Source organism: Ranitomeya variabilis, chromosome 4, assembly GCF_051348905.1.
Source record: "Ranitomeya variabilis isolate aRanVar5 chromosome 4, aRanVar5.hap1, whole genome shotgun sequence".
Taxonomy (NCBI): domain Eukaryota; kingdom Metazoa; phylum Chordata; class Amphibia; order Anura; family Dendrobatidae; genus Ranitomeya; species Ranitomeya variabilis.
The window spans coordinates 714,288,338-714,359,989 of NC_135235.1; the positions used below are offsets into that span (position 1 = coordinate 714,288,338).

Sequence of the window (71,652 nt, forward strand, 5' to 3'; positions counted from 1 at the left end):
TGTCTGGGTGGAGGGAGGAAGTTAGGGAATTATATGTTTATTTTATTTTTCAATTACTCCGTTTGGGATCCTTTCATTTTGAAAATGAAAGAAAGGAAACTAAATCTGAGTTTGTAAACCAAGTGCATATAATTTTATAATTGAATTATAGATGTTATAAATACAAAGCAATTTTGTAAAAAAAATTGCTTTTTGTTCAGCAATGGAACCTTGAGTGGTAAGCCTGCATACAGACCATGGAGCTTGAGTGCATGCCTTAGTTTTCTTTATAACAATTGTAGCTGCTAATTCCAGGTCTGTCTGTAGCTCTCCTCAGGTAATCCTTGGCTCTTGGAAAAAATGTTGTCTAAAACCTGGTCATGGCCGGTTTATGGTAAAATAATGTTCTTTCAATTACCAGACTACTGCCACAACAGTACTCACTAGAACCTTCAGTAGTTTATAAATGTTTCTGTAACCAATCCCATGAGTATATTTTGCAAGAATAAGGTTGCAAAGGTCTTGAGACAGCTCACTGGTTTTACGCATCATGAGATTTTTTTTTTTGTGTGACATTCTGGCGAGGATTTCATGTCAATAGTAGATTTTATGTCAAACAGAACTTAATATTTAGTACAGAAACCTTTGTTTGCAATTACAGAGGTCAGACGTTTCCCATAGTTATTGACCAAGTATACACACACTGCAGCAGGGATTTTGGCCCACTCCTCCATACAGATCTCCAGTTAGTTCAGGTTTCAGGGCTGTCGCAGGGCAACATTAAGTTTCAGCTCCCTCCAAAGTTTTTCTGGCTGGGCCACTCCAGGACTTTAAAATGCTTATTACGAAGCCACTTTTTAGTTGCCAAGGCTGTGTGTTTGGGGTCAATGTCGTTCTGGAAGACCCAGCCATGACCCACCTTCAATGCTCTTACTGAGGAAAAGAGGATGTTGGCCACAATCCTCCCTTCAATTTGGTGCAGTCATCTGATTTCTTTTGCAGAAAAGCACCGCGAGGTTTCCCCTATCATGCTTCATGGTTGGGATGTACTCATTCTTCTCACTCAAAACACGGAGTGGAAGTTATACCACAAAGTTATATTTTGTTCTCATCTGACCACATGACCTTCTCCCATGCTTCCTCTGGATCATGCACATGGTCACTGACAGGTTTCCAATGGGCCTGGACTTGTGCCGGAGTGAGCAGGGGGAACTTGCGTGCCCTGCAGGATTTTAATCTATGACAGCATAGTATGTTACTGACAGTAAGTTTGAGACTGTAGTCCCAGCTCTTTTCAGGTCTTTGACCAGGTCCTGCCATTTAGTTCTGGGCTGATTCCTGACTTTTCTTAGAATCATACTGACCCTTTGAGACGAGATCTTGCAGGGAGCCCCAAATCGAGGAAGATTGACAGTGATCTTGTGTTTCTTCTATTTTCTAAGAATTGCACCAAGGGTTGTTGCCTTCTCACCAAGCAGCTTGCCTATTGTCCCATGCAAGTCTTGTGCAGGTCTACCCTGGAGCCCATCCCAGTCTTGTGCAGGTCTACAATTTTGTCCCTGGTGTCCTTAGACAGTTTTTTGTTCTTGGCCTTGGTGGAGAGCTTGGAGTGTGAGTGTGGGGACAAGGGTCTTCTATACAGGTAATGATTTCAAACAGGTGCAATTAATACAGGTAATGAGTGCAGAGTAGAAGAGCTTCTTAATGAAAAACTAACATGTCTGTGAGAGACAGAATTCTTGCTGGTTGTAAAGTGATCAAATACTTACCGTATTTTTCGGACTAAAAGATGCACTTTTTCCTCCAAAAACGTGGAGGAAAATGGGCAGTGCATATTATAGTCTGGATATACCGGCTCTGGTTGTGTTGGGGAGGTGGGTGAGTGGCATCAGAGGAGCAGGGGGTCACAGGAGGCTGGAGCGGGCTGCTGTGGCTAACTCCTGTGCGCGCTGCTAAAGAGAGATGAATATTCACTGCATTCCACGCACATGGATGTGGAGGGCAATGAATATTTATTTACTCTTTAATAGTATCTTGGTATGATTGGCCCCCAACCCCGGTCTTGGTAAGCATGGCCCCCACCCCCATCTTGTCCTAGTATGCAAGGCCCCATCCTTATTCTGGTATGATTGGCCCCCCAGCCTGGTCCTGGTATGCATGGTCCCATCAGAAAACATAAAAAAACCCAAATCATTACACTTACCTTCCCAGCACTCCCTCAAAGCATTTTGTTCTGATGCCAGCAGCTGCTTTATGCTTGTAAGCAGCGCAGCTTGCAAGCTGAAGGGCAGCTGCCGTAATTCTCATTGCTCTGCACACCGGGACTGTGTGTGTGGTGGGAAGTGAGTATTCATTGGTCTTCAGTAGCGTGCACAGTGTCAGCCGCCGGCTTCCTGCTGCTGCCGGGCAGCCGCACATGTGACCACGGGCAGCAGCAGGAAGGCTCTGGCTGACACTGCACTACTGAAGAGCAATAAATACTCACTGCTCTCTGCGCACACAGTCTCGACGTGCAAAGCAGTGAGTATTCTGGCAGCTGTGCTCTGCTTATGAGCTCCCTGCCATGCGCAGCTTACAAGCATAAAGCAGCTGCTGGCACCGGGACAAGATGCGGCGAGGGGGCGCAGTGAATGTAAGTGAAATTTATTTTTTTGTTTTCTGATGGGGCCATTCATACCAGGATGGGGGTGGGGTCAATCATAATAATATTTATTTATATAGCTCCAACATATTCCACAGCGCTTTACAGTTTAACAGTTTCAAACACAGCAGTCATAAGTAACAATGTTAATAATACAATAATTAAAGCAAAATAAGACGACCCTACTCATAAGAGCTTACAATCTACAATGAGGTGGGGGAGATACAAAGTACAGGTGTGTATTTACAATGATGTATTTACAAGGATGGTCCAGCCATCTTCAGGGGGTGGGGGATAGATGGAAGTAGTGAATGGGCTACACACACACACACACACACACACATAAAATGACTGATTAGTGAACGTGATAGGCCGCTCTGAACAAATGTGTTTTGAGGGAGCGCCTAAAACTATGCAAATTGCAGAAGGTCCTAATATCTAGAGGTAGAGCATTCCAGAGGATTGGCGCAGGAATGGGAGGTACGGATCAGTGCAGAGGTTAGTCGAAAGTTGTTTGCAGAGCTCAGTGGTCGGTTAGGCCGATAGACCAAAATGAGGAAGGAGATGTACTGCACTTTGGGGAGCTTTGTGGGTGAAAACAAGTACTTTGAGCTGGATTCTATAATGAATGGGCAGCCAGTGTAATGACTGGCGAAGAGCGGACATGTCTGAATACAGATTAGCTAGATGGACAACCCTGGCTGCTGCATTAAGGATAGACTGGGACCATGCATACCAGAATAAGGTTGGGGACATGCATACTAGGATGAGATGGGGGCCCTGCATACCAGAATAGGGGTGGGGCCATACATAATAGGACGAGATGGGGGCTCTGCATAACAGGATAGGGATTGGGGCCAAGAATACTAGGACAAGATAGAGGCCCTGAATACCAGGATAGGGATTAGGCCATGCATACTAGGATGAGATTGGGGCCCTGCATACCAGGATAGAAATGAGGATGATCATTCCTGCCAGGATAGGGATGAGAGATCCATGCATACCAAGATAGGGACGAGAGGGCCATGCATACCAGAGTAGGGATGAGGGGACCATGTGTGTCACGGTTCCCACCGTGCTGCCAACAATATGTCACGGATCCCAATATGTCAGGCATCCAGGATACCTTGATAACAAGGGGGTTGTTTGATTTCCCCTGGTTCCTTCCGAAGGGGATTTTGCTACATCCCACTTCCCAGTTCTGGTTTGGAACTTGCAGCTCTCAGGCGCCCCCTTTACCCTCAGGTCAGATCAGGTACTGCACCCAGGATAATTAGTCGCCAAAAAGGCTGCCTGCTATGTACTGGCTATTGGGCACACTGCAGCGAGGATGATATAACTACTCCCACTCAGGTGGGAATAATAATTATCAATGCCGCTGGTCACTGCAAAGACGCCCAATTTCACATTACAAGGTCGCTGCAACTAGCTCCGATTTTCACCAAAAGGTTAATGGGTCCGGAGCCAACCCAAATCAGTAGTGTTATTCACCTCAGAGGACACACAGTCGTATAGAGCATGAAGAGACAAGCTAGTAAAATTATATATTTTACTCCATAAAAGATAGGCAGTATTTACAAAAATATTAAAAAGATATTATAAAGAAGACGAATCATGTGTATATCACAATTACAAATAAAAAGTGATTAACGGTGAAAATTGACTTATAATTCTTTTATAGCATTCAATGGTATGCCGTATGCTGGCTGGGGGAGGGGACCTTCCCCAATTATTCTCACGTCAGATTGCACAGCCTGTCGTAGCTGAATCCCCAGCAAAACACACTGCAAGAATCCTGCTTTACACAGATATTCCCTGCCTAAAGCCCAGGCACTCCCCCCTGTGGTGACATCACTTAGGGGCTGAAACCTCCCCTTTTCTTACAATATGAAAACTATTTTTTATGCATAATTTGCTGTGTGAACCTCACATAAGTGCTCATGATGTTCACCACGTCAGGGGCATTCTGTTAAGTGTAAATAAGGAGCCATTACATGAACTGCATAAGGAGAAATCCGCACTTTGCACTCATTGCGCCTAGCTGCTTGCGCTTTAAGTGGCCGATAGGTCTACCGATGGACATCCGGAATATGTAATTTGTATAGTTCCAGCCCAAATTGGTGCCGCGATATAACTTTAATAGAACAAAGAAACTCATGTCTTACACCAGTTCCAACTAGTACTAGATGGGAGGAGGGAGGAGTGAGCAGCCTTCGCAGAAACTGCTATTTGCCGGGGGCAATAAAAATTCTTCTTCACACACACACACACACACACACACACACACACACACACACACAGGCAACCAGCAGAGAAAAAGAGGGGGGGGTCAGAATAACATGCAGCGTGTATCTTGTAAAGCTAGGCAGACTCAAACATGGCATATTCACATTATCGTGACAATTTATATCAGGATGTGGATGAGGGGACCATATACCAGGATAGGAGATATTAAGCACAAAATTTACCAAATTTTTTGCTTCAGTTTTTATTTCCCTAATTTCCTCCTTTAAAACCTAGGTGAGTCTTATGGTCCAGTGCGTCTTATAGTCCAAAAAATACGTTATTTCATGCAATAAAATGCAATTTAACCCCTTCATGACCCAGCCTATTTTGACCTTAATGACCAGGCTGTTTTTTGCAATTCTGACCAGTGTCCCTTTATGAGGTAATAACTCAGGAATGCTTCAACGGATCCTAGCGGTTCTGAGATTGTTTTTTCGTGACATATTGGGCTTCATGTTAGTGGTAAATTTAGGTCAATAATTTTTGCGTTTGTAAAAAAATGGAAATTTGGCTAAAATTTTGAATTTTGCAATTTTCAAATTTTTATTCTGTTAAATGAGAGTTGTGTGACAAAATAGTTAATAAATAACATTACCCACATGTCTACTTTACATCAGCACAATTTTGGAAACAAAAAATTTTTTTTTTGCTAGGAAGTTAAGGGTTAAAATTTGACTAGCGATTTCTCATTTTTACAACGAAATTTACAAAACCATTTTTTTAGGGACCACCTCACATTTGAAGTCAGTTTTAGGGGTCTGTATGGCTGAAAATACCCAAAACTGACACCATTCTAAAAACTGCACCCCTCAAGGTGCTCAAAACCACATTCAAGAAGTTTATTGACCCTTCAGGTGCTTCAACGCAGCAGAAGCAACATGGAAGGAAAAAATGAACATTTAACTTTTTAGTAAAAAAAAATGATCTTTTAGCAACAATTTTTTTATTTTCTCAAGGGGAAAAAGAGAAACTGGACTCCAAAATTATTGTACAATTTGTCCTGAGTACGCCGATACCCCATATGTTGGGGTGAACCACTGTTTGGGCACACGAGAGGGCTTGGAAGGGAAGGAGCGCCATATGACTTTTTAAATGAAAAATTGGCTCCAATCTTTAGCGGACACCATGTCGCGTTTGGAGAGCCCCTGTGTGCTTAAACATTGGAGCTCCCCCACAAGTTACCCCATTTTGGAAACTAGACCCCCCAAGGAGCTTATCTAGATGCATAGTGAGCACTTTGAACCCCCAGGTGCTTCACAAATTGATCCGTAAAAATGAAAAAGTATTTTTTTTTCACAACAAATTTATTTTAGCCTAAATTTTTTTCATTTTCACATGGGCAACAGGAAAAAATGGATCTTAAAATGTGTTGGGCAATTTCTCCTGAGTACACAGATACCTCATATGTGGTCACAAACCACTGTTTGGGCACACGGCAGGGCTTGGAAGGGAAAGAGCGCCATTTGACTTTTTGAATGAAAAATTTGCTCCAATCGTTATCGGACACCATGTCGCGTTTGGAGAGCCCCTGTGTGCCTAAACATTGGAGCTCCCCCACATGTGACCCCATTTTGGAAACTGAACCTCCCATGGAACTAATCTAGATGTGTGTTGACCACTTTAAACCCCCAAGTGCTTCACAGAAGTTTATAACGCAGAGCCGTGAAAATAAAAAATCATTTTTCTTTCCTCAAAAATTAATTTAGCCCGCAATTTTTTATCTTCACAAGATTCACAGGAGAAATTGGACCCCAAAAGTTGTTGTCCTGAGTACGCTGGTACCCCATATGTGGGGGGGGGACCACTGTTTGGGCACACATCGGGGCTCGGAAGGGAAGTAGTGACGTTTTGGAATGCAGACTTTGAAGCCATGTGCACACGCTGCAGATTTCATTGCGGAATTTTCCGCAGCGAAAAACTGCTGCGGTTTTTACTGCGGATTTATTGCGGTTTCTTTTGCGGTTTTCTCTGCGGATTTTCACCTGCAGATTTCTATTGGAGCAGGTGTAAATCCGCAGCGGAATCCGCACAAAGAATTGACATGCTGCGGAAAATAAATTGCTGCGTTTCCGCGTGTTTTTTTCCGCAGCATGTGCACTGCGGATTTAGTTTCCATAGGTTTACATTGTACTGTAAACTCATGGGAAACTGCTGCGGATTCACAGCAAAATCCACAGCGTGTGCACATACCCTGATGGAATGGTCTGCGGGCATCACGTTGCGTTTGCAGAACTCTGATATGCCTAAACAGTAGAAACACCCTACAAGTGACCCCATTTTGGAAACTAGACCCCCCAAGGTACTTATCAGGATATATGGTGAGCACTTTGAACCCCCAAGTGCTTCACAGATGTTTACAACGCAGAGCCGTGAAAATAAAAAATCATTTTTCTTAACTCAAAAATGATGTTTTAGAAAGCAATTTTTTATTTTCACAAGGGTAGCAGGAGAAATTGGACCACAATAGTTGTTGCCCAGTTTGTCTTGAGTACGCTGATACCTCATATGTGGGGGTAAACCACTGTTTGGGCACACGTCGGGGCTCGGAAGGGAGGGAGCACCATTTTTGAACGCAAAATTGGCTGGAATCAATGGTGGTGCAATGTTGCGTTTGGAGACCCCTGATGTGCCTAAGCAGTGGAAACCCCTCAATTCTAACTCCAACACTAACCCCAACACAACCCTAACCCTAATCCCAACTCTAGCCATAACCCTAATCACAACCCTAACCCCAACACACACCTAACCACAACCCTAACCCCAACACACCCCTAACCCTAACCGCAACCCTAACCCCAACACACCCCTAAGCCTAACCATAACCCTAACCACAAGCCTTATCTTAACCCCATTTACAACCCTAGCCCCAATTCCAACCCTAACTCTAATTCCAACCCTAAGGCTATGTGGCCACGTTGAGAATTTGTGTGAGATTTTTCCGCACCATTTTTGAAAAATCCGCAGGTAAAAGACACTGCGTTTTACCTGCGGATTTAACACTGATTCCTATTGAGGAACAGGTTTAAAACGCTGCGGAATCCGCACAAAGAATTGACATGCTGCGGAAAATACAACGCAGCGTTTCCCCGCTGTATTTTCCGCACAGTGGGCACTGCGGATTTGGTTTTCCATAGGTTTACATGGTACTGTAAACCTGATGGAAGTGGAGTTTGGATTCAGACTGTTTGAGGGTGTGCACAGGTGTCTTTTTATACTGATAACAAGTTTAAACAGGTGCCATTACTACAGGTAATGAGTGGAGGAAAGAGGAGACTCTTAAAGAAGAAGTTACAGGTCTGTGAGAGCCAGAAATCTTGATTGTTTGTTTCTGACCAAATACTTATTTTCCACCATAATATGCAAATAAAATGTTAAAAAAACAGACAATGTGATTTTCTGGATTTTTTTTTCTCAGTTTGTCTCACATAGTTGAGGCCTACCTATGATGTAAATTACAGACGCCTCTCATGTTTTTAAGTGGTGGAACTTGCACTATTGCTGAATGACTAAATACTTTTTTGCCCCACTGTATATCACAGTGATCAAAATGTACCTGGAACGAATCTGCCGGCAGATTCGGCGGGCGCACTGCACATGCGCCCGCCATTTTGGAAAATGGCGGCCCCCATGGAGAAGACCTACGGACACCGGGAGGCTCGGTAAGTAAGAGGGGGTGAGATCGGAGCACGGGGGGTGGATCGGAGCACGGGGGGTGGATCGGAGCACGGGGGGGGGGGGTGGATCGGAGCACGGGGGGGGGGGTGGATCGGAGCACGGGGGGGTGGATCGGAGCACGGGGGGCGGACAGGAGGATGGGGGTGCAGACAGGAGCGGGCCACATTACGGGACAGAACGGAGGTCTGGGGAGGAGATCGGCGGCGGTGGGCAGATCGGGGTTTCCAGCCATGGCCGATAATATTGCAGCATCGGCCATGGCTGGATTGTAATATTTCACCACTTTTCATAGGTGAAATATTACAAATTTCTCTGATTGGCTGTTGAAAGTGAAACTGCCAATCAGAGAGATCGTAGCCACGGGGGCTGAAGTACGACTCCCCCTGTCCCTGCAGATCGGGTGAAATTGGAGTTAACCCTTTCACCCGATTTGCAGGGACGCGATCCCTCCATTATGCCACAAAGGCGTCACAGGTCAGATTGGCACTGACTTTCATGACGCCTACGTGGCGTCACAGGTCAGGAAGGGTTATGCAAAAATCATACAATGTTATTTCCTGGCTTTTATTTTTAGATTCTGTCTCTTACAGTTGAAGTGTACCTACAAAATAAAAAAATTACAGACTTCATTCTTTGTAGCTGGAAAAACTTGCAAAAATCGGTATAGTATCCAATAGTTATTTTCCCCATTGTATATATTTTATCCAGGTCAGAGCTATTTTTGACAGTCAACAAAATACAATTTTCAAGTAATTCATTCTTTACACTCTAGGTATGATAATGACTTCTCGCTGTGTGGGATTTTTTTTGTTTAAAAGGGTTGTTCTCTACTTGGACAATCCCTTCTCAAGCCTTATGTTTGATCCTGTTAAAATAAAAATAATTATTCAAACCTTCCATGCCGATGCAGTTCCAGCAGTGTCAGCACTTGCATTCATGAAGCTCATGTGAGTTTGTCAGGTCATCTGAGCCCTGCGACCAATCAGCGCTGATGTCACTGTCCCCAACTTCAAATCAAACAAAAGGAGGAAGTAGAGAGAAGTCGCAGCTCTGGTTTCCTGTTTATGTTCAATACTTCTGAAAGCGGGGACAGTGAAGCCGGCACCGATTGGGCGCAGGGCTTGTGTACTGTAACAACCTCACATGAATCCTGACACCGCTGAATTGGCGCTGGCAAGGGAGCTGTGTATGAGTATTTTTGTTTTAACGAGGCCAAACATAAGGAATGACAAGGTGTTGTCCTAGTAGTAAGACAACTGTTTTAAGAAGTTACAATTTTTGGTTAAATATTTCCAAGATTCTGAACATGAAAAAGGCTTCTCCCCTGTGCAACTTCTCTGATGTTTATTAAAGAGATGAATTCCATGTAAAACATTTCCGACATTAGGAACAGGAAAAAGGCTTCTCCCCTGTGTGGATTCTCTGGTGGATATCAAGATGCGCTTTCTTATAAAAACATTTCCCACATTCTGAACATGAAAAAGGCTTCTCCCCTGTGTGGGTTTTCTGGTGTGTAACCAAAGCTGCTTTCCGATTAAAACATTTCCCACATTCTGAGCAGGAAAAAGGCTTCTCCCCTGTATGGATTCTCTGGTGGCTATCAAGATTGTCTTTCTGATTAAAACATTTCCCACATTCTGAACATGAAAAAGGCTTCTCCCCTGTGTGGGTTCTCTGATGCTTAACAAAATTTGATTTGTGTGTAAAATATTTCCCACATTCTGAACAGGAAAAAGGCTTCTCCCCTGTGTGGATTCTCTGGTGGATATCAAGATGCGCTTTCTTATAAAAACATTTCCCACATTCTGAACATGAAAAAGGCTTCTCCCCTGTGTGGGTTTTCAGGTGCGTAACCAAAGCTGATTTCTGATTAAAACATTTCCCACATTCTGAACATGAAAAAGGCTTCTCACCTGTGTGAGTTCTCTGGTGCTTAACCAAAGCTGATTTGTGGCTAAAACATTTCCCACATTCTGAACAGGAAAAAGGCTTCTCACCTGTGTGAGTTCTCTGGTGCTTAACCAAAACTGATTTGTGGCTAAAACATTTCTCACATTCTGAACATGAAAAAGGCTTCTCACCTGTGTGAGTTCTCTGGTGCTTAATCAAATTTGATTTGTGGATACAACATTTCCCACATTCTGAACAGGAAAAAGGCTTCTCTCCTGTATGGGTTTTCTGGTGCGTAACCAAAGCTGATTTCTGTTTAAAACACTTGCCACATTCTGAACATGAAAAAGGCTTCTCACCTGTGTGGGTTTTCAGGTGTGTAACCAAAGCTGATTTCTGATTAAAACATTTCCCACATTCTGAACATGAAAAAGGCTTCTCACCTGTGTGGGTTTTCTGGTGCTTAACCAAAGATGATTTGTGGCTAAAACATTTCTCACATTCTGAACAGGAAAAAGGCTTCTCTCCTGTATGTAATCTCTGGTGGCTATCAAGACGCACTTTCCGATTAAAACATTTCCCACATTCTGAACATGAAAAAGGCTTCTCCCCTGTGTGGGTTTTCTGGTGCATAACCAAAGCTGATTTCCAATTAAAACATTTCCCACATTCTGAGCAGGAAAAAGGCTTCTCCCCTGTGTGGATTCTCTGGTGGCTATCAAGATTGTTTTTCTGATTAAAACATTTCTCACATTCTGAACAGGAAAAAGGCTTCTCTCCTGTATGTAATCTCTGGTGGCTATCAAGATCCACTTTCCGAGTAAAACATTTCCCACATTCTGAACATGAAAAAGGCTTCTCCCCTGTGTGGGTTTTCTGGTGCATAACCAAAGCTGATTTACGATTAAAACATTTCCCACATTCTGAGCAGGAAAAAGGCTTCTCCCCTGTGTGGATTCTCTGGTGGCTATCAAGATGGTCTTTCTGATTAAAACATTTCCCACATTCTGAACATGAAAAAGGCTTCTCACCTGTGTGGGTTCTCTGATGCTTAACAAAATTTGATTTGTGTGTAAAATATTTCCCACATTCTGAACATGAAAAATGCTTCTCCCCCGTGTGGGTTTTCTGGTGCGTAACCAAAGCGGATTTATGTTTAAAACATTTCACACATTCTGAACATGAAAAAGGCTTCTCACCTGTGTGGGTTTTCAGGTGTGTAACCAAAACTGATTTCTGATTAAAGCATTTCCCGCATTCTGAACATGAAAAAGGCTTCTCACCTGTGTGAGTTCTCTGGTGCTTAATCAAATTTGATTTGTGGATACAACATTTCCCACATTCTGAACAGGAAAAAGGCTTCTCTCCTGTATGGGTTTTCTGGTGCGTAACCAAAGCGGATTTCTGTTTAAAACATTTCCCACATTCTGAACATGAAAAAGGCTTCTCCCCTGTGTGAGTTCTTTGGTGTATAACAAGATTCCACTTCTGGTTAAAACATCTCCCACACTTGGAACAAGAAAATCTATTCTCTGCTGTGTGAATTTTTTGATGCTTAAGAAAAGATTCTTTGAGGGGAAAATGATTTCCATATTCTAAAAGTGAAAATGGTTTCTTTACTGCAGGACCAATTTGTTTTTTAATGCTTATTTTGTGACTTTGATTTTCCTTAGCAGTCGGTAATGAATCAGAAGACAGGACCTGTTTCAAAAGATCAGACGATAGATCTTTGCTGTGAAGGGATGATGGTATATCTGGAGTAATGGCATTCACTTCAATTGTATTTTGTTGGATCTCAAGATTATCTGACTTAAAAACTGAAGATGTCAGCAGCCTCTTTGATTGCCTGGTGCAGTCATCTGTTAAAAATAAAACCAATTAGTTTTCATAAAAAAATCCTTGAATTTTACATATTTTAACATTTGTACGTAAACTATCCACAACATGACAAGTTATGTTGAATACGTAATTATTCACTAAGACAATGACAGCTCACAGTCTAATAGAAAACCTCATAGGATGAACCAGTAGAGCATGGTGTTCAACTGTTTGACCATTCTGCCTCCGAAATATAGAGTAAAAAGTCACCAAACAATGTTATGTTGAGGAAAATTATACCAATAAACCTTCTACTCATCTCCCAAAAAAACAATTCCATACTCAGGTCCATCATATGTCAGTGAAAAACAGGTTTCTACATTACAAGTGGCTCAAAGGCTCTTGAAAAGCACCATGGCTTCAATACACCAATCCAGCAATATCCCCTTTCCCAAAGTCAAATTTTCCCCTCGCTTCTGAGCCTTGCAGTGTGCCCAAACCATATTTAGCATCCATGTATAAAGCACGTGTAAAGCGCCATGGAATAAATGGCACTATAAAAATTAATAATGATAATAAATAATAAATTGCTATAGTGATAAGAATCCACTTAGTTTACAATGTGTGTGTCTCCTGGAGCACAATCTGGGCACTGTGTGTGGGGTAATAAAATGGCATATTTGCAATTTTCACTCTCCAACATCCACTGCGTGCTAATTTCTGGAAAGTGGCTCTGGGGTCAACATAGTCACTACTACAATACATTAATCCCCTGAGGGTTATAATTTCCAAAATGAAGTCAATTTATGGGGATTTCTACTGCTCTGGTTTTCTGCCATTTTCTCATATTAGGGCTTCTGCATATGGTATGTCCTATCTCCTCTGGGATCTGCTGCTGTGATGTCTGGTTCTGTTACCAGGCATGACCTTATTCATTCTACAGGAGGCACTGGTAAATAGAGGAGACATCAAAACCAGAAGCTCTGGGCGACGCAGGCTCTGCCCTGCCACAAAGATTAGGGTACCTGGGATTTGTAGTGCCATCCAATCTGGCAGTACGGATGTGTGTTGTCCAGCTCCCTGCTCCAGCCAGTTGGAAAGCACCACACCCTCCTAAAGCTCGAAGCATATTGCTGGACGCTGTCAGATACAGCCTTCTCCTCTGGTTAATTCCTCTGTGCTCCTCTCCAGGCTTGTTTATTTGTTTCCTGTTGTGACCTCGGCTCGCTTACTGACTACTCTTGTGTCTTCTGATTTTGTATTTTCTCTGCTCTCCTGGTACTGACCCGGTTACCTGACTATTCTTGCTACATCTCACATCACATAACATAAGGTAATACCATGGCCAAAGCCTAGGGGTCTCTGTCTGGCTAAGATCAGACCCAAGTAGAAGGGTTAAAGTATGATGAACAAGGCAATCCCTGGGATCTGTAAAATGGAGTAGATAGCGCCAAGTCCTTTCATGGTGGACATCTTTTGAGCTGCCAGGTGACCACGAACAGTGCACCCAATGCATCGTATCCACAAACTATTTCTGCAAGATCTGCAGTCAAATAGCTAAATAGCTTCTTAACCCTGCCATGTGCCCAGACAGTAGTGTACAATTGTATATAGGGTACTGTCACATTCAAGAGAAATTGGAAAATAATCTGTAAGGTCCATTTGTTTCCTATTATCCTTTGTGAAGAATTCCAAAGTTATCACTACAAAGTGACACACATCAGGTTCGAAAAATTGGGTCCTGATTAGGAACAAAAAAGGACTGCGGGAAGTGGTTAAGTCAAAGGATTTGAGCAGTAACTACTGTAGTCAAAAACTGTGACTAAAGACAATAACACATTTACTGAAATAATCAAACTCAACAGTCTTCATCAGTAATAAATGAGTAACTAGTGGTGAAACCTCTGGGGTAATTAGAGTATGGGGTTCAGTGGCTCTTTCAAGCTAAACTATTATAAGGACCAATGGTAGGTGTCACATCAGTTTCAAGAATAAATATTAGACATTCAAATACTTTTTTTATAACAGTTTAGAGCTGATGTGTCAAAGTTTGGATGGAGGAGAATGTTGAGGTCTAGAGGCAAAATGGTGATCACACGATTGTGATACAACCGGGCTATACAACCGATAAAGCAGCCATAGCCGGTGACTAAGAAGAATCTGTGACTTCTCTGCATTTAGTGGATACTACTCACCTGGGTAGTCATATGTAGGAATCTCCTCTTTACACCGCTCATCACCCCTCATATATGTCTCTGTAGTATTAATATAGGTCAGATCTTCACCCTGAAACAAATATTGTAAAAGTCACAGACAGATGAAAAGAAAAGATAGTCACATCTATGATCAGCTCTAATCCTGCCATTAGTTCCGCCATCAGAGCATTACAGCCCTTACTGGCGAATAGGGCCTGGCGAGCAGAGGAGACCCGCAGCAGGTCGCCTCTTCTCTTTGGGCCCCAGAGGCTCAACTGATCATGCATCGTCAGACGCACGGCAAGTTAAAATCTGTTGCCTTGCGGGAGATCATAAGCTGGCAGCTGATGTCAGAGGGCACGTTGCCGGCGTATAATGACATTCACATATGATGGTACACGCCTCAGATGTATCAGGTGGAGGACACCGCTGGACCTCAGCCAGGTCAGGATAAACTTTTTTTTTTGTAAAGCTGCAGTATGACGCTGCATTATACTACTATGGGGGTGCATATTATACTATGAAGTGCATCATACCACTATGGGGGTGCATTATACTATGAAGTGCATTATACCACTATGGGAGGGCATTATACTATGAGATGCATGGAGGTGCATTATACTACTATGGGGGTGCATTATACTATTATGGGGGTGCATTATACTATTATGGGGGTGCATTATAGTACTATAGAGGTGCATTATATTCCTAAGGGGATGCATTATTCAACTATATATGACTATGGGATGCATTATACAGATGCAGAGTTTTTCTATGAGTGGGCAGTGGCACTGTGGAAGGTTCGAGAGTTGGATACGGAGCTGGGGGGGGGGGGGGTGTAGCCTGGGCAGAGTCCCAAGTGGGCCCGAACGTTTTGCCAGTATGGGACACCGAAATTCCTGGTGGCAGCCCTGCCTGCCATCTGCACCGTTCTCATTACACAAGTATAAAACATATAATACTGGTGAATAAAACAAGACCGAGCACAAGACCTTCACAGCCGTCTACACATCAGAGGGGAGATCTCATGACACCTTCTCTCCATCTACCTGATGATCCTGAGGAACATTGGGATCTTCTTGTTTATAGTCCTGTGGAAGAAGAGGATTGGGACATCTCTCTGGTGTTGTCCTCCTACTGGATAGAACTGGAGGAAGCACATACAGGGACTGAATTCATTCTTTACCTACAGATAATTATAGGCCGTATGTATTTAGTCCTGTCTATTACCTGGTGATGTGAGGGGCTGGGGAACCTCCATTATGATGTCCTTGTATACATCTTTGTGTCCTGCTAAATACTCCCACTCCTCCATGGAGAAATAGACGGCGACATCCTGACACCTTATAGGAACCTGACACACACAATGATACCGTTATCCCCAGAAACCTTCACAGTGTTACTGTATAATGTCCCAGCAGTGTCACCTGTCCAGTCAGCAGCTCAATCATCTTGTAGGTGAGTTCTAGGATCTTCTGGTCATTGAGGTCCTCATGTATCAGGTGAGGTGGAGTCCCCGTGATTGGGCTTAGGGGTCTTCCCAATCCCTCACACACAGGGTCCTGACAGCGCTCACTAGAGGTCTTCTTCACTACTGTGTAATCCTGGTTATGGAGAGACAAATTCATAAATCTCACTACAGACATTTCCAGAGTCCTCACCTCTCCAGTTCTGCCCATCTGTTATTCCCATAGATAAGAATGATGTAATGTGATGTCATCAGAGTCTCTCACCTCTCCAGTAAGCCGGAGGAGGATCTCTAGGGTGAGGTGTAGTATCCTCTCCGCCATCTTGTATCTGTCCATATCCATCCTTAATGGGTAAATCAGGAAAATTCTCTTATATAGAAGATCTTCGCTGAGAGGATCCGATATTGTAGAGACCTGATTGAGAAGATAAGCCGATGTAACATCATAAGAATCCTGTGTAATAATACAATTACTGGAGATAATAAGGGAAACACATGAGTGATTATTTTACAGTATTTAGTTTTCTTCTTTACATCTACTAATAAAACCTATATACACGGCTCAAAAAAATAAAGGGAACACTAAAATACCACATCCTAGATATCACTGAATGAAATATTTCAGTTGCAAATTTTTATGCGTTACATAGTGGAATGTGTTGAGAACAATAAAACATAAAAATGATCAATGTTAATCAAAATGAATATCCCATCGAGGTCTGGATTTGGAATGATACTCAAAATCAAAGTGGAAAATCAAATTACAGGCTGATCCAACTTCAGTGGAAATGCCTCAAGACAAGGAAATGATGTTCAGTTGTGTGTGTGTTGCCTCTATGTGCCTGTATGACCTCCCTACAAGCCTGGGCATACTTCTGATGAGGCGGCGAATGGTCTCCTGAGGGATCTCCTCCCAGACCTGGACTAAAGCATCCGCCAACTCCTGAACAGTCTGTTGTGCAACGTGACGTTGATGGATGGTGCGAGACATGATGTCCCAGATGTGTTCAATCGGATTCAGGTCTGGGGAACGGGCAGGCCAGTCCATAGCTTGAATGCCTTCATCTTGCAGGAACTGCTGACACACTCCAGCCATATGAGGTCTGGCAATGTCCTGCATTAGGACGAACCCAGGCCCAACTGCACCAGCATATGGTCTCACAAGGGGTCTGAGGATCTCATCTCGGTACCTAATGACAGTCAGGCTACCTCTGGCAAGCACATGGAGGGCTATGTGGCCCTCCAAAGGAATGCCACCCCACACGATTACTGACCCACTGCCAAACCGGTCATGCTGAAGCATGTTGCAGGCAGCAGATCGCTCTCCACGGCGGCTCTACACTCCGTCACGTCTGTCACATGTGCTCAGTGTGAACCTGCTTTCATCTGTGAAGAGCACAGGGCACCAGTGGCGAATTTGCCAATCCTGGTCTTCTGTGGCAAACGCCAATCTTCCTGCACTGTGTTGGGCTGTGAGCACAACCCATGAGGAAATCACAGCTAGAATAAGATTGTTCCTTTACAGAAAAACTGAACAAAGAAATTCACCGTGTAAAAACTGTACTTAAAAAATTACCTTTAATTACGTTTTAACGCAGTAAGGTGATAACAAGGACCACTACCACCATTTTAAAGATACCAGGAGGTGCCTGTACCCATCACTAAACTGAACTGTTCCTAACCTACCAGCGGAGGTTGGCACCCTACAACTGTGCAATGGCACCCCCGATCACTGGCGACTGTCCCTCCTACCCCTATCCAGCCCTGTGGGATGGGGAAAGGAATAGGAGTAGAGATATTGAAATGAGCGTTTGTTTGGACAGTATACCACAATTATAGTGATTGAAGAGATTGCTAAGACCGGCACAATAGCAACATGGATGAACATGCACCGTATCATGTAGCACACTATGAAGGGGTATCGTTTCCTTATGTGTCTGAACTCCAAACCCTGCTATTGTCCCGGTCATAGCAATTTCTTCAGCAGCTAAGTAGTCTCTTTATAATATGTATACTTTATTCACTCCTGATGAACCTTGAAAGGGGAAATGAGTGTGTTTCAGAGCTCTGAGGTTTGTTTGTTTTTTTTCATAACTTCTTGATTTGATGACATGTACCTGTTCTTTAACATGCAGCTGAGCCTTATCTGGTTTTGAATATTTTTGGGCTTATTGCTTAACCCCTTTCTGCCATCGGACGTACTGTCCCGTCCAAGTGACCTGAGACTTAAAGGGACTGTCCTCCATAGTACACGCCTGCGTAAGGCAAGATTGCCTTGTGCAGGCATGTACTACAGAGGACAGAGAATGAACTTCAATCCAATATTGCAGCCAGCATGCAGCCAGCGGGTAAGGAAAGGGTGAATCAAACACCCCAAAACCCCACCCCTATGGCTGAAGATTGTTCCCTCCAAATTCAGGTGACAGAGTCCCTTTAATTCCCATGGACGGGATAGTATGTCATACCCAATCAACCGCGCTCACAGGGGGAGCACGGTTAATCACAGCCGAGTGTCAGCCGATTATCACAGCTGACATCCGGCACTGTGACCGCTCCTGGCACTTTAACCCCCGAAACACTGCGATCAAACATGATCACAGTGTTCCGGTGGCATAGGGAAGCATCGCGCAGGGATGGGGCTCCCTGCGTGCTTCCCTGAGACCCTCGGAACAATGTGATGTGATCGCGCTGTTCCAAGGGTCTTCTTCGTAATACTCACTGCAGACCCCGGATACAAGATGGCCGAGGGGTCCTTCCGGGTCCTGCAGGGAGGTTGGCTTGTGAGCAAAGTGTCAGATCAGCGATCTGATAATATATAGTGATGTCCCCCCGTGGGGCAAAGTAAAAAAAGTTTAAAAAAAAAAAAATTTACACTGTAGAAATATTTAAAAAAAAAAATCCTAAATAAAGAAAAAAAATATTGTTCCAATAAATACATTTCTTTATGTAAATAAAAAATAAATAAAAGTACACCAGTATCGCCACTTCTGTAACGACCCGACCTATAAAACTGTCCCACTAGTTAACCCCTTCAGTGAACACCGTAAAAAAAAAATAAAAAAAACACACGTGGCAAAACACGATGCTTTATCATACCGCCGAACAAAAAGTGGAAAAACACGCGGTCAAAAAGACAGATATAAATAAACATAGTACTGCTGAAAACGTCATCTTGTCCTGCCAAAAATCGAGCCGCCATACAGCGTCATTAGCGAAACAAATAAAAAGTTATAGCCCTCAGAATAAAGTGATGCAAAAATTATTTATATAAAATTGTTTTTATTGTATAAAAGCGCCAAAACATAAAAAAAAGATATAAATGAGATATCGCTGTAATCGTACTGACCCGAAGAATAAAACTGCTTTATCAATTTTACCAAACGCAGAACGGTAGGCACCCCTCCAAAAAAGAAATTCATGAATTGCTGGTTTTTGTTCATGCTGCCTCACAAAAATCGGAATAAAAAGCGATCAAAAAAGTCACGTGCCCGAAAATTGGTACCAATAAAAACATCAACTTGTTCAGCAAAAAACAAGACCTCACGTGACTCTGTTGACCAAAATATGGAAAAATTATAGCTTCCAAAATGTGGTGACGCAAAAACTATTTTTTGCAATAAAAAGCGTCTTTTAGTGTGTGACAGCTGCCAAATATAAAAACCCGCTATAAATAGTAAATCAAACCCCCCTTTATCATCACCTTATTTAGGGAAAAATAATAAAATAAAAAAAATGTATTAATTTTCCCATTAGGGTTAGGGCTGGGATTACATTTACGGTTGGGATTAGGGTTAGGGGTGTGTCAGGGTTTGGTGTGCTTAGGATTATGGTTGAGATTAGGGTTAGGGGTGTGTTGGGAGTTAGGGGTGTGGTTAGAGTTGGGATTAGGGTTAGGGGTGTGTTGGGGTTAAGGGTGTATTGGGGTTAGGGGTGTGGTTAGGGTTGGGATTAGGGTTAGGGGTGTTTTCGGGTTAGGGTTGGAGTTACAATTGGGAGGTTTCCTCTGTTTAGACACATCAGGGGCTCTCCAAAAGCAACATGGCATCCGATCTCAATTCCAGCCAATTCTGCGTTGAAAAAGTAAAACAATGCTCCTTCCCTTCCGAGCTCTCTTGTAGGCCCAAACAGGGTTTTATCCCAACATATGGGGTAGCAGCATATTCAGGACAACTTGGACAACAACTATTGGGGTCCAATTTCTCTAGTTACCCTTAGGAAAATAAAAATTTGGGGGCTAAAATTCATTTTTGTGGGAAAAAAGATTTTTTATTTTCATGGCTCTGCATTATAAACTGTAGTGAAAAACTTGGGGGTTCAAAGTTCTCACAACACATCTAGATAAGTTCCTTTGGGGGTCTAGTTTCCAATATGGGGTCACTTGTGGGGGGTTTCTACTGTTTAGGTACATGAGGGGCTCTGCAAACGCAACGTGACGCCTGCAGACCATGCCATCAAAGTATGCATTCCAAACGGCGCTCCTTCCCTTCCGAGCTCTGCCATGCGCCCAACAGTAGTTTACCCCCACACATGGGGTATCAGCGTACTCAGGACAAATTGTACAACTTTTGGGGTCCAATTTCTGCTGTTACCCTTGGTAAAATAAAACAAATTGGAAAAAGTGTGAAAAAGTGAAATGTTCATTTTTTTTTTTTTTTAACATTCCGAATATTCCTGTGAAACACCTGAAGGGTTAATAAACTTCTTGAATGTGGTTTTGAGTGCAGTTGTTTAGAATGGTGTTATGGATCGCCCCAAAGCAGATTTCTCTTTAAAACATTTCCCACATTCTGAACATGAAAAAGGCTTCTCCCCTGTGTGAGTTCTTTGGTGCGTAACCAAAGCTGATTTCTGTTGAAAACATTTCCCACATTCTGAACATGAAAAAGGCTTCTCCCCTGTGTGAGTTCTTTGGTGCGTAACCAAAGCTGATTTCTGTTGAAAACATTTCCCACATTCTGAACATGAAAAAGGCTTCTCCCCTGTGTGAGTTCTTTGGTGTATAACAAGATTCCACTTCTGGTTAAAACATCTCCCACACTTGGAACAAGAAAATCTATTCTCTGCTGTGTGAATTTTTTGAAGCTTAAGAAAAGATTCTTGGAGGGGAAAATGATTTCCATATTCTAAAAGTGAAAATGGTTTCTTTACTTCAGGACCAATTTGTTTTTTAATGCTTATTTTGTGACTTTGATTTGCCTTAGTAGTCGGTAATGAATCAGAAGACAGGACCTGTTTCAAAAGATCAGACGACAGATCTTTGCTGTGAAGGGATGATGGTATATCTGGAGTAATGGCATTCACTTCAATTGTATCCTGTGGGATCTCAAGATTATTTGATTTAAAAACTGAAGATGTCAGCTGCCCCTCTGATTGCCTGGTGCAGTCATCTGTTAAAAATAAAACCAATTAGTTTTCATAAAAAAATCCTTGAATTTTACATATTTTAACATTTGTACGTAAACTATCCACAACATGACAAGTTATGTTGAATACGTAATTATTCACTAAGACAATGACAGCTCACAGTCTAATAGAAAACCTCATAGGATGAACCAGTAGAGCGTTGTGTTCAACTGATTGTCCATTCTGCCTCCGAAATATAGAGTAAAAAGTCACCAAACAATGTTATGTTGAGGAAAATTACACCAATAAACCTTCTACTCATCTCCCAAAAAAACAATTCCATACTCAGGTCCATAATCTGTCAGTGAAAAACAGGTTTCTACATTACAAGTGGCTCAAAGGCTCTTGAAAAGCACCATGGCTTCAATACACCAATCCAGCAATATCCGCTCTCCCAAAGTCAAATTTTCCCCTCGCTTCTGAGCCTTGCAGTGTGCCCAAACCACATTTAGCATCCATGTATAAAGCACGTGTAAAGCGCCATGGAATAAATGGCGCTATAAAAATTAATAATGATAATAAATAATAAATTGCTATAGTGATAAGAACCCACTTAATTTACAATGTGTGTGTCTCCTGGAGCACAATCTGGGCACTGTGTGTGGGGTAATAAAATGGCATATTTGCAATTTTCACTCTCCAACATCCACTGCGTGCTAATTTCGGGAAAGTGGCTCTGGGGTCAACATAGTCACTACTACAATACATTAATCCCCTGAGGGTTATAATTTCCAAAATGAAGTCAATTTATGGGGATTTCTACTGCTCTGGTTTTCTGCCATTTTCTCATATTAGGGCTTCTGCATATGGTATGTCCTATCTCCTCTGGGATCTGCTGCTATGATGTCTGGTTCTGTTACCAGGCATGACATTCATTCTACAGGAGGCACTGGTAATGGAGGAGACATCGAAACCAGAAACTCTGGGCGACGCAGGCTCTGCCCTGCCACTAAGATTAGGGTACCTGGGATTTGTAGTGCCATCCAATCTGGCAGTATGGATGTGTGTTGTCCAGCTCCCTGCTCCAGCCAGTTGGAAAGCACCACACCCTCCTAAAGCTCGAAGCATATTGCTGGACGCTGTCAGATACAGCCTTCTCCTCTGGTTAATTCCTCTGTGCTCCTCTCCAGGCTTGTTTATTTGTTTCCTGTTGTGACCTCTTCTGATTTTGTATTTTCTCTGCTCTCCTGGTACTGACCCGGTTACCTGACTATTCTTGCTACATCTCACATCACATAACATAAGGTAACACCATGGCTAAGATCAGACCCAAGTAGAAGGGTTAAAGTATGATGAACAAGGCAATCCCTGGGATCTGTAAAATGGAGTAGATAGCGCCAAGTCCTTTCATGGTGGACATCTTTTGAGCTGCCAGGTGACCACGAACAGTGCCCCCAATGCATCGTATCCGCAAACTATTTCTGCAAGATCTGCAGTCAAATAGCTAAATAGCTTCTTAACCATGCCATGTGCCCAGACAGTAGTGTACAATTGTATATAGGGTACTGTCACATTCAAGAGAAATTGGAAAATAATCTGTAAGGTCCATTTGTTTCCTATTATCCTTTGTGAAGAATTCCAAAGTTATCACTACAAAGTGACACACATCAGGTTCGAAAAATTGGGTCCTGATTAGGAACAAAAAAGGACTGCGGGAAGTGGTTAAGTCAAAGGATTTGAGCAGTAACTACTGTAGTCAAAAACTGTGACTAAAGACAATAACACATTTACTGAAATAATCAAACTCAACAGTCTTCATCAGTAATAAATGAGTAACTAGTGGTGAAACCTCTGGGGTAATTAGAGTATGGGGCTCTTTCAAGCTAAACTATTATAAGGACCAATGGTAGATGTCACATCAGTTTCAAGAAGAAATATTAGACATTCAAATACTTTTTTTATAACAGTTTAGAGCTGATGTGTCAAAGTTTGGATGGAGGAGAATGTTGAGGATACAACCGAGCTATACAACCGATAAAGCAGCCATAGCCGGTGACTAAGAAGACTCTGTGACTTCTCTGCATTTAGTGGATACTACTTACCTGGGTAGTCATATGTAGGAATCTCCTCTTTACACCGCTCATCACCCCTCATATATGTCTCTGTAGTATTAATATAGGTCAGATCTTCACCCTGAAACAAATATTGTAAAAGTCACAGACAGATGAAAAGAAAAAATAGTCACATCTATGATCAGCTCTAATCCTGCCATTAGTTCCGCCATCAGAGCATTACAGCCCTTACTGGCGAATAGGGCCTGGCGAGCAGAGGGGACCCGCAGCAGGTCGCCTCTTCTCTTTGGGCCCCAGTGCCTCAACTGATCAAGAAAGGCCGTACGGGCCCCTGGGCCATCAAGGGAGGCTGCCATGACGGGGTCACGTGGGAACAGCAAGCGCCACAGGGGGGTTAATAAGCATTATGGGGTTAACACGGGCTGCATGGTGAGTTTTGTTTGAATTTGGGAAGGGGAGGGATCAAACAGGGGAGAATAGGAGGAGCTGTGGGGGCGGTGAGCTTGTCGGGCGGGAAAAGAGATAACCGCCTATTACACCTCGGTCACTTCACCGGAGCGTTCACTCACCTGCCTGTTTGTGAGAGAACGAAGCGTCGGTCTGCCGACATGGAGATGGACGCACTCCTGCAGAGCCTCCGAGACGCGGCCAGCACGCAGGGTACTGCGTGGCTGCAGCAAAACGTGAGCAGCCTTCTCCAGGGGGTGGCGGCTGGATCTCCCCAGATCCCCACCGGAGGGCGCCGGCTGCGGCGGTGCCGGCCGCCGGCACGCCTAAGCCCTGACGTCCCCCCTCGGGCCCGACGCCGAATTAGGAGCCCCTCCGGGGACCCTCCAGCTAGTGGCGCGCGCCACGGGATCACAGGGTCCCGAGGGCGAGCTGGGAGGAATCCTGGCACCCAGCGGGGTCCGCAACAGGGGGAGGCGTCGGCCTCCTCCTCAACATCAGGAACGCGCAGGGTGTCGGGACCAGGAACGGCCGGAGCCTCTGTGTCAGGTGAGCCAGCTCGGCGAGTGGCAGACAGGAGACGCCCGATACGGGGGCCTGCTCCACAGGCGCCTCAGCGGGGGGTGCATCGCGGGCGGCTGTCAGCCGGCTCTAGCAGCGCCGTGGTTCCTGCTGCAGTGAGGGACAACAGAGAGCCGAGTGTAGCGCGTGTCCCGGGGCCGCCGGTCTGTGCTGCGCAGACATCAACCCCCCCTTCCACAAGCAGTGACCATCAGCGGCGGCAGTCCCCGGATAATGCAGGTTCCTACTCCCCGGCACAGACTGTCGCAGGTCCTCCGGGAGCGTCAAGGAGAGCGTCTATCAACAGCTTTCACATGGATCATGGAACATCAGACCACGGAAGGATGACGGAGGATGGGAGATTACATCAGGCTACTGGATCGTCGGCTGCCGGGTCCACAGCGCTCGGGCAGCTTGGGGAGGACACTTCTTTATATTATCCCCCTTTGTTGACTTTGCCTGGGAGTGTTAGTCAGGTTGGGGTTCCTGGGGGGTTCAGCGGGGGGGTTAAATATGCTTTTCCACGGGCTGTTAGCTTTCCTGTGGGGTTCTGGGGGTGGTCAGGTTGTTGCCTCCCCATCTACTGCTTGGTTGGGTGGTACGGGTAGGATCTCTGGGCAAGGGGGCACGTTTGGGGAGGTCTCTAATGTGCTGGCTAGGGATGTATCGGCGGGAAGTTTAAGGAACGAGGGTGGGGGGGCCGATACGGCCATTTCCTCAGCTACGGTATCGGCACCTAGCCATGCAGGTGACACGGAAAAAGATGATACAGTGAGGTTAGATGATACAGCACGCGGTGAGGTCTACGTTTGTTTCGAAGGCCCTTTAGGCGCTCATCTTAAAAGCGAGATTAGGGAAAAAATATGGAAATTGGAGTACGTGGAAATTTTTTCTTTGTTGCCCCTGGAACGGTTTAACTTAGACAGGCCGAGAAGAGATGAGTCAAAGAAAGAGGATGAAGAAAAGAGGAGGTACAGATTAATTCCGAGAACTTTTACAAATTGGCTTCAGGCATTTGCCATTTTGGCCAGTGTAATAGGTGAAAAGGCTCCCGAAAATTGTTCAGGATTATTTTGCTATATGGATGCTATAGGTGAGGCTTACCGAGTGTATGGTGGTTTAGGGTGGTTGAGATATGACGAACAGTTTCGTCAGAGGAAGGCAGTCAGGCCTAGCATTCGATGGGACCATAAGGATATAGCACTTAGGATGCAGGTGATGGTACCATCCAGAACAGGGAATAGCACTCAGTCCTTTCCCGGGAGCGCGGGGGGCTATAGCCAGTGAGGACATCCAACGGCCATGCAGAAGGGTTTGTGCTTCGCATTCAACGAGGGGTCTTGTAGATTTGGCGCAAAGTGCAAGTTTAAACACGAGTGCACAATCTGCGGTGGCACACACGGATCATCGAAATGTTTCAGGGGAGGCAGACAGAGGAGCGGAGGGAGTTGAAAAAAGGGGTCACGCCAATTCGGCTGGGAGAGGTGGTGCATTATCTAAATAGATACCCAGATAGGATGGCGGCGAGGTTGTTGGAAGACTGTTTCAGGGACAGTTTTCGAATCCCATCTGTTAATGCAGCAGCAAATTTTTCTAAAAAGAATTTAAAATCGGCTAAACAGTTTCCTGAGGTTGTGACGGAGAAGTTAGAAAAAGAAGTCAGTCTGGGCGGGATGGCAGGTACGTTTGATTGTCTTCCCCTACAGAATTTGAAGGTATCGCCACTAGGTATAGTTCCAAAGAAAGAACCCAATAAATTTAGGATGATACATCATTTGTCCTTTCCTAGGGGATTGTCCGTGAATGACGGCATTGATCCGGAATTGTGCTCGGTGGTTTACACTTCTTTTGATCTTTTGATGCAGCTATGCATTGGGTTCGGATGTGCGGTCAGGGAGCCAAGTTAGCGAAGACAGATATTGAAGCCGCGTTCAGGCTTCTACTTGTCCATCCTGATAGTATGCATTTGTTAGGGTGCTATTGGAATGGAGGTTATTTTGTTGACCGTTGTCTTCCCATGGGGTGTTCCCCATCTTGCGCGTATTTTGAAACCTTCAGCACCTTTTTGGAATGGGTGGTAAAAGACGTGTCAGGTTTAAATGCATGTATACATTACCTGGATGATTTTTTGTTCATAGGGGAGGCTCAGACTGCTGACTGTTCAATACTATTGCATTCAATGGAAAAGGTTGCTAAGAGTTTTGGGGTCCCATTAGCTGCAGATAAGACAGTGGGCCCAGTTACTGTTTTGAGTTTCTTAGGTATCGAAATTGATTCGTTGGAAATGGTTTGTAGATTACCAGCGGAAAAAATTGTCGAGTTGCGTGAAGAAGTGTTGAGGGCGCACAAGGCGAAGAAATTGAGATTACGTGAGGTACAGTCGTTGTTAGGCAAGTTAAACTTCGCTTGTTGGATCATGACGATGGGCTGAGCATTTTGCAGGAGGCTATCATTGTCAACAACAGGTGTAAAATCTCCCGTTCATTTTATTAGATTGAGAAAAGAGTTACGAGATGATCTGGCAGTTTGGGCGAGATTTTTGGAGGATTACAATGGTAAGTCCATTTGGATTTAGCCGGTAATAGATGCAGACGCTTTGGATCTGTTTGTCGCAGTGGTCGACGGATGCGGTTTCGGATTGTTTTTTCAGGGTTCTTGGTTGTTGGCCGAATGGCCTGTTTTTTGGAAGGAACACGGGTGGTCAGCAAATCGTGTGCTGACGCACTGGTTTCCCATTTTGGTGGCCTTGTCGTTATGGGGCAAGGTTATCATGAACAAAAAGATACGTTTCCCATGTAGGTCAGAAAGCGAGGCGAGGGTGATAAATTCATTGTCAGCGGATTCCCCATTAGTGGTTACAATTTTGCAACATATGGTCTTTTTGGGTTTATCGTATAACTTGTGGATCGTAGCCGAAGTCAGGTCATTGGAGAGTAACCCAGTTGTTGTCGCTCTTTCTCATCTCCAGGAGGAACGTCTTCGAGAGCTGGTGCCTCAAGCGAAAGCAGCAGGCATGGAGTGTCCGGTAGAGTTGTGGAATCTGCCTGGCGGGCATTAGATGGTTTATTGGTGAACTCTCTATCTGTCAGGACCTGGAAGCAATATGATCATGCATGGAAGGTTTGGGAAGATTGGAACGGTTGTATAGGGGAGTGTTTACAGGATGAACCCAGATTGCTTTTGTTGATTGGACACCTAAAAGAAAAGGGTTGGTCCGTTTCTAAATTGAATAAGATGCTAGCAGGGCTAGCTTTTGGTTTTAAGGCAAGGGGTGTCAAGGATGTGACAAAATCGTTTTTGGTGTGTCAGGCGTTAAAAGGGTGGAAAAAGGGTTGGAAAGTCAAGGACTCGAGACATCCGGTTTCGTATGAGGTGCTTTTGGTTTTAGGCGCACAGTTGCCGACGGTATGCTTATCGCAATGGGAAATTGACCTTTTCAGAGTAGCTTTTGCATTAGCCTTTTTCGGTGCATTTCGCCTCGGGGAGTTGGTCAGCCCCTCCAAATTAATGAAAGGGGGTGTACGGAGGGAAGATGTTAATGTGTTGGTGACAGGGTAGAGATTTTACTGCGGTCTTCTAAGACTGATGTTTGGATTAGAGGGTGCAAAGTGTCTTTGTTTGCGGTTCCAGGTTCCATTATGTGTCCAGTATTGTGCGCAAATAATTTCATTAAACGCGAGGGCGTTTTATCCAACCCCTTTCTGATACACGAAGATGGGTCCTTTTAGTCGCGATTCCAGTTTATCGCAGTGTTTAAACGGTGTTTGGCAGCTGGGGGTATTTCGTCCACAAATTACAGTGGACACTCGTTTAGGATTGGGGCGGCGACTGAGGCGGCCAGAAGAGGTCTAGGTGAAGAAGTGGTCAAGAGAATTGGTCAGTGGGAATCAGATTCAGATCTTACGTCCGCCCGGATTTAGTGGATTAGGATTTATATGCGTTGTGAAGGAATTTTTCTTAATTACTTTTTTTGTTGTTTGTTTTAGGCAATACATCCCGTTTGGTCTGGATTTTAGGACATTCTTTCGTGTTCTGGGCGGCATTGAGGGCAGAGGTTCGGCCCGACGGGCGGCAGCTGGGGTTCCAGAGAGATTCCGCGACGTTGCGTTGGATCGGGAAGCGCGGGATGGTCTGGAGTCAATTCTTGCCGGAATTTCACCGATTTGTACGTTTAGACCGGGCCCCGGATTTGGTGGTGGTGCATTTGGGTGGAAATGATTTGGGGAAAAGACCTTGCCGGGAACTGATAAAAGACATAAAATTTGACATGTTGCGGTTGTGGGCGTCGTTCCCAAGGTTGATTGTTGTGTGGTCTGACATTGTCCCTCGGAAGGTGTGGCGTGGGGCTAGGTCGGTTGAAGGAATAAACAAGGCAAGGATCAAAGTGAATAGGGCAATTTCACATTTCAGGTCACGAAACAGAGCAGTGGTTGTTCGGCACGTTAATTTGGAATCCGGAAAAGGGGAATATTGGAGGTCGGATGGGGTTCACTTGAATGCGGTGGGGACGGACATGTGGTGCTTGGCCATTCAAGAGGGCATTGAAACCGGACTGAAAGTTTGGAGGGACATAAATGTTTGAGGTGTCAGAACATTTATGTTGGTGGCGGGGGAGGGAGGTCCTCGGAGTTGGTGGAAAGGGCGTTGGAGGATTGCGGGGGGGGGGGGATCTATATTGGTCCTGGACTCCCCCGGAGTGGATGGATTATGAGTGGATGTGGCCGATCAGTTGGTGGAACGGATAATTATGGGACTTGGTATTGGTTTTGGCCGGGCTGGTCATTAGCTGCCTCCGAGCTGGTGCTTTGCGGCTGGGGGTAAGACTAAGCCTGGAGGCCAAAAGGAATATTAAAGGTGAACTTTGGAAATCCTTAATTTGGCGCTTCGAGGACCATCCCTTCCGAGTTTGGGTTGTTGTTTTATTTTTGTAATTGTATGTTAATAAAAAAGGCTGCTGTGGCCATTTAATCCAAGATTTGGTGTTATGTCATTTTTGGGTATTTTATTTAATGTTATTATAGGTTGGGGGGGTGGAATAGTTAAAAGTTGTGGGAAATAGGGTATAGTCATCACAGGCGCTTGTAAGTCAAGTGTACCCCACACGTCAAGAAAGGCCGTACGGGCCCCTGGGCCATCAAGGGAGGCCGCCATGACGGGGTCACATGGGAACAGCCAGCGTCACAGGGGGGTTAATAAGCATTATGGGGTTAACACGGGCTGCGTGGTAAGTTTTTTTTTAATTTGGGAAGGGGAGGGATCAAACAGGGGAGAATAGGAGGAGCTGTGGGGGCGGTGAGCTTGTTGGGCGGGAAAAGAGATAACCGCCTATTACACCTCGGTCACTTCACCAGAGCGTTCACTCACCTGCCTGTTTGTGAGAGAACGAAGCTCCCACTCACCCTCCCTTATTCTTGGGTTGATTAAATTTTGTAATGATGTTCGTCTAGGTTGTTAACAGCATTTATTTTAACTTGTGTAGGGTAATTCGGTCATAGCAGTAAGGCGGGGGAGGGAGGTCCCCGGAGTTGGTGGAAAGGGCGTTGGAGGATTGCAGGGGGGTGGGGGGAATCTATATTGGTCCTGGACTCCCCCAGAGTGGATTATGAGTGGATGTGGCCGATCAGTCGGTGGAACGGATAATTATGGGACTTGGTATTTGTTGGTTTTGGCCGGGCTAGTCATTAGCTGCCTCCGAGCTGGTGCTTTGCGGCTGGGGGTAAGACTAAGCCTGGAGGCCAAAAGGAATATTAAAGGTGAACTTTGGAAATCCTTAATTTGGGGCTTCGAGGACCATCCCTTCCGAGTTTGGGTTGTTGTTTTATTTTTGTAATTGTATGTTAATAAAAAAGGCTGCTGTGGCCATTTAATCCAAGATTTGGTGTTATGTCATTTTTGGGTATTTTAGTTAATGTTATTATAGGTTGGGGGGGTGGAATAGTTAAAAGTTGTGGGAAATAGGGTATAGTCATCACAGGCGCTTGTGAGTCAAGTGTACCCCACACGTCATGCATCGTCAGACACACGGCAAGTTAAAATCTGTTGCCTTGTGGGAGATCATAAGCTGGCAGCTGATGTCAGAGGGCACGTTGCCAGCGTATAATGACACTCACATATGATGGTACACACCTCAGATGTATCAGGTGGAGGACACCGCTGGACCTCAGCCAGGTCAGGATAAACTTTTTTTTGTAAAGCTGCAGTATGACGCTGCATTAAACTACTATGGGGGTGCATTATACTACTATGGGGGTGCATTATACTATGAAGTGCATCATATCACTATGGGAGGGAATTATACTATGAAATGCATTATACCACTATGGGAGGGCATTATACTATGAGATGCATTATACTACTATGGAGGTGCATTATACTACTATGGGGGTGCATTATACTATTATGGGGGTGCATTATACTATTATGGGGGTGCATTATAGTACTATAGAGGTGCATTATATTCCTAAGGGGATGCATTATTCAACTATATATGACTATGGGATGCATTATACAGATGCAGAGTTTTTCTATGAGTGGGCAGTGGTACTGTGGAAGGTTCGAGAGTTGGAGATGGAGCTGGGGGGGTGTAGCCTGGGCAGAGTCCCAAGTGGGCCCGAATGTTTTGCCAGTATGGGACACCGAAATTCCTGGTGGCAGCCCTGCCTGCCATCTGCACCGTTCTCATTACACAAGTATAAAACATATAATACTGGTGAATAAAACAAGACCGAGCACAAGACCTTCACAGCCGTCTACACATCAGAGGGGAGATCTCATGACACCTTCTCTCCATCTACCTGATGATCCTGAGGAACATTCGGATCTTCTTGTTTATAGTCCTGTGGAAGAAGAGGATTGGGACATCTCTCTGGTGTTGTCCTCCTACTGGATAGAACTGGAGGAAGCACATACAGGGACTGAATTCATTCTTTACATACAGATAATTATAGGCCGTATGTATTTAGTCCTGTCTTTTACCTGGTGATGTGAGGGGCTGGGGAACCTCCATTATGATGTCCTTGTATACATCTTTGTGTCCTGCTAAATACTCCCACTCCTCCATGGAGAAATAGACGGCGACATCCTGACACCTTATAGGAACCTGACACACACAATGATACCGTTATCCCCAGAAACCTTCACAGTGTTACTGTATAATGTCCCAGCATTCCCAGCAGTGTCACCTGTCCAGTCAGCAGCTCAATCATCTTGTAGGCGAGTTCTAGGATCTTCTGGTCATTGATGTCCTCATGTAACAGGGGGTGAGTTGGAGGACACGTGACTGGGCTTAGGGGTCTTCCCAATCCCTCAGACACAGGGTCTTGACAGCGTTCACTAGAGGTCTTCTTCACTACTGTGTAATCCTGGTTATGGAGAGACAAATTCATAAATCTCACTACAGACATTTCCAGAGTCCTCACCTCTCCAGTTCTGCCCATCTGTTATTCCCATAGATAAGAATGATGTAATGTGATGTCATCAGAGTCTCTCACCTCTCCAGTAAGCCGGAAGAGGATCTCTAGGGTGAGGTGTAGTATCCTCTCCGCCATCTTGTCTCTGTCCATATCCATCCTTAATGGGTAAATCAGGAAAATTCTCTTATATAGAAGATCTTCACTGAGAGGATCCGATATTGTACAGACCTGATTGAGAAGATAAGCCGATGTAACATCATAAGAATCCTGTGTAATAATACAATTACTGGAGATAATAAGGGAAACACATGAGTGATTATTTTACAGTATTTAGTTTTCTTCTTTACATCTACTAATAAAACCTATATACACGGCTCAAAAAAATAAAGGGAACACTAAAATACCACATCCTAGATATCACTGAATGAAATATTTCAGTTGCAAATTTTTATGCGTTACATAGTAGAATGTGTTGAGAACAATAAAACATAAAAATGATCAATGTAAATCAAAATGAATATCCCATGGAGGTCTGGATTTGGAATGATACTCAAAATCAAAAAGGAAAATCAAATTACAGGCCGATCCAACTTCAGTGGAAATGCCTCAAGACAAGGAAATGATGTTCAGTTGTGTGTGAGTGTGTTGCCTCCTTGTGCCTGTATGACCTCCCTACAAGCCTGGGCATACTTCTGATGAGGCGGCGAATGGTCTCCTGAGGGATCTCCTCCCAGACCTGGACTAAAGCATCCGCCAACTCCTGAACAGTCTGTTGTGCAACGTGACGTTGATGGATGGTGTGAGACATGATGTCCCAGATGTGTTCAATCGGATTCAGGTCTGGGGAACGGGCAGGCCAGTCCGTAGCTTCAATGCCTTCATCTTGCAGGAACTGCTGACACACTCCAGCCACATGAGGTCTGGCATTGTCCTGCATTAGGAGGAACCCAGGGCCAACTGCACCAGCATATGGTCTCACAAGGGGTCTGAGGATCTCATCTCGGTACCTAATGACAGTCAGGCTACCTCTGGCGAGCACATAGAGGGCTATGTGGCCCTCCAAAGGAATGCCACCCCACACGATTACTGACCCACTGCCAAACCGGTCATGCTGAAGGATGTTGCAGGCAGCAGATCGCTCTCCACGGCGGCTCTACACTCCGTCACGTCTGTCACATGTGCTCAGTGTGAACCTGCTTTCATCTGTGAAGAGCACAGGGCACCAGTGGCGAATTTGCCAATCCTGGTCTTCTGTGGCAAACGCCAATCTTCCTGCACTGTGTTGGGCTGTGAGCACAACCCATGAGGAAATCACAGCTAGAATAAGATTGTTCCTGTACAGAAAAATTGAACAAAGAAATTCACCGTGTAAAAACTGTACTTAAAAAATTACCTTTAATTACGTCTTAACGCAGTAAGGTGATAACAAGGACCACTACCACCATTTTAAAGATACCAGGAGGTGCCTGTACCCATCACTAAACTGAACTGTTCCTACCTACCAGCGGAGGTTGGCACCCTACACCTGTGCAATGGCACCCCCGATCACTGGCGACTGTCCCTCCTACCCCTATCCAGCCCTGTGGGATGGGGAAAGGAATAGGAGTAGAGATATTGAAATGAGAGTTTGTTTGGACAGTATACCACAATTATAGTGATTGAAGAGATTGCTAAGACCGGCACAATAGCAACATGGATCAACATGCACCGTATCATGCAGCACACTATGAAGGGGTATCGTTTCCTTATATGCTTGAACTCCGAACCCTGCTATTGTCCCGGTCATAGCAATTTCTTCAGCAGCTAAGTAGTCTCTTTATACTATGTATACTTTATTCACTCCTGATGAACCTTGAAAGGGGAAATGAGTGTGTTTCAGAGCTCTGAGGTTTGTTTGTTTTTTTTCATAACTTCTTGATTTGATGACATGTACCTGTTCTTTAACATGCAGCTGAGCCTTATCTGGTTTTGAATATTTTTGGGCTTATTGCTTAACCCCTTTCTGCCATCGGACGTACTGTCCCGTCCATGTGACCTGGGACTTAAAGGGACTGTCCTCCATAGTACACGCCTGCGTAAGGCAAGATTGCCTTGTGCAGGCATGTACTACAGAGGACAGAATGAACTTCAATCCAATATTGCAGCCAGCATGCAGCCAGCGGGTAAGGAAAGGGTGAATCAAACACCCAAAAACCCCGCCCCTATAGCTGATGATTGTTCCCTCCAAATTCAGGTGACAGAGTCCCTTTAATTCCCATGGACGGGATAGTATGTCATACCCGATCAGCCGCGCTCACAGGGGGAGCACGGTTAATCACAGCCGAGTGTCAGCCGATTATCACAGCTGACATCCGGCACTGTGACCGCTCCTGGCACTTTAACCCCCGAAACACTGCGATCAAACATGATCACAGCGTTCCGGTAGGATAGGGAAGCATCGCGCAGGGATGGGGCTCCCTGCGTGCTTCCCTGAGACCCTCGGAACAATGCGATGTGATCGCGCTGTCCCAAGGGTCTCCTTCGTAATCCTCACTGCGGATCCAAGATGGCCGAGGGGGTCCTTCCGGGTCCTGCAGGGAGGTTGGCTTGTGAGCAAAGTGTCAGATCAGCGATCTGATAATATGTAGTGATGTCCCCGCGTGGGGCAAAGTAAAAAAAGTTTAAAAAAAAAACGCCTAACAAAAAGTGGAAAAACACGCGGTCAAAAAGACAGATATAAATAAACATAATACTGTTGAAAACGTCATCTTGTCCTGCCAAAAATCGAGCCACCATACAGCGTCATTAGCGAAACAAATAGAAAGTTATAGCCCTCAGAATAAAGTGATGCAAAAATTACTTTTTATATAAAATTGTTTTTATTGTATAAAAGCGCCAAAACATAAAAAAAAGATATAAATGAGATATCGCTGTAATCGTACTGACCCGAAGAATAAAACTGCTTTATCAATTTTACCAAACGCAGAACGGTAGGCACCCCTCCAAAAAAGAAATTCATGAATTGCTGGTTTTTGTTCATGCTGCCTCACAAAAATCGGAATAAAAAGCGATCAAAAAAGTCACGTGCCCGAAAATTGGTACCAATAAAAACATCAACTTGTTCAGCAAAAAACAAGACCTCACGTGACTCTGTTGACCAAAATATGGAAAAATTATAGCTTCCAAAATGTGGTGACGCAAAAACTATTTTTTGCAATAAAAAGCGTTTTTTAGTGTGTGACAGCTGCCAAATATAAAAACCCGCTATAAATAGTAAATCAAACCCCCCTTTATCATCACCTTAGTTAGGGAAAAATAATAAAATAAAAAAAATGTATTAATTTTCCCATTAGGGTTAGGGCTGGGATTACATTTACGGTTGGGATTAGGGTTAGGGGTGTGTCAGGGTTAGGTGTGCTTAGGATTATGGTTGAGATTAGGGTTAGGGGTGTGTTGGGAGTTAGGGGTGTGGTTAGAGTTGGGATTAGGGTTAGGGGTGTGTTGGGGTTAAGGGTGTATTGGGGTTAGGGGTGTGGTTAGGGTTGGGATTAGGGTTAGGGGTGTGTTCGGGTTAGGGTTGGAGTTACAATTGGGAGGTTTCCTCTGTTTAGACACATCAGGGGCTCTCCAAAAGCAACATGGCATCCGATCTCAATTCCAGCCAATTCTGCGTTGAAAAAGTAAAACAATGCTCCTTCCCTTCCGAGCTCTCTTGTAGGCCCAAACAGGGGTTTATCCCAATATATGGGGTAGCAGCATATTCAGGACAACTTGGACAACAACTATTGGGGTGCAATTTCTCTAGTTACCCTTAGGAAAATAAAAATTTGGGGGCTAAAATTCATTTTTGTGGGAAAAAAGATTTTTTATTTTCATGGCTCTGCATTATAAACTGTAGTGAAAAACTTGGGGGTTCAAAGTTCTCACAACACATCTAGATAAGTTCCTTTGGGGGTCTAGTTTCCAATATGGGGTCACTTGTGGGGGGTTTCTACTGTTTAGGTACATGAGGGGCTCTGCAAACGCAACGTGACGCCTGCAGACCATGCCATCAAAGTCTGCATTCCAAACGGCGCTCCTTCCCTTCCGAGCTCTGCCATGAGCCCAACAGTAGTTTACCCCCACACATGGGGTATCAGCGTACTCAGGACAAATTGTACAACTTTTGGGGTCCAATTTCTGCTGTTACCCTTGGTAAAATAAAACAAATTGGATCTGAAGTAAATTTTGTGTGAAAAAGTGAAATGTTGATTTTTTTTTTTTTAAACATTCCAAATATTCCTGTGAAACACCTGAAGGGTTAATAAACTTCTTGAATGTGGTTTTGAGCATCTTGAGGAGTGCATTTTTTTAGAATGGTGTCATGGATCGCCCCCAGGTGTAGGGCAGTGGGGTACTTGGTACCGGGTCCCTCTGTCTCGGTTCTGGGGATGTCACAGTGGCCCGACCCGGTCCGTGGCCCTGCTAAGGAGTGCCCAATTAAAGGTATAGTTTGTCAAGTGTTTGTGACGCCACCTGTGGTATTCGGTCAGGGTGACCGATGCTGCTAGGGGTCCGCTGGGGTGATGGAATGGCAGCTAGATGTTATACCTTCCCACAGGTGAAGTATGTCCCCAGGGCTTCCCTTGATGAGTAAGGTGGTAATGGTGGGTGTTGTAAGGCACGACGAGGACACAAAGGTTGAAGTCTCTTTACCTTTTACTGAAGACTTCAGCGTCCACAGTCCAGAGTACCGTTCACAGGGCTGGCTGAGTCTGGCCGGTCCGAAGGCACATCCAGAGTTCCCTTTGCAGGTGGAAATCAGTAGCCTTCCTACTAGCACCTGTGTGTTGTAGTACCTCCCTGCTGAGCACCACGGGATAGTCCTCACAACTGTCGTGTATATTTCTGTTTCTCTCTCTCCCCGTCCCCCAGATGGTATGGATAGGACGACCCGTATGATGGGGTAGGCCTGGAGCTATTTTATAGGGACCCTAGTGACGCCCCTCTCCCACAATTTGCCTCCGTTGTCTTCATTAGGTTAAAGGTTGGGCAGCCAACTTGGAGTTAACTGTCCTGCCATTGTTTGAAGTAATGCGTAGAGCCAATTACTCCCTCGGTGTTCCGGCCACGCGCCTCAGAAGGATGTTGCCGATCTTAAGGCAGGACTCCTCCTGGTATTAACTCCTTGTGCTGTGATCTCGTTTCTCACTTCTCCACAATATACTTCGCTTCTTGTCCTTTGTTAGGATGCTGCCGCAATGAGGTGCAGGCGCAGCTCCGTAACGTTCTATCTCTTGCTATGTCTCTGTCAGGATCCCACCCGACAGGGACCTCTGTCTGCAGCTCAGATGTTCCTCCTTCTCTCCCTGTCTGCCTGACAGGTCTTCTCTGGGTCTCACCCAGGCAGCTTCTCTCTAACTTCCTATCCAACCCCCAGTTTTACCCGAGTGTGAGGAGTGGCCTAATAGATAGAACCCTTTGCTCCCCCTGGTGGTTGGAGTGTGAAGTGTAGTGTGTGACTGTGATACCTGGTCAGGTGAACTCCTTTAGTACCATCAGACGTAATATCACTCCCCCTGATGGAAGAGCGACATTACTGCAACGACCAGGACTCTGGGGCGCTGCATGTCACACTTGGGTATTTTCTATTATATCGATCCCTCAAAGTGACTTCAAATGTAATGTGGTCCCTAAAAAAAAAAATGGTGTTGTAAAAATGAGAAATTGCTGGTCAACCCTTTTAACTCCCTAACAAAACAAAAAAAATTTTGGTTCCAAAATTGTGCTGATGTAAAGTAGACATGTGGGAAATGTTACTTATTTTGTGTGTGACATATCTCTGTGATTTAAGAGCATGAAAATTCAAAGTTGGAAATTTTTTTCCACAGATAATTGAAGCTTTCCAGAGTAATATAACCTCATAAATGAACAGTGGTCAGAATTGTAAAAATTGGCCCGGTCATTAACATGCAAACCACCCTTGGGGTTAAGGGGTGAATGCCCTGGGATCGTGCAATATTTATGCAGGCTATGATATTTATATATGACATTGGCCATCTGTTTAGTTCCTACTCAGACAGTATAACTATTTGCCCTATATGAGGAAGCGGAACTATATTGATCATTTATTAGTTTTAGCTCACTTGTATGTTAATTTTGGAGTCTAACATATCATTGCCATCATTGTTAGACTTCACCCCTTCACTGCCCCTCATATGGAAATTTCCTTATGGTCTTAGGGTTAGGAGGGACAGCCGTCTGGAGCGGGGGCACCAACAAAATCGTAAATATCATATAGGGTGCCAACCTCCGCTGATAGGCAGGAGATAGATAAGGGTAAGGCCCCTTCAATTCATTTTGACCCCTCATCAAGTCTATATTATCTTTTACAACTCCCTTTATCTTGGGTATGTGAAAATCTAAATATATTTTCACTCACGTGGTTTACTACCCCACATTAAAATTTTGGCAGTAATAATAAAAAAGTAAGATCAATCCCCCCCACTATAATTGTGGTATACTGTCCAAACAAATTCATTTCATTATCTCTCCTATTTCTTTCGCCATCCCACAGGGCTGGATAGGGGTAGGAGGGACAGTTGATGGGGAGCGGGGGTGCCATTGCGCAACTGTAGGATGCCAGCCTCCGCTGGTAGGTAGGAACAGTTCAGTTTAGTGGGTACAGGCACCTCCTGGTATCTTTTAAATCGTGGTAGTGGTCCTTAATATCACCTTACTGCGTTAAGACGTAATTAAAAGGTAATTTTTTTTTTAACTACAGTTTTTACACAGTGAATTTTTTTCTGTGAGCACAACCCCCATCTTTGGACATCGGTCACTCAGACCATCTTCATGGAGTCGGTTTATAGCCGTTTGTGCAGACACATGCACATTTGTGGCCTGCTGGAGGTCATTTTGCAGGGCTCCTCCTGTTCCTCCTTGCACAAAGGCTGAGCCCCTTCCACATCTCCTGGTGTACTGGCCTGTCTCCTGCTAGCGCCTCCAGCCTCTGGACACTACGCTGAGACACAGCAAAACTTCTTGCCACAGCTCACATTGATGTGCAATCCTGGATGAGCTGCACTACCTGAGCCACTTATGTGGGATGTAGAGTTCGTCTCTTGCTACCATGAGTGTGTAAGCACAACCAACATTCAAAAGTGACGAAAACATCAGCCAGATAGCATTGGTACAGAAATGTGGTCTGTGGTCCCCACCTGCAGAACTACTCCTTTATTGAGTGTGTCTTGATAATTGCAAATAATGTCCAGCTGTTGTCTATTCTATTTGCACAACAGCATGTGAAATTGGTTGTCAAACAGTGTTGCTTCCCAAGTGGACAGTTTGATTTCACAGAAGTTTGATTTACTTGTAGTTATAGTCTGTTGTTTAAGTGTTCCCTTTATTTTTTTGAGCAGTGTATTTTAGGCCGCAGACAAGCAGTTTCTTCCTCGGAGTCGGTAGCTGAATACGTTCCTCATAGACTCCTCTTCCATAACGCTAATTCTCGTCTCATTTACCTAAACTGGAATCGGCATTAGCAATACTGCAGGAGATATTCATTACGTGACATGAGAAATAACTACTTCTTGATGAGAATGACATCATCTTCTACTACGGCTCTAGAAACATATTTGTCCAGAGTCCGTCACTGACCCCATCACCACCAGCCGTCTATAATCTATATGAATGATTCCCGATTCCCCGCACTGTAATCTTCTAGCACATTAGATCTCATGTCTGAGTCACACACAGAAGTTTGAGGCTTTTATAAAAAGTGTCATGCTGCTGCAGTGCAGTATAACGCAACCTCCACCAGAGGGAGCTTGAGAGGGAAGTGAGACTGCGTACACAGAGAAGCACTGCAGAGCAGCAGCATAGGCACCACCAAGTGCCGAGAGAGTGGTCCAACAAGCCGAGTCAAAAAACAACAATAGGCAGAAGTACTAAAGAGATCAGCAATACACGTGGTCAGGAACAAGCCAGGAGTTTCAGCAACGGTCAGAAGCGGATAAGGCTACGTTCACATTTGCGTTGTGCACCACAGCGTCGGCGCCGCAGCGCACAACGCAAACAAAAACGCAGCAAAACGCATGCACAACGCTGCGTTTTGCGCCGCATGCGTCCTTTTTTTAATTGAATTTGGACGCAGCAAAAATGCAACTTGCTGCGTCCTCTGCGCCCGGACGCGGGCGCCGCAGCGACGCATGCGGCGCAAAACGCAAGTGCGACGCATGTCCATGCGCCCCCATGTTAAATATAGGGGAGCATGACGCATGCGGCGCCGCTGCGGCGCCCGCCGCTAATGTGAACGTAGCCTAAGACAGGAGGCAGAAGAGGGTCTGAATACAAGCCAAGTCAGAAACCAGAGTATCAAAACCGAAACGATGGAAAAAGGGCAGACAGAGGGAGTCAACAGACACGGGGGCAAGTCATGGATCACAGAAGGACAAACCAAGAGCTACCAGAGTCAGGTTCACACACCGAAGGCAGAACTATAGCTGACACCGCCAGCAGGATGCATGGGAGCTAAATAGCAAACCTGAACCCAGAATGAGGCAGAGCAAAGTTAACTTGACATGATCCCCCCGGAAAAAGGGCAGACAGGATTATACCCTGGCACGGATCATGACAAAAAGCTTTTTTGTTTGCACAAACACAGCGGACAGAAATTATCTGATCCCAAAGTCTCCATGTACAGTGTTTTATGAGATTTATTTCTGGCCTTAGGCTTTCCTATATTACAGGAAAAAAAAAAAAACAGATACTAAAAATTATTTTTTTTGACACGCTAAACATTTGTTTTACTCTTTTGGGCCCCAGAACATAGATTTACACTGCAGGGATTGCACAGGGGCGGCTACAACGAAGCCCTGGCAGTTTAACCACTTGCTGCTGCCAAAATCAAACATGGCATCTAAGAAGATGTGACGGAGTTTGGCTGAATGCCCTCCGACCCAAAGTACTCGATAGTATGGGGCGGCCTAGTTACTACGATATTTACATGCCTAATAATGGTGTCTGGGCCTGAAATGTATGACGGTCTATTAGGCCGGGCCAGAGGCAGCGTCCAATAAGACAACCCCTTCTTGATTAATATGTTTGGCCCCGATTATAATAATAAACCCTATACTCAACTCCCGTGCTGGAATCGTTTGCATTATTTAAATGTACCTGTAAATTCTAAATGTACCTGCATTGTTTGCCGAATTAAATAATAAAATACCTGTAGTAAAACACCCGTTAAAACTTTCCCTCACTAATACAATACACGTTTGCGGCAGCGCTCAAAGAGACAAAGAAAACCCAGATATTGTGCAAAGAAAGTAAACATTTATTTAACCAAAAAATAACTGTTTAGGATCGGGGTCTATCTGAGGGTGAGATGTGGTGGACCTTGGGGGTGTGGAGCTGAGGATTGGGTGGTAGTTGATGAAGGCGTTACAGGGGAAGGGGCAACAAATTAAAGGATTGAATCATGGATGGAACTGGACACATTGGGAGTAGACAACACAGTGGAATCATAGGAATGGAAAGACAAACTGGAAGGGACAGACACAAGGGAAGGTAGTGACACATTTGAGAACAAAGACACATTGGTAGGTGAGGGTGCAGGTGGTGGGTCCAATTTTAGCAGGGTTTTTTTGACTCCGTGTCTTCGTTCTGGTGGAAATGTTATTAGTTTTGGACCTTTGCTTTCTTGGCCAAGTGGGAGAGGTGGCATCTGTAGCAGTCTTTCGGTGTGGTGCTGGACTGGGCAGCGTGGTGGATGCTGCTGACTGCAGGGGTAACATAGAAACATAGTTATTAAGGTTGAAGGAAGATTTTAAGCCCATCTAGTTCAAACCATAGCCTAACCTAACATGCCCTAACATGTTGATCCAGAGGAAGGGGAAAAAACCCATGTGGCAAAGAGTAAGCTCCATATTGGGTACAAAAATGTCTTCCCGACTCCACATACGGCAATCAGACTAGTTCCCTGGATCAACGCCCTATCAAGGAATCTAGTGTATATACCCTGTAACATTATACTTTTCAAGAAAGGTATCCAGTCCCCTCTTAAATTTAAGTAACGAATCACTCATTACAACATCATATGGCAGAGAGTTCCATAGTCTCACTGCTCTTACAGTAAAGAACCCGCATCCGTAATTATGCTTAAACCTTCTTTCCTCCAGACGTAGAGGATGCCCCCTTGTCCCTGTCTCAGGTCTACAAGTAAAAATGTCATCAGAAAGGTCTTTGTACTGTCCCCTCATATATTTATACATTAAAATAAGATCACCCTTTAGACTTCATTTTTCCAAACTAAATAACCCCAAGTGTAATAACCTATCTTGGTATTGCAGACCCCCCAGTCCTCTAATAACTGAACTTGGTAGCATGGTGGGTGCTGAACTTGGGAGCGTCGTAGATGCTGCTGGCCGCAGGGATGATGAAGTTGGCAGCGTGGTGGCTCTGTGAACTGGAGGCGGTGGTGGTGGAGGATAGTTTGTCACTCTGGGAGTTTGAAAGTAGATGTTCGGCTGCTGGTAATATCTTCTGGCCTGTTGATTGTAACTTTGTGACTGCTGCAGCTGCAGCAATGCTTGGCTGTAAGCAGCCTGGCAGGCCTGCATGACGTTGATCTGGAATTGAGGCGTAAAGTTTTCCGACACTTCCCGCTATATTGAAGAAAAAAAAAATAAAAAATTGTCACGCCGGTCTCTCAAGGTCGGCTTCCAGGCGATCAAGGCGTTTGCTGACATCCTGTATAAGTGTGTTCACATGGGTAAATCCACTCTTCAGTCTGTCACCAAGCACCTTAATCCCATCCTAGAAGACCGAGCTTAAGTGCATAAACTCGGGCATGAGTTACCTCTCCCAGGCCCTCTGCTGCTGATGAGAAGACCCAACAAAAGCAGCGGCAGAGGGCTGGGAGAGGGGAAAACCGGATGGATCGGCGGCTGCCTCTTCCTCAGCCTGTTAGGCCTGACAGGTTGCTACATCGCTGGTGGATGATTGGGATTGTGCTTGTTCATCGGCCGGTCGATGAGGGTCCGCTCCAACAGAGAACAATCAGGGTTGTGTGGTGAAAAAAAAAAAAAAAAAAAAACCACATTAGTAAAACACCAAAAAAAGGTTAAATAGTAAGACAAAACAAAAGATACTCACATTCGGGTAGCAAGCGCAGGCATCAGAAAAGCAAGGTTCCGTTGGTATTTGTATTTGCTGAGTATCCTTTGAGCAGCACCACTTTTAGCCTGGTTCTCCTGTCTCATGTCCTTGTTGAAGAGATCCTTCCTCGAGCACCAACGCACTCTTATTCGCTTCACTGTGGTGGGGAAAAAAAGGAAAAAATTAATTGTAAAACAATGCACCTACATTTACAGTTTCACTGACGCGTCACACCACATTCAAATACTTACCAAAATCATTTCTGATACGTGGCGTGGCACGGTCCTGATCATGCAGCAGCGATCTGGCCAATTCTTCCCAGAGTCGTCGAATCACAGCAATGTCGGAGTGCTGACGAGCACGGATGTACCACAAGGCAAATGTCCAGTTTGGCTTCTTCCCGTTGTGGAACCTATAGATCCAATAAAACAAAATAATTTTAAGGAAAACTGAAACAAAAATCAATTATAACTCTGATGAAAAGAATACTTACACCACGTATTTGCTCATGAGACACATGAGCCCGAGGTACCTTTAAAGAAATTACACGATTTAACACAGGTATAGTATTGCCAGTCAATACATACCAATCAGTATAGCAAATGTGATTACATAATCGGTGTCATGTCCACCCTGGGAAGCAGTCACCTCTTCACTTGAAAACATGGTTGAAGAGCAGGCAGCAGTCAAGTGGAGCACTACGGAAAAAAAATAAAACTAAATTTAAACTTGTTAAGAGCCAAACACAATGTTAGCCCCCCCCCAAAAAAAAGGACACCAATACTTACATTACAGGCAGTAGTCCAACAGCACAGCAGTCAGCACAGGACAGGGACAGGTGGCAGCACCAGGACAGATGCCAGCACCAGAGACAGCAGCACCAGGAGACAACTATTGAAAAAATAGGAGAATATGACTCTTCATATATTAAAAACAATATTATTTATTAGTACCAAAAACATGATAAAAAAATATATAAACAAATAAGTACAATATCAATATTACATTCACATGGATAAGAATTTGATCCTAAAGGTGACAGTATTAAGTGGCCGCCAACCTGGACACATATGATGCAGCACTGAAGATGATGTCCAAATGAACAGTATATATAGCCATTAAATTTAACTGTAAGGAAAATCGTAAGCACATACCCCCCATATAGTGGGACAAAGGTAACATCGTAATTCAAGTCAGGTCATAAGGCTAATCTAGACTGAAAAGAGATCACATGTCTCACAATACAGCGCTGTTCAGAGAAATGTAAAAAAACATAGAATAAATATAGAGTTAATTACCCATAATAGTATCTCCGATTCCGTCCAGTCCAGGGGGCGACCACTGACCCCGACGCGTGTTTTGCGAGCCTGACTGTCCCTTCCTCAATTGGGGGATATAGATCAGGAGATAACTAGTCTTGTGCTTCTGTCCAGAGTCTTGTGCTTCTGTCCAGAGTCTTAAGAGTAATGGACTACCTGTCTCCACACCACCTTTTATACATCAGTGATTTTGCGGGTGGGAACAGTTTCCTGGACATGATTAGTGTGAAGTATGCATTGCGTTTCGAACGCATACGTACGCATGTCCTTCCGTACCAATGCGTTCCCATAGACAGTAATGTTTTTTTTTTTTTTTTTTTTTTTAAGCAATCATCTGCAATCGTCCATATGCGGATGATTGCGCAATATTTGTCACCTCCAAAAAGGCAACATGTTGCGTTCACCGCGCCCTGCTGCACACCGCGAAACTACGCATGCGTACTCAAAAGCATGTAAACGCATGTCCTTGTGTACACCATGTTAAATATATGTACGCATGACATGCGGATCTATGCGGATGAAATGCTGCGCGCACAGACGCAAATGTGAAGCCAGCCTAAGAGCATCATACTGTGGAGAGGGGAGCTGAACGGGGGGGGAGACTCGGGACATTATTAAATGTTAAGTGGGCACTTATTGTTATAGGGGCACTCTGGTTATTGTGAGTGTCAGAGGGGCACACAGGGAACATTATTACTTTCTACGTGAGAAGAGGGCATTACTATATTCTAAAGGTTTGTTTTACCATCTAGAGCAGGGGTGGGCAATTAATTTCCCGGGAGGGGGGGCACACGAGAGACTGACCATTGTGAAGGGCCGAACCAATAGGCCGAAATTAATTCTGCTCAATATGAATACTGATATATTATAATTATTATATTATTGATAGTTTTATTAATATTCATTGTATAACTTAATATTGAGCAGAATTAAGAATGCTGATATCCCATTATATATCGTATGAGCCCCACACAGCCTTCCCTGTTATGATCCGGTGACCGTGGAGCCGCATGAGAGACTTTCTCAGGAGTAAGTGGTATCTCCCTGATGAAGCAGTGAGCGAAACGGCGTTGGAGTGGTGTGTGCGGGGCAGTGGCATCCCTAACTGGTCAGTACTAACAAAATAATTTTTTACAATTGGGTGCACATTTAGCAGCACTGTGATAGAGTAATATAATATATATTTATTTGGGTTGTGGATTTCTTGCACATAATTTTTTGTGATTAGACCTATTTGTTCTGTATGCAATTTGGTTTCATTGCACTATTGCACTTTATTATAAATTGGATATTTGATTGCTACACACAAATGGAGTGTGTGTGTGTGTGTGTATATGAGGATATACACACATATTATTCACTAATTCATTTAATTTAATTTTATCACATATTATTTTTATTGCATATATATATATATATATATATTATTAAAATATTATTTGCTGCATTATATTTATTTAATTTTTATACTGATCAGTTTGGGCTTGCCTGTCCTGCACATACGGGATTTTATATTTTATCAATCCCTAGAAAACCTCGATTGGAGGAGTTATAACATATTATATTAAAATCATTTATTATACATTTTATATTCTTAATAATGAAAGATTTGTTGGATATTGTTTTTAAATATTTTTAATAAATACATTTTCATATATTTTGGTCATGTTTTCCTGTCATTGTAATTAATTTTAAAATAAAAATATAATTTTTATACAATGATTTTTGGTCTGATGGAATTTTTGTAAGGGTTAATTTCGTAAGTGGTATCTGTACTGACCGCAAACCCTAAGCTGACACCGCAACTAGAAGTAGCCGTGGGGTGTGCCTAACCAGTCCTAGACACCTCGACACAGCCGGAGGACTAAATACCCCTATAGGTAGAAATGGGAGTACTATCTTGCCTCAGAGCAGAAACCCCAAAGGATAGGCAGCCCCCACAAATATTGACTGTGAGTATAAGAGGAAAGACACACGCAGGCAGAAAAACAGAATTTAGCAAAAGAAGCACTTCTAGCTAAATAGAAAGGATAGGACAGAATTCTAAGTGGTCAGTATTAAAATCCTAAAAATATCCACAGCAGAAAATACAAATATTCTACATCTAACTAAAGACATAGCAAGTATATCTGCAACTCCTGAGAATCCAGCATGACTGAAAAATCCAAGCAAAGTCTAAGCTGGACAAAAACACAATGAATTGCACTGAATTGCAAAGCACACTGCATGTGTGCACAGAGACAAAAAAACCCAAACACTTATCTTAGCTGAATTGGCAGCAGAGCATGAGGAACCAGAGAGAGATGCAATCCCTCCAAGAACAATGGACAACTGGCCAAGAGAAATGGATCCTGCAAACCTAAATACCAAGTAGAGCTGCAATCAGCAGAAACACCTGCTCTGGATTACAACCCCAAGACAACTGCACTACCATTAACAACCACCGGAGGGAGCCCAAGAGCAGAATTCACAACACTTCCCCAAATGCGGCATGAGCCCCACACAGCCTCCCTATATACACTGCATGTCGCCCCCATGTGTGCAGCACCATGTCACACCCCCATGTGTGCAGCACCATGTCACACCCCTATAGCCTCTCCATGCCCACCCAAACAACCCATACACGAGGAAAAAATAGCACACAAAAAAACCACATACTCACCTCAGTCCCGTTCCCTGGCGCTCTGCTTCTCTAGAAATGTGAGAAGTGAAATGTGTCTGGTGTAATCTCTGCAGATGAGTCCTGGCTGGAGAAGTTGTCGCGTCGGTCTGGGCCAGATGGAAAAGACGTCAGCTGTTCACCCACAGAGCCGCACTCCACATAGAGAATGGAGCCTCCAGCACCGACCTCCACCCGCAGAGCCGCACTCCACATAGAGAATAATGGGGCCTCCAGCACCTACCTCCACCCGCAGAGCCGCACTCCACATAGAGAATAATGGAGCCCCCAGCACCGACCTCCACCTGCAGAGCCACACTCCACATAGAGAATAATGGAGCCTCCAGCAAAGACCTCCACCCGCACTACTCAGAGAATAATGGAGCCTCCAGCACCGACCTCCACCCGCAGAGCCGCTCTCCACATAGAGAATAATGGGGCCTCCAGCACCTGTCATGTAGGACGCTGTTCAGATCAGGTCGTCCGACAGACAGCGGTAATTCCACTTTTGACCACTACGTACTCATTGGCGTCTGCTAGATTTTCTCTAGCTGTTTCGGGGTTAATTTACCTGATCCTCAGATTGGAAGTTGGGCCATTTCCATGGCCTTTAAATAGTTCTCCTGATCATTGGGCGTCGCCGATTATAGCTTCTGTCTTGCGTTGTTATCTCGGGCTGGAGTGGAGAGCTGGTGGTTGGAGATTCGTTGCTGGTGGTGTATATTCCTTCGTCTTATTTACTCCTTCCTATATTTGTGTTTATTTTGCCCTGCACATTTATAGTGTAATCCTGAGTGTCTGCGGCGTGGTGTATATTTTCCTTTATCCTTGTCTGTGCAAACTGTGGGTATTTAAGTATTACCTCTTCACTGGGTGGTGGGTGGAGGTTTCAGCCTAGGGCTGAGCTCAGGAGTTAGGGTGAGGTTCGAGGCCTGAACATGCACACCATCAGTGTAAGCTTCAGGTAGAGGGTCAGTCAGGATTTCCCTAGTTTTAGGGAAATTGCAGGAGCCCGGGTTATTAGCTCTCGCTCACCTAGTCTCTCCCTGACATTATAATCGGCCCAACAACAAAGAAAAAAAAAAAAAAAGGGGTTTCTTTTTTTTTTGTTTTGTCATGGATCCCATGACTTCCATAACCCGCCAGTTGGAGGCGCTGTCCCTACAAGTCACTGAGTTGAGGGGGGCAGTGCAGCAACAGGGACTAGCAGTGTCCAATGTGCAAGCTGGAGCAACAGGAAGAGTTACTGAGCCTAAATTTCCATTGCCTGAAAAATTTGCTGGGGAACGCAGTAAATTTGTTTCTTTTCGTGAAGCTTGCAAACTATATTTCCGTATGCGCCCGATATCTTCGGGTAATGAGGCTCAGCGTGTGGGCCTGGTGTTGTCATTGTTAAGTGGGGATCCCCAAGCATGGGCGTTTTCTTTGCCATCTGATTCTGCGGCATTTGTCTCTGTGGAGTTTTTTTCTTCTCTTGGGAAAATCTACGATGAACCTGACAGAATGGCTCTGGCAGAATCTAAGATATGCTCTATTCGCCAGGGGGAGCGAGTTGCAGAGGATTACTGTTCTGAATTTCGACGCTGGGCGATCGAAAAGCCCTTCTGATGTACAAGACTCCTACTTCTCTAGATTCCGCTAGGAGTCTGGTTGTCCGCATTGATTGCCGTTTGCGTCAGGGGGAGCATGAGACACCGCCTATGGGAGAGGGTTTAGGTTCACGTGAGGTTGCTGCAGGTGAGCCCACGGAGCCTATGCAAATCGCAGGGGTGTCACATGTCAAGCATCGAGCCCCTGAGCTCAGGAAGCAGGGAGCCTGTTTTTACTGTGGTAAAACTGGTCATTTTATTAACATCTGTCCTCTGCTGTCTAAGAAAAACGCAACGGCGGAAAACTTCTGAGCTCAGAGGGTGTGACCAGTCTGAGCTTATGTATATCCTCCATGGTGGTTTCTCAGTGCATGCTCCCTGCTAAGGTTTTTGTTGCTGCCAATTACTGTTTTTGTGGATAGTGTTTCAGCCACAAATCTCATTGATGAGGGGTTTGCGCGCACAGCAGGTTTTAGGATTGAAAAACTGTCGCATCCTATCCGTGTGGTCACCATCAATGCTGCTCCTCTCTCTCAGGGGGAGATTACTGAATTTGTGGCTGAGGTGAAACTCCATATTGGAGTTCTACATTCTGAGCGGGTTACATGTAAGGTGCTCAGGAATCTTCCTGCTCAGGTGGTTTTGGGTTTTCCTTGGTTGTCTATGCACAACCCGGTAATTGACTGGAAAACTCAGGACATAATTCGGTGGAGCGAGTTCTGCCAGGAGAATTGACTGGCCACATGTGTGGCTGCGGTGACTTCAAGCGTTCCGGAGTCACTTCCGGATTTTGTGGATGTGTTCTCTGAGAAGGGTTGTTCAGAGTTGCCGCCACATCGTCCTTATGACTGTTCTATCAGGTTTAAACCAGGGGCCAAATTACCTAAAGCAAGGATGTTTAACATCTCCGGTCCGGAGAGACAAGCGTTAAAAGATCACATTGCGGAAAGCTTGAGCAAAGGGCACATCAGGCCGTCATCCTCGCCGGTGGCAGCAGGGTTCTTCTTTGTGAAGAAGAAAGATGGCGGATTACGCCCGTGTTTGGATTTCAGGGAGTTGAACCAGATTACGGTTCGTGATCCATACCCTATGCCTCTGATACCAGATTTGTTCAACCAGGTGGCAGGTGCTAAGTGGTTCACCAAGCTTGACCTCAGGGGGGCGTACAACCTCATAAGAGTCCGTCAAGGTGATGAGTGGAAGACGGCTTTTAATACCCCTGAGGTTCATTTTGAAAATTTGGTGATGCCGTTTGGGTTGACTAACGCACCTGCAGTGTTCCAACATTTCATCAATGATGTGTTCTCGCATGTTTTGGGGAAATTCGTTATCGTGTACCTAGATGACATTCTCATATATTCTTGCGACCGTGAGGCTCATTTAGATCATGTCAGGCAGGTTTTACAGCTTCTCAGAGAGAATAAGCTGTATGCTAAACTTGAGAAATCTGTATTTTCTGTTCAAGAGTTGCCTTTCTTGGGTTATATTGTGTCTGCTTCTGGTTTTAAAATGGACGCCGCTAAGGTACAGGCGGTGCTGCATTGGGAACGTCCTGATAACCTGAAAGCACTTCAGCGGTTCCTTGGGTTTTCTAACTACTATAGGAAATCTATCAAGGATTTTTCCATCATTGCTAAACCGCTAACTGACATGACTAAAAAGGGTACCAATTTCTCTGTTTGGCCTGAGGCTGCTGTGCGCGCATTTGAATTTCTTAAGAACAGTTTTGTTTCAGCCCCCATTCTTGTGCAGCCAGACGTATCTAAACCATTTGTTGTGGAAGTCGATGCGTCTGAGGTTGGTGTGGGGGCGGTACTATCTCAAGGCTCATCTTTGAGTGGTTTACGTCCGTGCGCCTATTTCTCCAAGAAACTGTCGTCCGCCGAACGTAACTACGATATCGGCAACAGGGATTTGTTGGCAATTAAGTTGGCCTTTGAGGAATGGCGACCCTTCTTGGAGGGGTCGGTCCATCAGGTAACTTATTACCGATCATAAGAATCTGCTGTATTTGGAGTCAGCCAAGCGTCTGTCCCCCAGGCAGGCTCGCTGGGCATTGTTTTTCACGCGGTTCAATTTTGTGGTCACTTACAGACCGGGGTCTAAAAACACTAAGGTGGATGCTCTGTCCAGGTGTTTTCCGGGGGGAGAACCTCGGGAGGATCCAGTACCCATCCTCCAAAAGGGTGTTGTGGTTTCGGCTCTCACTACCGAGGTTGAGATTGCCGAGGCTCAGGAGGAGGTACCATCTGAGCTTCCCGTCAACAAATCTTTTGTTCCGCTTCATCTCCGCCTAAAGGTTTTGGTGGAGCATCATGATGCCATCCTGGCTGGTCACCCAGGGGTTAGAGGTACCTTGGAGTTGGTGTCACGTCGGTTTTGGTGGCCCAAGATCCGACAGGACGTGGTCTCATACGTGTCAGCTTGTACCGCTTGCGCTAGGGCTAAGACGCCCCGCTCCCGTCCTGTTGGCACACTACTTCCTCTTGAGGTACCTAGTAAGCCATAGACGGAAATCTCCATGGATTTCATCACTGATTTGCCCTCATCAGCTGGAAACACGGTCATCTTGGTGATTGTTGATCGTTTTTCTAAAATGTCGCACTTTGTGTCTTTGCCTGCGTTGCCTAACGCTAAGACTCTGGCTCAGGTATTTGTGCAGGAGGTGGTCAAACTTCATGGGGGTCTGACATCGTGCCTGATTGGGGGCCTCAGTTTGTGGCAAAATTTTGGAGAGCGTTTTGCTCACGGCTGGGGATCAAGCTGTCTCATTCTTCGGCGTTTCATCCTCAGTCAAATGGTCAGACTGAGAGTATGAACCAAAATTTGGAACAGTACTTACGCTGCTTTGTCTCTGATAACCAGGAGGAGTGGTCTACCTTTCTTCCTTTGGCTGAGTTTGCCATCAATAATCACCGCCAGGAGTCGTCTGGGGAGTCTCCGTTTTTTTTGTGTTTACGGGCTACATCCTCAATTTTGTACCTTGAGTCAGAGGGGCTCTTCCGGCGTTCCGGAGGAGGACCAGTTAGGAACACAATTGTCATCAGTCTGGAGGAGAGTTAAACAGCGCCTGTTGAGTGTGGGTGCTAGGTACAAATGTGTGGCTGACAGTAGGCGTGTGCCAGGTCCGGACCTGAGTGTGGATGACTGGGTGTGGTTATCCACAAAAAACCATAAGACTCAAAATACCATCCCTTAAATTGGGTCCACGGTTTATTGATCCATTTAGGGTCACCGCCGTCATTAACCCAGTTGCGTACCGATTGGAGCTCCCTACGGTGTATAAGATACACAACGTGTTCCACAGGTCTCTTCTAAAGAAGGTGGTGGGTTCTGTGGACGTGGCGCCTATGCCACCTCCAGTCTTGGTGGATGGTAATTTGGAGTTTGAAGTCTCCAAGGTGGTTGACTCTCGTGTAGTGCGTCACACTTTACAGTACTTGGTACACTGGCGTGGTTATGGGCCTGAGGAGAGGTCCTGGGTACCAGCCTCGGACGTTCATGCTGACCGGCTGGTCAGGTTGTTTCACCGCCGTCATCCGGACAAGCCGGGTCCTATAAGCCGTGAGGGCCCTGGGGTCCCTCGTAGAAGGCGGGGTACTGTCATGTCGGATGCTGTTCAGACCAGGTCGTCCGACAGACAGCGGTAATTCCACTTTTGACCACTACTTACTCATTGGCGTCTGCTAGATTTTCTCTAGCTGTTCCGGGGTTAATTTACCTGATCCTCGGCTTGGAAGTTGGGCCATTTCCATGGCCTTTAAATAGTTCTGCTGATCATTGGGCGTCGCCGATTATAGCTTCTGTCTTGCTTTGTTATCTCGGTCTGGAGTGGAGAGCTGGTGGTTGGAGATTCGTTGCTGGTGGTGTATATTCCTTCGTCTTATTTACTCCTTCCTATATTTGTGTTTATTTTGCCCTGCACATTTATAGTGTAATCCTGAGTGTCTGCGGCGTGGTGTATATTTTCCTTTATCCTTGTCTGTGCTAACTGTGGGTATTGGAGTATTACCTCTTCACTGGGTGGTGGGCGGAGGTTTCAGCCTAGGGCTGAGCTCAGGAGTTAGGGTGAGGGTCGAGGCCTGAACATGCACACCATCAGTGTAAACTTCAGGTAGAGGGCAAGTCAGGATTTCCCTAGTTTTAGGGAAATTGCAGGGGCCCGGGTTATTAGCTCTCGCTCACCTAGTCTCTCCCTGACAGCACCTACCTCAACCCACAGAGCCGCACTCCACATAGAGAATAATGGAGCCCCCAGCACCGACCTCCACCTGCAGAGCCACACTCCACATAGAGAATAATGGAGCCTCCAGCAAAGACCTCCACCAGCAGAGCCGCACTCCACATAGAGAATAATGGGGCCTCCAGCACCGACCTCCACCCTCAGAGCCGCACTCCACATAGAGAATAATGGGGCCTCCAGCACCTACCTCCACCCGCAGAGCCGCACTCACATAGAGAATAATGGGGCCTCCAGCACCGACCTCCACCCGCAGAGCCGCACTCCACATAGAGAATAATGGGGCCTCCAGCACCTACCTGCACCCGCAGAGCCGCACTCCACATAGAGAATAATGGGGCCTCCAGCACCTACCTCCACCCGCAGAGCCGCACTCCACATAGAGAATAATGGAGCCTCCAGCACCGACCTCCACCCGCAGAGCCTCACTCCACATAGAGAATAATGGGGCCTCCAGCACCTACCTCCACCCGCAGAGCCGCACTCCACATAGAGAATAATGGGGCCTCCAGCACCTACCTCCACCCGCAGAGCCACACTCCACATAGAGAATAATGGAGCCTCCAGCACCGACCTCCACCCGCAGAGCCGCACTCCACATAGAGAATAATGGGGCCTCCAGCACCGACCTCCACCCGCAGAGCCGCCCTCCACATAGAGAATAATGGAGCCTCCAGCACCGACCTCCACCCGCAGAGCCGCACTCCACATAGAGAATAATGGAGCCTCCAGCACCGACCTCCACCCGCAGAGCCGCACTCCACATAGAGAATAATGGGGCCTCCAGCACTGACCTCCACCCGCAGAGCCGCACTCCACATAGAGAATAATGGAGCCTCCAGCACCGACCTCCACCCGCAGAGCCGCACTCCACATAGAGAATAATGGAGCCTCCAGCACCTACCTCCACCCGCAGAGCCGCCCTCCACATAGAGAATAATGGAGCCTCCAGCACCGACCTCCACCCGCAGAGCCGCACTCCACATAGAGAATAATGGAGCCTCCAGCACCGACCTCCACCCGCAGAGCCGCACTCCACATAGAGAATAATGGAGCCTCCAGCACCGACCTCCACCCGCAGAGCCGCACTCCACATAGAGAATAATGGAGCCTCCAGCACTGACCTCCACCCGCAGAGCCGCACGCCACATAGAGAATAATGGAGCCTCCAGCACTGACCTCCACCCGCAGAGCCGCACGCCACATAGAGAATAATGGGGCCTCCAGCACCGACCTCCACCCGCAGAGCCGCCCTCCACATAGAGAATAATGGAGCCTCCAGCACCGACCTCCACCCGCAGAGCCGCACTCCACATAGAGAATAATGGAGCCTCCAGCACCGACCTCCACCCGCAGAGCCGCACTCCACATAGAGAATAATGGAGCCTCCAGCACCGTCCTCCACCCGCAGAGCCGCACTCCGCCCGCAGAGCCGCACTCCACATATACGGCTGCTCTCGCACTGTGCACACAGGACCTGTGATGAGGTCACAGGAGGGAGGAGTCAGGGTCACATGATCAGGGCCTCAGTGTATGCAGGACTCTGCTGTGCTTGGTGTCTTGGTGCTGGATGAGGGGAAGGTTGTGTTTGGGTCAGGAGGGGTTTACAGTGTGTACAGAGTGGAGCCGTGTGTGTACAAGGTGTATGGAGACTGTGCCTGTGGATCCTACCCGGCGTGCGCCGCCTGGGTGCCTAGCAGTGGTAAGAGCAGCTTGTATTATCTGTCACTTTACGCCACTTTGGCTTGCAGCCTCACACGCATTTATAGCAGTAGGTCTCTGCCACTAGTGGTATGCATGCTGGCCCCATAGACGGTGCACACTGGGGGACTCCCACCTATCCTTTTTTATCATCCTGGCATTTTATTGTATCTTTTGTATATTTTGTACGGATAAACTATCATGTAAATTATATGTGCATTAATAAAGTATTTACTACCTATACACTCCTAGTTTTCTCCTATTCCTAAGGTGTATGGACGAAGCCGTGTGTACAAGGTGTACGGAGCGGAGCCGCGTGTGTACGGAGCGGAGCCGTGTGTGTACGGATGTACGAGGTGTACAGAAGTCATTGAGCTGTAGGTTGGATTGCTGCTAAAGGGAAAAAAAATCTCTAATTCTTCTTTGTTAGCGAGTGTGAACGAGCTGAGTGTGACCGGAGCGTAAGTGCGAACTGAAGTAAGTGTGTGTCTGGTGATTTAGTGACTTTGGATTCAGGGAGTTTACAAGGGAGGAATTACTGAATTGCTTTTTGCATTTTATTAATATTCTAAATTTCTTTTTAACGTTTCGGTCTGGTGCAATCCCCATAAGGAAATGTGCTCCACTATTGTTAATGCCATCCAGTGTACATCTGGCCACATGTATGCAGTCCTTGAGCAGCCGGGCGAGGGTGCATACTGCTGTGCGAGATGTGAGCACGTTGTGCAGTTGGAAGCCCGGATTCTGAATCTAAATGTGTAGCTGGCAACATCGAGATCCATAGACAATATGGAGTTCAATGGGACAGATGAGGGGGGATGGTAGGATGGAGCTGCAGGACAGTGAAGTAGCAAGCTGGGTGACAGAAGGCCGGGTAGAGGAAAGAGTGCCAGGGAGGCTAGTCCTGATCTGCACACCCCAATACGTTTGCTAAGTTGGCAGATGAGGGGGATCCCCCTACAGGGGTAGCACTACTGCAGCCAGGCATGTCCTCTGAAAGCCGGAGGAGTGTCTGCTCCAGTATGGAGGGAAATAGGAGAGCAGGGCAGGCCAGACAGGTGCTGGTAGTGGGGGACTCAATTATTAGAGGAGCAGATAGGGCAATCTGTCACAAAGACAGGGATCGTCGAACGGTGTACTGCCTACCTGGCGCTCGAGTCTAACACATCGCTAATCGGGTGGACTGATTACTGGGAGGGGCTGGTGAGGACCCAGTGGTCATGGTGCACATTGGCACAAATGACAAAGTTAGAGGTAGGTGGAAGGTCCTTAAAGCAAGGACCTCCAAGGTGGTATTCTCAGAAATACTGACTGTACCACGTGCCACGCCAGAGGCAAAGGGAAATTAAGGAGATAAATAAGTGACTCAGGAATTAGTGTAGGAAGGAGGGGTTTGGGTTCCTGGAGAACTGGGCCAACTTCTTAGTTAGCTACAGGTTCTATGCTAGGGATGGGCTCAGTAGCGTAGCTACCAGGGGGGCAGAGGGGACCATCGCCCCGGGCTCGGTGCTCAGAGGGGGCCCACCTGGAGCTACGCTACTGTAACTGCATGCGCCAATACAATTACATTCTGCGGCAGAGCAGGCAGAATCTTTCTCCCTGCTCTGCCACTATGGGGCCCCTGAGCAGGCAGTGAGGGGCCCGTTGCCAGCAGTGGGCCTCCCACCCATCACCAACAGGTCAGCTGTTTTGGCATTTAGCCAATACAGCTGACCGCATTGATGAGGGAAAGAGCGCTACGCTCCTTCTGCCATCATCTCCCTGTCAGCATCTGACATCGCCGACCTTGACAGCGGGCGCGATGACGTCACTACCCGGCGCCCACTGTCAGATGAGCGGGAGCTCGGAGCACCGCAGGAACAAGGAGGAAGAGGTTAGTATTTACAGTTTTTTTTATTGGGGCTGCCTTATTCTACAGGGTCTGCCTATGGGGGTGATCTTTATGCTACTGGGTCTGCCCATGGGGGTGCTGCCTTATACTACAGGGTCTGCATATGGGGTGTTGCCTTGTGCTATTAAGTATGCCTATGGGGTGCTGCCTTATACTACAGGGTCTGCCTATGGGAGACTTCCTTATACTACAGGGTCTGCCTATGGGGTGCTGCTTTATACTACAGGGTCTGCCTATGTAGGTGCTGCTTTATACAACAGGGTCTGCCTATGGGGTGCTGCCTTATACTACAGCGTCTGCCTATGGGGGTGCTGCTGCCTTATACTACAGGGTCTGCCTATGGGTTTCTACCTTTTACTACAGGGTCTGCCTATGGGGTGCTGCCTTATACTACAGGGTCTGCCTATGGGGTGCTGCCTTTGACTACAGGGTCTGCCTATGGGGTGCTGCCTTTGACTACAGGGTCTGCCTATGGGGTGCTGCCTTGTGCTACAGGGTCTGCCTATGGGGTGCTGCCTTATATCATAGTTTGCCTATGGGGTGCTGCCTTATACTACAGGGTCTGCCTATGGGGTGCTGCCTTTTACTACAGTTTCTGCCTATGGGGTGCTGCCTTATACTACAGGGTCTGCATATGGGGTGTTGCCTTGTGCTATTAAGTTTGCCTATGGGGTGCTGCCTTATACTACAGGGTCTGCCTATGGGGTGCTGCCTTATACTACAGGGTCTGCCTATGGGATGCTGCCTTATACTACAGGGTCTGCCTATGGGGTGCTGCATTATATTACAGGGTCTGCCTATGGGGGTTGATGGGGAAATCAGGGACCACCTTAATACATTCGTATAATTCATACACATTCATATATTTCTCTAACAGAATATGTCTGAACATGTCCAAGCTTTGCTAAGTTATTCTGCTGACTATTGATTACCAATTAGAATTGCTGACGAAGGTGAGGTTAATCAGATTAGACTTAGGACCTCTCTCACCACATACCTGTCCACAGTTCTCTCCTTATAAGGAATAAACTGATGAATTAAGAATGATCTCATATGTAATAAACAGCTGATTTGCGCACGAACATAATGTATACGCCTACTCAAAAGTGTATATAACTGACTGTCCGGAAGTATTAAATTTATGGCATCTGAACAGATTACGTCTGTCTCTGTCCATCAATGCTTAAGCATCCTCACATTTGGCAGCCATCCAATATCCCTGAGAGTCTGACTTGCAGACCAACCTAACATTTTGGCGTCCCTTTGGGTGGGCTGGCCAAGATGGAAGACCGCCAATATCTGAAGCCCGGCAAGCCGCAGACCTGAGAGCAAGGCCACACAGACAATCCCGGGAAGGTTAGAACCATTAGTTTCTTACAAACTCTCTCTGTGTCTCCACCTGTCTCTTAATCTGCAGCCGAGCTCTAGGTATGTTATAGTCAGGTCTTTCTATAAAGGCCAGCCCATATTGTTTGCAAAGAACCATAGAATATCCTAAGTGATACTCGAAAGGCATATTGGATTGGTCAATTTTATGTGCTGCTATCCTTGTTATATGTCCTGTTATATGTCTAGCATATGACTGAAGAGTGAGTGAGTGTGTGATTCACCCTTGAGGAGACGTCCTCTTGGGGAGTGATAGAGATACGGTGTAAAAAGCAGGTTGAATTGGGATAGGGCCTCTGCAGTTCCCTCCGGTGACCCTTCAGGGCATCCTGGGTCAGAGGTCAAGTTCGTCTGTGTCTATCTGTCCTTGTACACACAAGCTGCCCCTCTCCAGATGGTGCTAGTAGATCGGGAGATAATTTTGATCACATTAATCTGCCTGCTGTTAGCTAGTTTTGTTCTCTGGTTAATATATAGGCTTTCTGTGTATGCCATATTAAGTCTGAAGGAGGTGCCCTTGATTAGACCAGGACGCCTGAGTGGGATTAGTGAGTGACGCTGCGGCGGTCACAAGGGGCCAAATCACTAATCATTATCCCCATAGTCGGCACACCTATTGGCTGAGTATTTAGCATAGGTTACGAAAGCAAGCGGAAAGGGGACTTAGAAGTTAGCACGCCAGCACTGTGACGTAAGTGTAGGTTAGCAAGTTGCTACGAGTTAGAGGCAGTGAGAAGTGGGCACAATAGAGGCTACACATTAAGAGAACAGTGAAATATCAGTGTCAGTCAGGAAAACCAGAGAACACACAGAAGAAGAAAGAAAGAGAGCAGGCAGCAATGGGGAACATAGATCGCAAAGAGCACAGGGAGGGGTGCAGCGCCCATGAGATAGTGAAGAAAAGGAAAGGTAAAGTTGCTGTGAAGGACTCTAGAAAGTTGTTGAAAAGTTTGGGGATGAAAAATGACCAGCTAGATCCTTTCCTTTGGAACTCAGCTCTAACAGGGAGTATGGGATGGATCACAGATAATAAGTTGTTAATACAGGCAAGGGCTTGGGCAGATGTAGCAAAGGAATTAAAGAGAGAAGGAGGTTGGGTTAAGGTAGAAACACCGCAAGGGATTAGATTCAGACCGAAAACAAAAATGCCTCCGCCATATCAACCCCATCTCACGGCTCCTGCTCCACCAAGTCCGGATGGATTGGTGTGTGTGTGGACAGCAAAACCCCGACTGGCGTGAACAATGTTCTGCCTGCGGGAGACCCTACGGGGCAACAGGACTTTATCCTGTCATCCACACTCACACTACGACACAAGACAATGGGCACAATGTGACAAAATCAGAAGACAGTCTAGGCGCACCCAACACACTAGATGACGGAGACTATCAACCAAATCTCCACACTATGGATGCAACCGGCGCTGCAGTAGCAACATCAACATTTACCCCCAGACGCTCGACTGCACCCATGACTACAACTATCTCCCACTACAAACCATGGAGCCCAAAAGATCACATGACACTGGTCAATGACGCCCCTGACCCATATGACTTACCCATGGCCTTCTACAGATGTATGGTAGGACTGAATAATACCTACACATATACATGAGCAGACTTAGAGTCCATCCTAAGAGGGAAAAATGGGAATGCACAAATGGAGTCAGTTCTGGAGGCAATAAAAAGTGCAGGGAGATCATATAGTTTAGAACAGGAGTTGTGCGCACAGTATGTCAGAACTGTAGAGTCAGGGTTACACTTCCTACAAGGTCTACATGCATGGTGCTAGAAAAAGGTGGGGGAATCCACAATCTCCCTACTGGACATAGTACAAGGTCCTAATGACACCGTAGAACAGTTCTAGGGAAATTTGAAACTGAGACACGCAGATTTGGGTTATGAAAACATGGGAGAAGCAGGTAGGAAGCTTTTCCATGGGGCATTCATAGCAGGGCTTAAACAACAGCTCAGGCAGAAGGTCCAGGCAGCTAAGCCCGACTGGAGAATATGCCAGATAGAAGAATTGGTACGGGAGGCAAAAGGGGTGGAATTAGATCAGAAGACAAAGCCAGTACAGATACATTATGCTTCCAATGACGTTAAGGAGCACAGGACAACTTCTACCAGAAGGGACCGGCGGCAGATGGAGTGCTATAACTGTGGGAAAAGGGGGCACATCAGCCATCAGTGCAGGGCACCCAGAAAAGAGACTCAGCCCAAGACGGATGCCTCAACCCAAAACCCACAATAGGAAACAGGCAACCCCGTAGCCATCTACCCCCTTAGGGCACGCACACACCCAAGCCCACAAGGGGTAGTCCCAGTACATCTCCCAGATGGTAGAAAAATCCCATTCCTGGTGGATACGGGGGCAGCCAAAACAGTAATCCGCCAGGAACATGTCAAATCATCAGACATATCAGACGATACCCTCTACACTCAAGGCTTTGAGGGATTGATCCAAGAACGCAAACTGACTAAACCACTGCCCCTCCGTTTAGTTGACCACACCTGCCTCGCACGGCTACTGATCAGTGACAAGTCACCTGTTAATTTGCTAGGTTCTGACTTATAGGCAATACAAGCACATGTCATGTACGAACCTGACGGTACTGTTAAGCTGACAGCTGGAATTCCGGAATCTGCACTGTGCAAAGTGCTGGTGTGCCTGCACATCTCAGACTCCCTCTTCCCACCTGAAGAACATGAGTCACTGGCACAGGTCCCAGACGTGCTATGGGCAAAATCCAAGACTGATATCGGACAAATGCCAGTTCCTCCTGTAATGATTAACTTGAAGCCAGGAGCAAAGCCACCTAAAGTTAGACAGTACCCTTTAAGTGCTGCTCAGGAAGAAGCAATAGGGAAGAATATCACAGATCTAATTGCTTCTGGGGCCATAAAACCTACAAAGTCTGTAGCAAACACTCCCTTATTTCCAGTAAAGAAAAAGGGTAGGAAAGGGGAGCCAGTCACCTACAGAATGGTCCATGACCTTAGGGCTATAAATGCAGTCACTGAGTTACTCACTCCAGTGGTACCAAACCCACATACCATCATGTCACAAATCCCGATAACTGCAGCTTGTTTCACCTGCATTGATCTTGCAAATGCTTACTTCTCTGTGTCTTTACACCAGGACTGTCAATATCTTTTTGCTTTTACTTTCAGGGGCCAGCAGTATACGTGGATGGTGCTACCGCAGGGGGCTCACAACTCTCCAACCTTGTATACGGCTGCGTTGCAACTTGTTTTGCAGGCTTGGATCATTCCACATGCTGAGGTAGTCCTACTCCAGTATGTGGATGACCTGCTCCTTTGTGCCCCAAACAGATGTATGCTGTGAAGCTACAATCTCACTGCTCCTGCATCTTGCTTCCAAAGGGTGTAAAGCTTCGAGAGAAAAGTTACAGTTTTGTCAATTAAAGCAAAGCTCAATTTTTCATTGAGCCCCACAGGGGCCATAGAATTCAAGGTCACAATCCAGCGACACACTGTTTGTGCTAATAGTCTTTTATATTCCCTCCTCTACTACCACAATGCACTTGGTCGATCCCCAGGATCCGTAGACCCCTAGGATCACACGCATGCACCAGGCGGAAATGTTTTGGGAGCGTATTTAGGGTGCCAATGTCCTCTACCTCCTTCGCATTGGCAATATCCCTTACATGCTCCCTTACACGTACACGGAGCTGGCGTGACGTAAGTCCCACGTACCTCTTGGAGCAAGGACATGTGGCCAGATAAACAGCATATGTGCTAGTGCAGCTAATATGGTGCCGAATCTGAAATCTCATTGTTCCATTTGATGGTGAGAAATGAGTGCCCCTAATCAAGTTCTTTTCCTTACAGGCTATCCTCTCCTTGGATAAAGCCTACGCGAAACGCGCGTCAGGGGTGTATACCGGCACCTGACTGTTTTCCATCATGGGTAAGAAACGTAACTGCTAACATTGTCACTATTTACCGCTCTCCCCCATATGAGCTTTTTTGTCACTGTGACACTATTTGGGGTGTGCACTGCCTTACAGGCATCTGATGCTCTGACTTCTATTGATAACAGGTCAATTGAGCGCTATTTAATTAGCATTACTGATGGTGTATTAGTACCATGATTTAGGCACACTCAAATACACTTATTGTGCCGGGGTCTTAATTGCTTCTAGACTAGGGCTTTTTTTCGTCTTTTTTTGGATTTTCTTGTTATTCTAATGTATCTAATAGTATCTTTAATAAATTTATACAAGTTTTAAAATTCTATGTATGGAACTCCATTTTTTCTATGTTTAAAAGCCACTCTATGAGTGTCTGCCCACACAGCCTTTTCACCTCAGTCAGGAGCCTCACTCAAACTAGAAATTGTCTCTGCTTCAGCTCTAGGTACCCCAGACTATGCAAAACTTTTTCTTCTGTACTACACAGAAATGCAGGGACATGCTACCGGGGTCCTAGCCCAGAAACATGGTCAACAGAACAGGCCTGTTGCATACTACTCCGCCCGATTAGATCCTGTTGCCAGAGGAGCCCCATCATGTGTTCGAGCAGTAGCGGCCATCTCACTTCTGCTAGACAAGACATCAGAGATTGTGTTTGACTACCAAGTCACTGTCTACACTCCAAATGATCTACACAGCATACTCAGCCAGGTCCAACCTAAGCACATTGCTGTAGCCAGACACCTCAGACTTCAATGTGCACTCTTAATGCCTCCCAATGTCACCTTAAAAAGATGCATGACTTTGAACCCAGCTACTCTCATTCCACTTGATGTAGTGGATTCAGGGGGGGGGGGAAGGAGGCAGGCCAAGGAAAACCACTGTTTTTGCAAAATTTGACAGAAGAGCTATTTGATGCATACTATGAACATGACTGTATAGCCTTTATGGCTCAAGAAACTGCAGGGTTCTCACATGTTTCTGATGTACCTCTCACTAATCCAGATGCTGAGCTTTTTGTAGATGGTTCAAGGAGCATCGGGGAGGATGGCTGGTTCTACACTGGGTATGCAGTGGTCACTCAGCATGAGGTAGTAAAAGCAGAACCACTCCCTCCTCATATGTCTGCACAGGAGGCGGAGCTGACGGCACTCATTGAAGCGCTTAAAGGGGCTGAAGGTAAACGGTACACCATTTACACAGACTCGAGATACAGTTTTGGAGTCGCACATGACTACGGCCCCATATGGAGGGCAAGAGACTTTCTTACATCAACAGGTACTCCTATTAAGCATGGGCACCTCATCAAGCAGCTAATGGACGCACTACTACTTCCAAAGGAGGTTGCCATAGTTAAGGTAAAGGCACACACCAGGCTTGCGACCAACGAAGCACGAGACAATGACAAAGCGGACCGAGCAGTCAAGGAAGCTGCAAGGAAGCCACGAGACCCCTGCGGCCACTCCACTGATTATGGTAAGCACTGAGAAAAAGGTCTGGTCGAAAGCTGGAGCTCGGGAGCACAGAGGTTTGTGGAAGGTGGGACAGCGGGTGTGTCTGCCAAGATCTCTGTATCCTGCAATGGCTCAAGCGGCCCACGGTCCAACGCACCTGTCTAAAAATGCCATGTGTGCTCTGGTGGAGAAGCAATGGGTCGCACCTGGCTTCACAATGGTTGCTACTAGATTTACACAGGCATGTCTCACATGTGCACAACACAATCCAGGCAGTGTAGTCAAAGTACCACAAAAACACACACCTAAGCCCCTCTACCCGTTTCAACGACCGCAGATTGACTTCATACAGCTTCCCAAGGTAGGAACGTATGAATATTGTCTAGTGTGTGTTGACCTCTTCTCAGGGTGGCCGGAAGCTTTCCCGATGCCAAAAGCTACTGCACGAGCCAATGCAAAGAAATTGATGTCAGAAGTCTTCTGTAGTTTCGGACTGCCTGAAACCATAGAATCTGACAGAGGTACCCACTTCACTGGAGAGGTAATGCAAAATGTCATGCAAATGTTAGGGGTCACACAGGCATTTCACACCCCCTACAGACCACAAGCTAGCGGCAAGGTAGAACGGCTAAATGGTACACTTAAGCTAAAGATCCAGAAAGCGAGTGAGGAATTGGGGAAACCATGGACAGAGTGTTTGCCTTTAGCTCTGTTCTCCATCAGGTACACGCCTAACAGAAAGACAAAGGTGTCCCCCTTTGAGGTTTTGTTTGGGTCAGCACCAAGACTAGGCCTGTACTTCCCACAGACACTGCAGCTTCAGTGTGACAGCCTCACCAGCTATGTCCAGGGCCTTCAAAAGAGGCTCTCATTCGTGCATAAACAAGTGTTTGATTCTATTCCAGACCCAGAGAGCTGAGAGGGAACCCATTCTCTCCAGCCCGGAGATTGGGTGGTGGTCAAGAGACATACGCAGAAGCCTCTGGAGCTGAGATTTGACAGACACTTCCAAGTCCTCCTCACCACAGCCACATCAGTAAAGCTTGAGGGAAAGCCCACCTGGATCCATGCAAGCCACTGCAAGATCCTGGAACAGAAGAGCGATCGTCCTGCTCCTGATGATGCTGATGACCCTTCCCCAGAGAAGACAGACTGCTCAGACAAGCCAGCGTGCCACTTATAATAAAGTAGCCCCGCTTAGACTTGATGTTGTGAAAAATGTGGACTGGATACACTATATTTACTATAATCAACAAAGATTTATAACGTATACTAGAGATGCACTGACAAACCTGGTAGATCACTCCACAGACAAATAAAGATGCCATCAGTCAAATCACACACATAAAACACTCACAATAATGAATATATGAAATGCTATGATTGAGAATAAGATATGATCTCCCCATCCTATGGGGGATTCGGCCGAAGAATTGACAAGAAAGTCCGACACTGGCATTAGGCCCGTGACAGCACCTGTAGGTTAGAGGTAGAGTCATATCTAATCTCAAAAGGGGGGACTGATGGGGAAATCAGGGACCACCTTGATATATTCTTATAATTCATACACACACATTCAGAATATGTCTGAACATGTCCAAGCTCTGCTAAGTCATTCTGCTGACAAGTGATTATCAATTAGAATTGCTGACAAAGTTAGGCCTAATCAGATAGAACCTTACCCCTGTACGTGTCTAACCCCAAGTTACCTCTTATGTAAGGATCACCTGATGAATTAAGAATGATTTCATATGTAATAAACAGTTGATTCGCGCTCAAACATAATGTATACGCTAACTCAAAAGTGTATATAACTGCATGTAACCAGTATACGTCATGGCATTGGAAACAGATCACCTCTGTCTCTGTCCATCATTTCTCCGGAGAACCCACACATCTGGCAGCCATCCGAAATCCCTGAGGGTCTGACTTGCACACCAACCCAACACGGTGCCACACAAAAGGTTGATACCTAACATGAGAATAATGGGGATAGGGGAAAATATGTGTAAGTGGGTTAAGAGCAGGCTCAGGAATAGGAAACAAAGGGTGGTTATCAGTGTTGAGCATTCCGATACCGCAAGTATCGGGTATCGGCCGATACTTGCGGTATCGGAATTCCGATACCGAGATCCGATACTTTTGTGGTATTGGGAATCGGAATCGGAAGTTCCCAGTGTATGGTTCCCAGGGTCTGAAGGAGAGGAAACTCTCCTTCAGGCCCTGGGATCCATATCCATGTAAAAAATAAAGAATTAAAATAAAAAATAGGGATATACTCACCCTCTGACGCGCCCTGGTAGTAACCGGCAGCCTGCTTTGCTTAAAATGAGCGCGTTCAGAACCTTCCATGACGTCACGGCTTCTGATTGGTCGCGTGCCGCTCATGTGACCGCCACGCGACCAATCACAAGCCGTGACGTCATTCTCAGGTCCTAAATTCCTAGAATTCGGAATTTAGGACCTGAGAATGACGTCACGGCTTGTGATTGGTCGCATGGCGGTCACATGAGCGGCACGCAACCAATCAGAAGCCGTGACATCATGGAAGGCCCTAAACGAGCTCATTTTAAGCAACGGAAGCTGCCGGTTAACAGCGGTAAGGTGCAGGGGCCTCCGGACAGGTGAGTATATCAATATTTTTTATTTTAATTCTTTATTTTACACATTCATATGGATCCCAGGGCCTGAAGGAGAGTTTCCTCTCCTTCAGACCCTGGGAACCATAAGGGATACCTTCCGATACTTGAGTCCCATTGACTTGTATTGGTATCGGGTATCGGTATCGGCGAGATCCGAAACTTTTCGGGTATCGGCCGATACTATCCGATACTGATACTTCCAAGTATCGGACAGTATCGCTCAACACTAGTGGTTATTAATGGAGCACACTCGGACTGGGTCACGGTTAGCAGTGGGGTACCACAGGGGTCAGTATTGGGCCCTCTTCTTTCTAACATATTTATTAATGACCTTGTAGGGGGCTTACAGAGTAGAATTTCAATATTTGCAGATGACACTAAACTCTGCAGGGTAATCAATACAGAGGAGGACAATTTTATATTACAGGAGCATTTATGTAAACTAGAAGCTTGGGCTGATATATGGTAAATGAGGTTTAATGGGGATAAATGTAAGGTTATGCACTTGGGCAGAAGAAATAACATGTATAATTATGTGTAAAACACTGCGCAAAACTGTCACTGAAAAAGACCTGGGAGCATGGGTGGATGACAAACTCACATTTGGTGGCCAGTGTCAGGCTGCTGCTACAAAGGCAAATAAAATAATGGGATGCATTAAAAGAGGCATAGATGCTCATGAGGAGAACATAATTTACCTCTATAAAAGTCACTAGTGTGACCACACTTAGAATACTGTGTATAGTGCTGGTCTCCGGTGTATAAGAAAGACATAGCTGAACTAGAGCGGGTGCAGAGAATAGTGACCAAGGTTATTAGAGGACTGGGGGGGTCTGCAATACCAAGACTGGTTATTACACTTGGGGCTGTTTAGTTTGGAAAAACGAAGACTAAGGGGAGATCTTATTACAATGTATAAATATATGTTGGGACATGTTATGGACCTGGTGGTTAGGAGCACCCAGAATGACCTGATGGTTAAAACGAAAACCTGAGACAAGCTCTGAGGAGTTGGTAACTCTACTGACCGCAATCCCTAATCCTATCACACACACTAGAAATAGCCGTGGAGCGTTCCTAACTCTCCCTAGATGCCTCTTCACAGCCTAAGAGCTAACTACCCCTAAAGATAGAAAAAGAAGCCTACCTTGCCTCAGAGAAATTCCCCAAAGGAAAGGTAGCCCCCCACAAATATTGACTGTGAGTTAAGAGGGAAGTGACAAACACAGGAATGAAAACAGATTTTAGCAAAGGAGGCAGAATCTTCTCTAGATAGACAGAAGATAGGAAAGGGAACTGTGCGGTCAGTATTAAAAACTACAAAAACCAAGCAGAGTGTGTAAAAAGACCTCCACACTGACTCACGGTGTGGAGGTGCAACTCTGCACCCCTAGAGCTTCCAGCTAGCAAGGAAATATCATGATAGCAAGCTGGACTAGAAACATAGCATGTACTGAGAATATACTCAAAAACAAATGGACGACAAATGAACTAGCAGGAACTTAGCTTCTGCTGGAGTAGACAAATCATCTGAGAAATCCAAGAGAGATCTGAACCAGTACTGAGACATTGACAGCTGGCATGAACTAACGACCTGAGCAGAGTTAAATAGGAAAGCCAGCAGAAACAATAAGTGAGGGCAGCTGAGAAAGCCAACCTCAAAGATCAGCAGTTCCACTCAAAGCCACCAGAGGGTGTCCAAGGACAGAACTCACTAAAGTACCATTCACGACCACAGGAGGGAGCCTGAGAACGGAATTCACAACAGTACCCCCCCCTTGAGGAGGGGTCACCGAACCCTCACCAGAGCCCCCAGGCCGATCAGGACGAGCCAAATGAAAGGCACGAACCAAATCGTCAGCATGGACATCGGAGGCAACAACCCAGGAATTATCCTCCTGACCATAACCCTTCCATTTAACCAGGTACTGAAGCTTCCGTCTCGAAATACGAGAATCCAAAATCTTCTCCACCACATACTCCAACTCCCCCTCAACCAACACTGGAGCAGGAGGATCAACGGAAGGAACCATAGGCGCCACATATCTCCGCAACAAAGACCTATGGAACACATTATGGATGGCAAAAGAAGCTGGAAAGGCCAAACGAAATGACACAGGATTGATAATTTCAGAAATCTTATAAGGACCAATAAAACGAGGCTTGAACTTAGGGGAAGAAACCTTCATAGGAACATAACGAGAAGATAACCAGATCAAATCCCCAACACGAAGTCGGGGACCAACACGGCGATGGCGGTTAGCAAAACGTTGCGCCTTCTCCTGAGACAACGTTAAATTGTCCACCATGTAAGTGCAAATTTGCTGCAACCTGTTCACCACAGAATCCACACCAGGACAGTCAGAAGGCTCAACCTGCCCTGAAGAAAAACGAGGATGAAAACCAGAATTACAAAAAAAAAGGCGAAACCAAAGTAGCCGAACTAGCCCGATTATTAAGGGCGAACTCGGCCAATGGCAAGAAGGTCACCCAATCATCCTGATCAGCAGAAACAAAGCATCTCAGATAGGTTTCCAAGGTCTGATTGGTTCGTTTGGTTTGGCCATTTGTCTGAGGATGGAACGCTGAAGAAAAAGACAAATCAATGGCCATCTTCGCACAAAAGGACCGCCAAAACCTAGAAACAAACTGGGAACCTCTGTCAGACACAATGTTCTCCGGAATGCCATGCAAACGAACCACATGCTGAAAAAATAATGGAACCAAATCAGAGGAGGAAGGCAATTTAGGCAAGGGTACCAAATGGACCATCTTAGAAAACCGATCACAAACCACCCAGATGACGGACATCCTTTGAGAGACAGGAAGATCAGAAATAAAATCCATGGAAATATGCGTCCAGGGCCTCTTCGGGACAGGCAAAGGCAAAAGCAACCCACTGGCACGAGAACAGCAAGGCTTGGCCCGAGCACAAGTCCCACAGGACTGCACAAAAGAACGCACATCCCGTGACAAGGAAGGCCACCAAAAGGACCTAGCAACCAAATCTCTGGTACCAAAAATCCCAGGATGACCAGCCAATACTGAACAATGAACCTCAGAAATAACTTTACTAGTCCATCTATCAGGGACAAACAGTTTCTCCACTGGACAGCGGTCAGGTCTATCAGCCTGAAACTCCTGCAGCACCCACCGCAAATCAGGGGAGATGGCAGACAGAATCACCCCCTCCTTGAGAATACCAGCCGGCTCAAGGACTCCCAGAGAATCAGACAAAAAACTCCTAGAAAGGGCATCAGCCTTCACATTCTTAGATCCCAGAAGGTACAAGACCACAAAATCGAAACGGGAGAAAAACAGCGACCATCGAGCCTGTCTAGGATTCAACCGCTTGGCAGACTCGAGGTAAGTCAGATTCTTGTGATCAGTCAAGACCACCACGCGATGTTTGGCTCCCTCAAGCCAATGTCGCCACTCCTCGAATGCCCACTTCATAGCCAAAAACTCCCGATTGCCGACATCATAATTACGCTCAGCAGGCGAAAACTTTCTAGAAAAGAAAGCACATGGTTTCATCAAAGAGCCATCAGAACTTCTCTGAGAAAAAACAGCCCCTGTCCCAATCTCAGAAGCATCAACCTCGACCTGAAAAGGGAGCGAAACATCTGGCTGACGCAACACAGGGGCCGAAGTAAAACGACGTTTAAGCTCCTGAAAAGCCTCAACGGCCGCAGGGGACCAATTCACCACAAAACTTCTGAAGACTCTTCACAGATGTAGGTTGAGTCCAATCATAAATGGCCTGAACTTTAACAGGGTCCATCTCGATAGTAGAAGGGGAAAAAAATGAAGCCCAAAAAGGAAACCTTCTGAACTCCAAAGAGGCATTTAGACCCCTTCACAAACAACGCATTAGCACGAAGGACCTGGAATACCATCCTGACCTGCTTCACATGAGACTCCCAATCATCCGAAAAGACCAAAATATCATCCAAATATACAATCATGAATTTATCCAGATACTTCCGGAAGATGTCGTGCATAAAGGACTGAAACACAGATGGAGCATTAGAAAGCCCGAATGGCATCACCAGGTACTCAAAATGGCCCTCGGGCGTATTAAATGCTGTTTTCCATTCATCGCCCTGTTTAATACGCACAAGATTATACGCCCCTCTAAGGTCAATCTTGGTAAACCAACTAGCCCCCTTGATCCGAGCAAACAAATCAGACAGCAGAGGCAAAGGGTACTGAAATTTGACCGTGATCTTATTGAGAAGGCGTTAATCTATACAGGGTCTCAGAGAGCCATCCTTCTTGGCCACAAAAAAGAACCCTGCTCCCAACGGTGACGAAGACGGGCGAATATGCCCTTTCTCCAAGGACTCCTTTACATAACTCCACATAGCGGCATGTTCTGGCACAGACAAATTGAAAAGTCGGCCCTTAGGGAACTTACTACCAGGAATCAAATTAATAGCGCAATCACAGTCCCTATGAGGAGGTAGGGCACTGGACTTGGGCTCATCAAATACATCCTGGTAATCCGACAAAAACTCAGGGACTTCAGAAGGAGTGGAAGAAGAAATTGACATCAAAGGAACATCACTATGTATCCCTTGACAACCCCAACTAGACACAGACATTACTTTCCAATCCAGTACTGGATTATGAACCTGTAACCATGGCAAACCCAAGCCGACAACATCATGCAAATTATGCAACACCAAAAAGCGCATATTTTCCTGATGTGCGGGAGCCAAGCACATGGTCAGCTGAGTCCAGTACTGAGGTTTATTCTTGGCCAATGGCGTAGCATCAATCCCCCTTAAGGGAATAGGACTCTGCAAAGGCTCCAAAGAAAAACCACAGCAAATGGCAAACTCCAAGTCCATCAAGTTCAGGGCAGCGCCCGAATCCACAAATGCAATAACAGAGTAGGACGACAATGAGCAAATCAGAGTAACAGACAAGAGAAATTTAGGCTGTACAGTACTAATGGTGACAGACCTAGCGAACCTCTTAGTGCGCTTAGGACAATCAGAAATAGCATGAGTGGAGTCACCACAGTAAAAACACAGCCCATTCTGACGTCTGTGTTCTTGCCGTTCAGCTCTGGTCAAAGTCCTATCACATTGCATAGGCTCAGGCCTCCGCTCAGAGGACACCGCCAAATGGTGCACAACTTTGCGCTCGAGGAAACGCCGATCAATCTGAATGGCCAAAGACATTGATTCATTCAGACCAGCAGGCGTGGGGAACCCCACCATAACATCTTTAAGGGCTTCAGAAAGACCCTTTCTGAAAATTGCTGCCAGGGCATACTCATTCCATTGTGTAAGCACAGACCACTTTCTAAACTTCTGGCAATATACTTCTGCTTCATCCTGACCCTGACATAGAGCCAGCAAGGTCTTTTCTGCCTGATCCACAGAATTTGGTTCGTCATAAAGCAATCCGAGCACTTGAAAAAATGCATCTACATTAAGCAATGCAGGATTTCCTGGCTCAAAGGAGAATGCCCAGTCTTGCGGGTCGCCACGCAACAAAGAAATAATAATCTTTACTTGCTGAAAAAATAATGGAACCAAATCAGAGGAGCGGGGTTTCAGAGCAAAAAAACAGTCTGCAATTATTTTTGAAATTCAAAAATTTAGATCTATCCCAAGAAAATAAAGCAGGAATTGGAATTCTAGGCTCTAACATCGGATTCTGAACTACATAATCTTGAATACTTTGTACCCTTGCAGTGAGTTGATCCACACAAGAGGACAAACCTTGAATATCCATATCTACACCTGAGTCCTGAACCACCCAGAGGTTAAGGGGAAAAGAAAGACAAAACAAGCTGCAAAGAAAAAAAAATTGACTCAGAACTTCTCTTATCCCTCTTTTGAGATGCATTAACACTTTGTGGCCAGCTGTACTTTTATGGACCTGGTGGTTAGGAGCACCCAGAATGACCTGA

General features: G+C 45.7%; 3 protein-coding genes and 1 long non-coding RNA gene across 4 annotated transcripts; 1 reads left to right on the forward strand and 3 right to left on the reverse strand.

Annotated features, from left to right (window-relative positions):
- Positions 1-8,797: 8,797 nt before the first annotated feature.
- On the reverse strand, positions 8,798-14,573 carry LOC143766568 (uncharacterized). Its single transcript, XM_077254344.1, has 2 exons — positions 14,485-14,573; positions 8,798-12,330 (listed from the first exon to the last, which is right to left on the reverse strand). The coding sequence occupies exons 1-2, from the start codon at positions 14,534-14,536 to the stop codon at positions 9,965-9,967; spliced, it is 2,418 nt and encodes an 805-aa protein (XP_077110459.1). The 5' UTR covers positions 14,537-14,573; the 3' UTR covers positions 8,798-9,964.
- Positions 14,574-15,509: 936 nt separating this feature from the next.
- LOC143768236 (gastrula zinc finger protein XlCGF66.1-like) lies at positions 15,510-16,657 on the reverse strand. The gene is made up of 4 exons (XM_077256928.1): positions 16,218-16,657; positions 15,912-16,088; positions 15,715-15,838; positions 15,510-15,631 (listed from the first exon to the last, which is right to left on the reverse strand). The coding sequence occupies exons 1-4, from the start codon at positions 16,293-16,295 to the stop codon at positions 15,510-15,512; spliced, it is 501 nt and encodes a 166-aa protein (XP_077113043.1). The 5' UTR covers positions 16,296-16,657.
- Positions 16,658-20,680: 4,023 nt separating this feature from the next.
- LOC143768237 (uncharacterized) lies at positions 20,681-47,982 on the reverse strand. Its single transcript, XM_077256929.1, has 8 exons — positions 47,455-47,982; positions 43,694-43,796; positions 43,493-43,603; positions 41,439-43,317; positions 31,866-32,015; positions 31,557-31,736; positions 31,351-31,474; positions 20,681-21,075 (listed from the first exon to the last, which is right to left on the reverse strand). Exons 5-8 carry the CDS (start codon positions 31,941-31,943, stop codon positions 20,681-20,683), a joined length of 777 nt encoding a protein of 258 aa, XP_077113044.1. The 5' UTR covers positions 31,944-32,015; positions 41,439-43,317; positions 43,493-43,603; positions 43,694-43,796; positions 47,455-47,982.
- Positions 47,983-54,276: 6,294 nt separating this feature from the next.
- LOC143769326 (uncharacterized) lies at positions 54,277-64,867 on the forward strand. The gene is made up of 3 exons (XR_013214352.1): positions 54,277-54,414; positions 61,545-61,623; positions 63,987-64,867. It is a non-coding gene; the product is annotated as an uncharacterized LOC143769326 (long non-coding RNA).
- Positions 64,868-71,652: the final 6,785 nt, after the last annotated feature.

What these genes read in the sequence shown, in the direction of transcription:
- LOC143766568 (XM_077254344.1), bottom strand. Translation starts at nt 14,536, where the DNA reads ATGAGGGGTGATGAGCGGTGTAAAGAGGAGATTCCTACATATGACTAC. An exon ending in TCCTACATATGACTACCCAG is followed by an intron (nt 12,331 to 14,484) that starts GTGAGTAGTATC and finishes TATTTTTAACAG; the next exon opens with ATGACTGCACCAGGCAATCA.
- LOC143768236 (XM_077256928.1), bottom strand. Translation starts at nt 16,295, where the DNA reads ATGGATATGGACAGATACAAGATGGCGGAGAGGATACTACACCTCACC. An exon ending in TCCTCCGGCTTACTGGAGAG is followed by an intron (nt 16,089 to 16,217) that starts GTGAGAGACTCT and finishes CTCCATAACCAG; the next exon opens with GATTACACAGTAGTGAAGAA. An exon ending in CCAGCCCCTCACATCACCAG is followed by an intron (nt 15,632 to 15,714) that starts GTAATAGACAGG and finishes TGCTTCCTCCAG; the next exon opens with TTCTATCCAGTAGGAGGACA.
- LOC143768237 (XM_077256929.1), bottom strand. Translation starts at nt 31,943, where the DNA reads ATGGATATGGACAGAGACAAGATGGCGGAGAGGATACTACACCTCACC. An exon ending in TCTTCCGGCTTACTGGAGAG is followed by an intron (nt 31,737 to 31,865) that starts GTGAGAGACTCT and finishes CTCCATAACCAG; the next exon opens with GATTACACAGTAGTGAAGAA. An exon ending in TTGAGCTGCTGACTGGACAG is followed by an intron (nt 31,475 to 31,556) that starts GTGACACTGCTG and finishes TGTGTGTGTCAG; the next exon opens with GTTCCTATAAGGTGTCAGGA.